The 72,089-nt window shown below is 40.2% G+C and overlaps 1 protein-coding gene across 3 annotated transcripts; it reads right to left on the bottom strand.

Annotated features, from left to right (window-relative positions):
* Positions 1–6,936: 6,936 nt before the first annotated feature.
* LOC137835243 (probable leucine-rich repeat receptor-like serine/threonine-protein kinase At3g14840) lies at positions 6,937–50,203 on the bottom strand. Of its 3 annotated transcripts, XM_068643649.1 has the most exons (24): positions 49,919–50,156; positions 49,658–49,817; positions 44,347–44,418; positions 44,178–44,246; positions 42,844–42,915; positions 42,679–42,750; positions 42,394–42,465; positions 42,214–42,285; positions 42,064–42,135; positions 41,916–41,987; positions 41,692–41,763; positions 41,429–41,500; positions 21,899–21,961; positions 21,732–21,797; positions 21,610–21,645; positions 21,483–21,523; positions 13,623–13,996; positions 13,326–13,521; positions 13,091–13,237; positions 8,691–8,809; positions 8,393–8,603; positions 8,055–8,292; positions 7,746–7,896; positions 6,937–7,558 (listed from the first exon to the last, which is right to left on the bottom strand). In XM_068643649.1, the coding sequence occupies exons 1-24, from the start codon at positions 50,016–50,018 to the stop codon at positions 7,175–7,177; spliced, it is 3,003 nt and encodes a 1,000-aa protein (XP_068499750.1). In that variant the 5' UTR covers positions 50,019–50,156; the 3' UTR covers positions 6,937–7,174. The 3 variants fall into 3 exon arrangements, with proteins under 3 accessions (XP_068499750.1, XP_068499751.1, XP_068499752.1); XM_068643650.1 differs by lacking the exon at positions 42,844–42,915; XM_068643651.1 differs by lacking the exons at positions 42,679–42,750; positions 42,844–42,915 and having other exon boundaries at positions 49,919–50,203.
* Positions 50,204–72,089: the final 21,886 nt, after the last annotated feature.

A 72,089-nucleotide genomic window follows, 5' to 3' on the forward strand; every position in this document is an offset into this window, starting at 1 on the left:
ATATTCACATTACATAGGTGAAAGATAAAGACATCAATCAATATTTTTCATACTACAGAATTAAAGAAAAATTCAAGAGAAGAAAATAAAAACAAGGAAAGTCTTATCCTTTTGACAATGAAGTTTTTTCAATGAGTCATTGTCCATAATGAAGTAACTTCTCTTGGCCTTCAAGAAAACTAGGCTTTGTACTCAATAATAATTGGAAGTCTAGAAAGAATCTTTTCCCTTTAGCAGTCATTCTTCAAGTCCAAAGATGATTCTTGGCTGCCAAAGATCCCTACAAGAAAAGATTAAGAAGCAAGATTTGGTCCCCTTATGAATTTGGATCCTATGAAGTAGGAGTCTTAGAAACCTTAGAAACCCATTTCAAAATACCTTTAGGAACAAAAAACCTTCTTACTCTGCAGAATCTAATAGTGTGGCCCCTTTTCATGCAGTAATGACAAATTTCAACCGGTTGTTTTGATAAAACAATAGGTTGTTTTTTAAAGAAACTTGAAAAGGGTTTTGAAACAGATTTGTTCTTGTTGTTAGGATTAAACCCCAACCCAGCCTTGCCAAAAACACATTTTTGAGAAGCAAGAACAGTTTCAAGGTTGGATTGGCCTTTGGAAAACTTGTCCATGGTTTTTAAAAGATAGTGAACCTTCTTTTGAAGAGATTCACAATTTTCACAAAAGCTAGAATCACACTTGCAAGAAGAGTTTGTGTAAATCTGTTTTTGAATGGTTCAACTCTTCTTCCAAAGTCTTGACTCGATTTTCCAACCAGTTGTTTAAACCTTTCAACCGATTGTTCAAAAGGGCCAACCTATTAGCTTCTTCATGAGTCTCACTGAAGGCCTCAATAAGTTGGCTATAATTTTCAACATTAATGGAAGAGCTTGAACTTACACTGCTTGTGTCACTTTCTTGTCTTGTCATTTGACATAAATTTGCTTCTTCTTCATCACTTGAAGAGGAGCTTGATGAGTCATTGCTCTTTTTGATTTTCCTTTCTTCTCATGCTTCTTGAAGTTTTTCCTCTTTTTGTTGGGACATTCAGTTTTAATATGACCCTGTTCACCACATCCAAAGCATGTATATTTGTTAGTGTTAAACTCAGTAGGTTTCTTGTTATCATACCTGTTGAATGAGTCACTTTTGTTGTTTCTCTTCTTTAGGAACTTGCTGAATTTCTTAAACAGCAACCTAAATGTTTCCTTTTCACTCTCATCACTTGAGTCTTGACAGTTTTTGTTTCCAGCAGCTTGACTTGATCCAGATTCTTCTTTTGTCATAAAACAAACCTTCTTTCTGGATTCTGAAGAGAAAGATTCAGAAGAAGATTCTTCTTTGTCTATCAAGGCACTCCTTGGATTCTTGTGATACTCTTCAAGGGTATTCCACATTTCTTTGGCAGAACTACATTCTGAAACCTTGAGCAATTCATTAGAATCAAGTGCAGATACAATGATGTTCATAGCTACACAATCAAGATGTTCTATTTCAAAAGAAACATTTTCACATATAGGCAAGAGATAGCTATTTATAATAACATTCCAGATTTTTCTATCTATAGATTCAACAAAGAATTTCATTCTAACCTTCCATAATTGATAATTCAGTCCACAAAACAAAGGTGGCCTGTTAATTGAGGCACCCTCCCCAAAAGGTAGTTTTTCAGTCATAGAAAAAAGATTTAGGATCGAAAACTTGAATAACTTTCAAGAACTTAGCTCTTGATGCCAATTGTTAGAATATATGGCCTTAAACGAGAGGGGGGGGGGGGTGAATTGTTTAAGAGGGATTTTCGCAAACTTTGAAGGTATAATGAAAATCAATGCTGAATTACAGAGAAAAGAATCAAGGAAACAAAAACCCAAAACTGTTTTAAGATGATATCAGAAAAACAATCGGTTGTTTTTGTCAGCAGTTAATAAAAACAACTTAAAACAGATATATGTGAGATCAAGGAAAGAGAGAATCACACAAACAAATTTATACTGGTTCACTCTTACACCAAGAGCTACATCCAGTCCCCAGAAACCACTAGGTAATCCACTATGCAATCAAAACCAGATTACACACATCACACACCAAAGTGACCTTGAACCCCTCAAGAAACACACTACCTTTGGCAAACCACACCAAGAATGTTGATCTTGAACTCCTCAAAAACACACAACACTCATTGGCAACACAACTACAGAAATACAATAATCAAGGAAGAAGGGAATAAAATACAGTTGGGTATTACAAAGCTTAAAGTTCAGAATTACAACCCAATCCTATTCCACACACTTAAGAATGATCCAAAGCTCTTTCAAATCTAGGAAAAACTGTTTTGATAAACTCTTTCTCTTACTCCTAGACCAGGAGCATAAAACCACCTTTATATAGACCCACCAAGTGGTCAAAAGCATTTAATAAAAGAGTCAAGTTAGTTAGGATCATTTAAAACATATTAAAACCACTTAACAGAATATTGTTAAGGTTTTTAGGAAAACAATCGATTGTTTTGTCGAAACAATCGATTGATTTTGTTTGACAACAAAGTCAACCAAGTCAAACAGTTTTCAACCTTTTTCAAAAACTACTAAGGTAAAACAACCTATTGTTTCGAAAAACAACCTGATGAAATTTTGTCAGCTTTTTAGAAAACACATCTTTTCAAAAGGTTAAAGATTCAAATGAACTTGGATCATCTTAAGGAGTGAATTAACAAGTTTCAAACAACTAGACAACACACACACAACCAACAGCAAGGTCTTCAAGCTTTCCTCTTGGATTTGGAGACATCAAAGCATCTTGTTCAACAGAAAGTTCATATGTAAATTCCTTCACTGTGGTCTTTACGGGTTGCATGTACATCATCAAGTACATCGTCATCTTTATTAATTATCATTGGTGAACGAGGGTCACCATTTTCAATATCATCTATGGCCTCCCCTTCTTTTTTCCCGTGTAAAACGACATACCAATGTTCTGACATAGGATCTTTCACATAGAAAACTTGAGATGCTTGTTGAACCATTATTAATGGCTCATCTCGATACCCTATCTTTCGAAAGTCCACTAGTGTGAATCCTGATTCATCAATTTTAACCCCACTTTTATTGTCAACTCATTTACACTTGAAAACTGGAACGGAAAACTTAGTGTAGTCAACCTCCCATATCTCTTCTATAAACCCATAGTATGCCATTGATCCAAGTACTGGATTTGTATCTTTCAAAGTCGAAAACTGCATTGACTCGGCTTCAAGAGTAACACCAGAATTTTGAATTGTACTCTTTTCATCCATGGACTTCGTGTAAAATATACAATTATTCACTTCGTACGATGTACATGAGATGACATCAAACTTCAATCCAGCAGCCAACCAGGTCAAGGTCTCTGATGTCGTTGAATCCTTGAACACCTCGTCTTTAAACCAAGGCATGAAAGTTCTATTATGTTCCATCAAGACCCATTTCTCTGCTTGCCTTGGGTTATTTGCCTTCACAATGGCTTTATGAGCTTCTATGTAAGGTATAACTTCATCTGCGTTATTCAATATGTACAAATGTGCTTGCAAGACTTCTGATCGAGATTTGCTTAGAATATTCACACCACGTAAACATTTACTTGTAGAACGCCTGTGGTGCCATGAATTAGCTGGAAGACCTATTGAATTTGCTTTTGTCATGTACTCTGAACAAAATTCAATACTTTATTCAGCTATGTACCTTTCAATCATTGAAGCCTCTGGAGATAATGATTTTTAACATAACCTTTCAAAATTTTCTTATACCGCTCAACAGGATACATCCATCTTAAGTACACTGGTCCACACAATATAACCTTTCTTACCAGATGCACCACTAGATGAACCATGATGTCAAAAAAAGACGGAGGAAAAAACATCTCCAATTCACACAAGATAACAACAATTTCATTTTGAAGTTCATCTAGTTTTGATGGATCAATGACTTTACAACAGATGGAAGAGAAGAATGAGCACAAACGGGTTATGGTATGTCTAACATTTTTTGGTAAGATCCCACGCATAGCTATCAGCAACAACTGTTGCATCAAGATGTGACAATCATGAGACTTCAACCCAATTAACTTCAAATCTTGCATTGACACTAGGCTCTTTACATTTGAGGAATGTCCTTGTGGCATTTTCACACCCTTTAGACATTGACAAAAACTAATTTTTTCATCTTTTGACATTGTGTAACAGGCTGGGGGCAAATATGTACGCTTACCCATTTCTATGGGTGCCAACTCGTCGCGTATGTTCATCTCAATCAAATATAAACGAGCATTTAGACAATCCTTCGTCTTCTCGTTAATGTTAAGAAGTGTACCAATTAAGCTATCACACACATTCTTCTCAACATACATTACATTTATACAATGTCTGACTTATAACCTCGACCAGTACGGAAGTTACCATATGCCGGAAAGTCATTGATGGTGCAAAATAACATGGCTTGAAGCTTGAAAGTTTCATTAGCAAATCCGTCAAATACTTCAACACCCTGGTCCCACATTAACTTCAAATCTTCAATTAGAGGACTTAGATATACATCAATATCATTCCTTGGCTGTTTCGGACCGGATATCATCATAGACAACATCATGTATTTTAGGAGGTAAGTTGTAAATAACTAGTAAAACAGGCCATGAACTATGATTTGTACTCATATTACCAAACAGATTCATTCCGTCTGTAGCTAAACCAAGTCGGATATTTCTTGATTCTTTACCAAACTCTAAAAACTCATCATCAAATTTCTTCCACTGAATAGAATCAGCTGGATGTCGGTACATGCCATCACATTTCCTCTCATCTACATGCCATCTAAGATTCTTAGCATCGTTTGGGTTTGCAAACAAACGCTTCATCCTTGGAATGATGGGAAGATACCACATAACCTTCATTGGGGGTCCATGCTTTTCTATATCTTCAATAGTATCATCATCTTTTTGTTTCAACTTATGACGTGATAACCCACATCTCGGACAACTTTTCAACAATTCAAAATCTTTCCGCTATAATATACAATCATTAGGACATGCATGTATCTTTTTATACTTCATACCCATTGGACAAAGAATCTTGTTGGCCTCATAATTACGATTAGATAGAATATTTCCCTCTGGAAGCATATCCTTCAACGATTGAAGCAATTCCGTGAAGCTTTTATCAGTCCATCCATTTATTGCCTTCAAATTCATCAATCTTAACACCGTCGACAACCGTGTGAAGTTAGTTGATCCAGGATACAATGGAGTCTCTGCATCGCTTGACATACTTCCATATCCATGCGCTTTTGAAAAAGACTCAGCTCCTACATCACGAATCATGTCCTCCAATTGATCATCATCTACATCATCGTGTACTGCTTCATCCATGGTGGACCCCACGTATTCTTCAGTTACGGAAACACGTGATAAATTTAATAATTCACCATGCCATGTCCAAGTTGTATAAGATCGAAGAAACCCATCACATAGCAAATTTAATAAGTTCATTCTTCTTCAAGATTGTCTTCGTAGTCTTCATTGTCTTCAAGCTGCAAAAAATACATAAATATATACTAATTAAATCTAATTCAAACAAAATAAATATAGCAACTACCAAAATATAATTGTATAAATAACTCAACACCATTAATATACTCTTTACTAAACCTTGGAAATTTAGTTCACTCTTTGTCCACCATCTTTAATCCAATAGATAAAAAAAAAATCATCATATATTATAAGTTTCTAAAATATAATTAATAAGTTTGAACAATAATAAGAATAAAATAAAATAAATACTTGTTCTCTTCCAATTTAATGAGTTAATCACAAGTTAAGTTAAGAACTTGATCTAGGTCCATGAATCCAAATATTTTCAACACACTTATAACCATTAAATAAACAAATGAGCTAGCAATTTGGGCAGCATTTCATTATCAATTCAAATCTAAAAATTATATGTCTAAGCACCTTTAATTATAGCCTAAAATGGTGCCAAAATTCTGATTATACTCTCCACTTAAATCTTGACAAATGTCACTCTATAATTGGAGCAAATCCTCTCCTTTCATAGTGAGACAAGTGACAATTTGTAAGTGGAGAGATACTCAATACACTCTTGATGAAAAACATTTTTTAATAATCTTTATTTCTTAGTCTTTTGAGAAGAACATCAAACAGCCTTTATAAAGACTTAAGCAAGTGGTCAAAGTTGTTAGATCAGAAATCAAAGTCAGTTGGAAGCATTCTAAAACAGTTTAAAATATAACAAAATTATGTTATAAAAACAAGTTGTTTTCCAAAACAATAGATTGAAATAAATTTTTTGTTAAGGTTTTCGTAAAAACAACCAGTTGTTTTATCGAAATATCCTATTGTTTCTATTTGACAGCAAAGACAAAATTAACCAAAGCTTTTCCAAATCTTTGAAAACTACTAAGTGTAAAACAACAGGTTGTTTTGACAATTCAACAGGTTGAAAAACTTGCTTTAGCCTCAATTCCTTGAGTAGCAACTTTTCAACTCGTTGATTTGAAAAATAACTGAATAAAAATTTCTCAGTTTTTAAGAAACATTTCTTTCAAAAGAGATAACGATTCAAATGAGCTTGGATCATTTCAAGGAGTGAATTAACAAGTTAAAAACTATTAGACAACACACACATCATCAAAGTCTTCAAAGCTTTCTACACAGATTTGGAGGCATCAAAGCATCTTGTCCAACAATGAGGACTTGTTTATTAACCATAATTTCACCTTTTTTACTAAGCCATTGTAATGTCTCAAGTCTAGTGGTAACATGCTCTTCTAATTATTTTAAGTGTTGTAAGGTTGTGGGTTGCATCCACCAAAACCAAGAACCGGATTGGCTGATACTTGTTATTATAAACGACATTCTATGAGTATAGAACCTGAAGAATATCAACAACCGGGAATGTCATACAGAAAGGTTTCGATAGATTGAATTGAATACAAGAGAGAAAGTATTTTACAGAATATCAAAAAAAGCCTACGTACCACCAGAAGAAACCCACCTTCTAAAAGCAATCCTTAAAAGAAATAACTAACAATAGTTATTTCAGTTATTTTTTACGTAACGAATTACAAAATATTCACAACAAAAGGATATAACAAGTATAGAATACATATCATCTACTAAGTGGTGATAATTATCTAATGACTCTTCTCTTGGAAAGAAGAATCCATGTTGATAGAATATAGACCTATATCAGACATAGATGCTGAAGTTTCACCCATTGAGATGCTCTCTTCTTGAGTTTCATGAGTTATATTTTTCTCTCTCATACGGTAATATTGTTGCATCTCCAACTTCTTTCCATCTAATACTTCACTTGTATCTAATACCACCTCTAGAACATTAGTTTTTCCTTCAAGCATGCATACAACTGAAGTCATGGTGGGTCTATGCATTGAAGAAACTTGCGTACATAATAGAGCCACATTAATCATTACCACTACTTCATCTTTTCTGAAATCCTTACCCAACCTCTCATCAACTAGGTCCATTAGATCACTTTGTTTTTTCAAGAGATGGACCTTGAAAAACAAAATAGAAACAGCTTAGTTCTAATAAACTAAAATCAACATATAGACTTGTGGTTTTTTGTTCTTCAAATGCTGCACTACATTAATATTGAATGATATTTTTAATAATGAAACAAAAAATTTCTTAGATACAATCATATGGGTATGGAAGTTGGAGATCCATGAGAGTAAAACTTACCAAATCAACGAGAGAGAAACATTCTTCCTTTGACCAATTCATGTTATTACTTTTTCCGCTAACAATTTCTAGTGCAACAATACCAAAACTATACACATCTGCTTTATCAGTTAAATAACCATGCATCGCATATTCTGGAGCCATGTATCCACTGCAGTGTTAAAAACTCACATTAACAGTTGAGAATGCAATTTTAAAGTCAAATTAAATTTACCAAAAGAATTTCATAGCGCATGTAATCTTTATATATAAAACGATAAAATATTACTAAAAACATTAATAAAAACATACTAATATATAATAACTCACTAGGTGCCAGCTACTCGGGTAGTTATGTGTGTGTAGCCCTCTTCATCAAGTTTGGCCAAACCAAAATCAGATATCTTTGGGTTGAGATCTTTGTCTAGTAACACATTAGTGGCTTTGATGTCCCTGTGAACTATCTTCAGCCTTGACTCTCCATGGAGGTAAGCCAAACCTCTAGCAATACCAACACAGATCTTTTGCCTTGTTGACCAATTCAGCTTCAATCCAAATTTTTCTGGTTCTGCATTTTCATTAGTCACAAAAAGTAGAGGACATAGTATATTGAAATTTGTAGATTATTAATAGAGTTAACAAACTTAACATAAACAAAAGAAAATTACCAAATAAAGCACGAGCAAGACTGTTGTTTTCCATGTATTCATATATTAGCATCAACTGATTTCCCTCCATACAACAACCATAAAGTTTAACTAGACAAGGGTGTTGCAAAGCAGAAATCATGCCAATTTCATTTATAAACTCACGATTCCCTTGTTTTGATTTAGAAGAAAGTTGTTTAACTGCTATTACCGTGCCATCTGAGAGAACACCCTGCATTTTCAGCTTTGATTAAAGTATTGCTTTATGTTTGGAAAGTTATTAATAAGTCATATACAAAATGTTGAAAATCGAGAATACCTTGTATACAGGACCAAAACCTCCTTCTCCAATCTTGAAGCTAATATCAAAGTTTTTAGTTGCAGCTTTGATTTTTCTTAAGCTAAATAAGCCAGTTTGGAAATCTACACCCATTAGTTCTGTTGAGACAGAAAAAAAGCATAAATATGTTGTGACATAATTAAAACCATAATTTGTATACTACCTATAGTAGTTTATAAGATATTATAAGTTATGCAAGCAAATGCATAAATAGTTGGGAAAAATATTGCCAAAAAAAAAGTGAAATTTATGTCACAATAGATAAACTTACTACTTTAAATAGGCTAAGAACTAATTTCAGTTTCAAAATAAGCATTGTTTAAACCTTAATAATCAGTGTCATTCAATACTTTATATTTTGGTAACAAGGTAAACACCATATTTTTTTTCCTTTATTAATTCTTGAGTCGGTAATAAACAGATCAAAATGGTAATTTAGTATCAAAACTTTTTTCTTTATTTTCTCTTAGAGATGTCAAAATACGATATTGGCGATCAAATTTATGTAATGGAACAAATTAAGGATGATCATATCTTTAAAAGAAAGTGTTAATAACAATATATATACAAACCTATTAATATATTAGAAATAGATCAAGTCTAACTAATAAAAGCTAGCCTAAGTGAGAAGGATTATTTAAAGAGTATTTTGGATATATTCTTGAAACATCTTATGTGAAATTTGATGCGCATTTAACTTACTCTAAGTGTGTATTAATTCCATGGTTTGTTTAAGTACACTAAGGTAAATCAGTATAAAGGTGAGACTCGAAGCCAAGTTCCTTGAAAAATGTTCATAGAAGCTTTAACCATTATACCAGTCAAGTTTTGTTGTCATGTTATGATTATTATTATACTTAAAAGTATGATTATCAATATTAATATAATTAATAAAATAAAAATTAACAACATTATTCATATATTTAATATTATTATTATTAATATTATTAATATTGTTAAATATTATGAATATTGTTAAATATTATGAATAATTATTATGATAATAGTTGGTAGGTAATAGAGATTCGTGGGTGATAGTTCGTAGGTAATAGAGATTTGTGGGTAATAGTTGGTAGGTAATAGAGATTCGTAGGTAAAAGTTGTACATAATAAGATCTGTGGGTAATAGTTGGTAGATAATGTTGAATTTACTTACGGATTCAGAATTTGTGGGTAATGTTTGTAAGTAATGTTGTCTGTGGGTAATATCCGTAAGTAATGTTGAATTTACCTACGAATTCAGATTCGTGGGTGGATATCCGTAGATAATACTGATTTTTTTTGTATTGTGTATATACGGCTTAAATACTGGGGACAACCACAGGGGATATTATGGTACAGTGCAAAACTTTTAAATTAGGAGATCGATGTGGTGTTAGACATAGAAAGCACAAGGAACGCTGAAATGATCAAGTATCAAGGCACATTAGCTACAATCATTTGTCAAAAACTAATTGAAGCTCAAGTTTTGGTCTTGGTTAATTAGCAATAGCAAATTTTGTGGTTGTAGGTTCACTAAAGAAGGTTTGGTGGCTACAAACTATGAACAGAGAATAAAACTGATGACGGCTTTGAGTTTAATGCTAACAAATTCCTCCCTTAAACTCAAACCTTTCATATTCTTCATTCAGATTGTTTTTCTGATCGTCATCACCCACATTTCCAATATTTTCCCAACAGTCACCACACTGTTTTGGATTAGAAGCAACTTTGGTCTTCTTCACTGCACCAACCCATGCAAAGTTCTGGATTGAAATAATTTTAGTCTCCCAAACAAAATCTTTTGCACTTTCACCCTCTGAATTAAAAGGATTTAAGAAAGATTGTGGCTTCAATTAGCTTGGACATAATTATTAGACCATATATCCCTTTCAGATGATGCCTTGAAAGCATTCCATTTATTGTCTTTTCCCAAATCAAAACCATTATTGTCACAAAGAACTTTACTGCACCTTGCAGTCATACTATCTGAAGTATTATTTCTTACACTCTCATCAACAATAACAAAAGATGGAAGATACTTTTCATTGACCTTTGGTTCTGCCCTTAGCTTCTTGATAGCTTCAAGGGATTGTAATTATAATGGCCTTCTAATTTGGATTGTAATTCATTCACCTTTTCTTTTTGTGCCAAAAGTAACAAATGGAGTTCTTCAACTTGATTGACTCTACTTTCTTTGTCTTTCTCCATATCAACATATTTTTCTTCCAACTTTGTAAACCTTCTTTCCAGGTTATCAAATTTTGCTTCAACACCTCCAATTGAGATATCATGACACTCCTTTCATTTAGGAGATTGTGCGTTTCATTATTCAGTAAATTGCACAATTCTTCCAAGCTACTTGATTTTTCCCTTAAACCTTCAAGCTCAATTTTTTCATCACAAAGGGACTTCTCCAACAATGTACTCTTTAAGTTGAGTTTGAACATTTGATTCTTTGTCATCTCCACATTTGCAAGAACACGTTCATTTTTTGTCCTTCAAGTGCAAAATTTGGTCTTTCATAAAAACCGAATAGCCTTTCTCTAGTAATTGTCCCATACTGAGAATGTTATTCTTCAAATCAGGTACATAATAAACATCCTTCATAGTGCCTTGTTTTCCATCCTTTTGAGAAAAACATATTTTTCCCCGACCTTTGATGGGAACCTTTGTTGAGTCTCTAAAAGACACATGTCCATCTTCTAGCTCTTCTATATCAAGAAATAGGTGTTTGTGCCCACACATATGATTACTAGCACCAGTGTCTAGATACAATATCATGTCACTATCTAGAGTGACATCTTCATTGGCCATCATGAGAATTCCTTCCTCTTTTGTCTCATCTTCCTCCACTAAATTTGAATTTTCTTCCACTCTCTTCTTGGCATAGCACTCCTTTGCATAGTGTTTATATTTGTCACAATTGTAACATTCAACATTTGAACGATGTGAACGACCACCACGATCACGACCTCGTCCACACCAGTTTTGTTGGTTCATTTGTCCCTTTTTGTTTCCATGACCACGACCTCCGTTGTGATCAAAACCTCAACCTCCACGTCCATGTCCTCTTCCTCGGTTATGTTGCGCGTACATCACCTTGTCTTCCTCGGTTATGTTGCATCTTTGTTTGTAAGGCTTCCTCCAAGACTTCTTGCTTCTTTCTCTTTCGTTGTTCATGTGATTCAAGAGAACTAGAGAGATCATCAATGGTCATCTCTTCCAAGTTTCTTGACTCCTCAATTGCACATACAACATTTTCAAAGACCGAAGAATTTTCTCCACAACCATTGCATCCGTGAGAGTCTCTCCATTACGTTTGAGTTGATTGGCTACCGTTTTCACACGAGTGATGTAACTAGATACATCTTCTGAATCCTTCATCTTCATGGCCTCCAACTCACCTTGTAGAGTTTGAAGACGAATTGGTTTAACTCAGACTACACCCTTTAACACCTTTTCCAAGATGTCCCATGCTTCCTTTGAAGTGGATGCACCAACAATCTTCTCAAACATTGCCTCATCAATGTTGCCTTATCTTTTGATCGTGTCTCTTTCAACCTTTTGTTTTGGGCCGCCGAGTAACCAGTGGTATCCCATAAGAGCTTTCATTTCGATGCTTCAATTATCATAATTGGCCATCTTTGTTAACTGAGGAAGGGACATATTATTGGTTACTGACCATAGCTCTTATACCAATTTGTGAACAGAGAATATAACTTTTATTTCACTACTACTTTTCATATAAGAATACAGTCTCTATAAATAGTCTTACAATAGAATTTTCAAATTCTACATTCTCTCTCATCAAAGCTATACTATAAATTACATTTAAAATCACAATATAAATGACATTCAAAACTAAGATTAAATCTAATAATTATTGACCATTCAAATTTTTAAATAAAGCTGATGACGGCTTTGAGTTTAATGCTAACACAAACATGTCTCACTACAACTTATGTTATAACTCCTAATGTTGTCTTGGAAGTGAATTATTTGGGAGGGGGAAAGTGTTCTAGTGTAGGAAACAACGTAGGTGTAGTAATCCCAATTTGTGGAGTACTAAAGAAAACAATAACCTTTGGAAATCTTCTTTTGCAATTTTCGGACTTTTTGCATTGTTGGCTTATTTTTTAAAAGTTTATACTTATTTTTTGTAAAGTTTATACAGGTTTATCCGTCTTAAACTCTTCTTATTGTATAAAGGTTAAAATATCCTTTAAATACTCAAATTTATCTTTTTAGTATTTTTTATATGGGTTACAACATTCCTTCTATGCTCTTTTTATTTTATTATTTTTTGTCTGATAAAAAAATTCTTTACTTTTAAATCTATTTATTTTATGCTGGTAAAATAAGTTTATGGCAAAACAAATTTATAAATGATAATTTACCTTTTTCTAACGATACCTTTCTTTTTAAACATCCTTTCCACCAAGCTATGGCAAATATTATGATGATAACAAGTGCTCCAGTAACTATAATTGCAACAATATAATGCATAGGTACACCATCTTTATTTTTCTCTTGGGGTGTAAAATCTGTTTCATTATGACAAAAATAAATTAGTTATATTAGATCATATGAGGTGATGGGCGAGAAAAACAATGATGGAGAAGTAGCACTAACCAGGATCAACAGATATAGCAGATATGAGAGGACCATGAACTGATCCAAATGGTATACCAGTAGTCCCTTTTCCAGCCCACTGCAAGCGAATCTCTAAGGTACTGCTATTTACTGTAGCAGTGAACTTTTTTATGATTGCTTTACCAACTCCTCCTGCTTCTTTTGCAATATTGAAATCCTTCAGCACCAACTTTCTCTGCAATATTTCAATCCAAACACAAATGGCTCATGAAGAACAAAAGGAAGTTGTTAACATTAGCATGTGGTGGACAATGGTAAGATGATAAAACCATGCACCTGAACATAGATGTCAAATACACGTCTTCCCAAGCTGCTATATGTTTGATCATCAGTGAACATTATTTCTGCAAAATGAAGGCTTATTGTGTAGCTTCCATTTCCCATGCAAAATGCATAATATGTGAGAGAAAGGGGAGAAACACGTGCATCCATATATAATTCGCCATTGTTGATGTCAAGCTTTGTTGTATTAGACCAAGTATAGTAGTCCACACGACCACTATCAAAGAAATGACCAGTGTTGCTAAATACCCAATTTGATCCTGTTCGACGAAATCTTGCTGGGCCAGCTTCTTGTGAATCATCATCATATTTTATGTTTCCATTAGATATTAACTTCCCTCCACAATTTACATGAAGAGAATACCAAGCTGGGACAACCAAAAAATGGTGAAAAACTAATGTAAGGAATCAAGCATAATAAGAAGATTGTTATAAGAAAAATATTAAAAGCAAATTTTTCATACTTACGTATATAAAACTCAATTTTTTGTTTCATCTTAAATATGAAGGGAAAAAATAGAGAGTCTAACTGAATTATACAAGCCTGGGAATGGGAAACTGGTAATTTCTAATTGTCAATATATATGACAAAGATAACATACCAAAGATAAGAGTACTTGACAAGTACATCGCTTTCATGAAAAATAAAAATGAGAACATGATTAATATCTGTGATTCAAAATTGAAAAGAATAGTAAAATCTTTGTTGAGTAAAAGAAAAAAGAAATAAAGAAAAGAATGAGACCCATTATTTGTTTTCTTTCTTTCTTTGATTTTGATGTGTTTTTTCCCATCAACCTTTTGTTAAAAGGACAGTGATATGAATCACTAATTCTGGAAGTAAATATTTAGTCTACAACCAATAGTTGGAAATAATGAAAAACAAACTGGCACTTTATAGAACAAAAATAAGCACAAAAATACCAATCAAGTGTAATCAAAATTTGCCGATAAAATAAAGTGCAATCAAAATTGATACAAAGACCCCGGTACGTAGTTGTAACTAGGTTTGTAATTCATAGGAAATCATTGACAAATACCATCCATGATCATAACGAGTGGAATTATTCAAATGACTATAAGCATATGTTGGAAAGTGATTATCTAGGCAATATCATATCAACATACTAAGATATTTATATCATACTAAAATTGGACAAGTTCAAATAATAAAGCATTAGATAAATATTATGTTGATCTCATCATCGATTAATCAACTCACCTCAATAATACTCTTTAGCGCGGATTTTTTACACTAACGAAAACTTTGCCTAGGACGTGGAGGTATGGAGGCTAGTTTCTTCTTCTCCAACTTTCCTCATGTTCAAAATTAAAGGGATATGTGGAATATTTTTCAGCGGTGGGGACGGATTAAAGATATCTTCATTTCAAGCAGATTGAATATTAAAAGACAGAAGTTTGGCTTTTGTAAGATTTCAAGAGGTGGTAGATGTTGATGTGCTTGAAAGAAGACTAAATGTCATATGGATTGGGACTTTGAAGTTAAGGGTGAACAAACCAAAATATAGGAGGTCATAGGGGACAAGGAAGGAGTGGAATGAAAGCCATGGACCAACTCAACAAAAGAAGGAATGGAGACAGAAGGAATACCGTCAAACTTATGCACAGGTGGTGGGTAAGGAAAGTCGTCATACGCTCAATTAGTCAGTGAGAAAGGAGACCGATAGGAATGTTCAAGTAGTCAAGGAACAAAGTAGGATTCATATCAGAGTTGAAATGGAAGATACAAAATGGTTGAAGAACAGTTATATTGGAAAAGTGGCGGATGCTGGGAAGGTGCAAAAGGTTTTTTTTTTATCAGCAATAAAAAATAAATAAATGGGGACCACTTCAGGGGTGGTCCAACCCTTTTACAAGAACACCTAGAATCTAACTCCTAACTTGGCACCCAAAATTGTCGGACAACGGACCAACCAAACCAAGCGCTAACTAGCTTTACCGAATCAGCCGTATACATGCCAAAGGATCCATAACCCAACAGGGGTAGGAAAACTAAACTTCGCGGGACTTTGCAGCAATCCAAGACCATACCTTTACTTGCGCAGAGGCAAAAACTTCTAACACATCTGCCACTCCTCCATTAAAGACGATCGAGTTCCTATGCTTCCAAATTTCACTCACAATTCCAACCCAAATTGCCCCCCAAACATCATTAACTGAAACTGATGCCTGACTCATCCTGAATTGGATAAAATTTTGCATAGGATCCAAATGGATTACGAACGACACTCCAAGCCACTCAAAGCAAAGACACCAGACCCTCCAAGAAAAGTCACAAACGGAGAACAAGTGACTCGACGACTCTTCAACCTTCCCACACAAGCAGCAAACAGGGTTTTCAACCACCACCCCGCGCCTTACCAAATTAATGAAGGAGAGCTTTTTTATGGAGGGGTTCAAATTTATCAGGGTGAGGAGGTATCTATGGGGGCTTTATGTGCTGCTGTCTGGAGAATCGGTAAAGGTCCTGCAAAAATCTCTTGAAGAAAATAAGGATTTGTTCGCTGAAATCTTTGAATCGGTAGTGCTATGGGAGGATAAATGTGAAGTTTTAGAAAAGATTGTGTGGGTCATATGTAGAGTAATACCTCTCAGGTTTTGGAACAAGTTGTGTTTTGAACAAGTCGTCGCTCAAATAGGGTCATTGGTAGAGATCGACGCTGCTACATTAGAACAAGTGTGTTTGGATTGGGGAGTGGATTTAGAGTGATTTGAGAGGAAAGTGTAAAGAAAGTGAGGTTGTTTGGATTAGGGTATATTAGAGTGGATTTGTGAGGAAAGTTTATTGAAGTTTGTGTGTGATAAGATGGTTGTAAAGAGATTTTTATCTTTTTTAAATTGTATAAAATGTAAGTTTACAAATTTACCCTTTTCTTAAAAAAATATTTTCACAAATCAAATAAAAATTAAAATTAATTTTTATTTTTATTTTTGTTAATATTATTATTTAATAAATTTATTTTAATTATTATTAAATATTTAATTTATATTTATTGTTAATAATTTATTATTATTATTATAATATATATTTTTGTTAAATATTATTGATCAAATATTTCATTTAAAAAAATATAAATGTATTTAAAATTATTTCTATATTATATAATATTATTATTTTTTATATTTAATACTATTATTATATAAATTATCCTTTGTTATAAATAATTATATTTATTAATATAATTTTATTATTATAATTAATTATTATTAATAATATTATTAAATACTTTTATAACATCAAGGGTAATATGGTTAATTCACATAATCTTTGCGACTTTCTTGGCAAATCTTTGGGCACCCGTGAAGATGAAAAAATGTGTTTTAGCACCTTTCTTCGCTCGCCAATACACGGAAATCAGTAAAAACAAACGCACATAATCTGTGCCTTTCTTTCTTCGTATACAGTGAACAACCAAAAACAAACAAAGTCTAAGTGTATGCCAGGGTAGAAGGAGGCTAGAGTAAGTAAAAAGGTGTCAACGGCTAGTGGGAGAGAGAAAGATTTTAACCTAATAGTAGATGGATCAATTAAGTCTCAATCACATGAGGGGAGTGCTTTTAGTGTTTTTTTGAGTCTGGGCCTAATGGAGGTGGAAGTAGAACAGACAGGGGGTGTCACAAGTAGCAACTTCACAGGGCACATCTAACGGCGTCGAGGATGACGGCGGTTTCGGGACTATGAAGGGCCACTCAGCATACCAGAAGGGGAAGTCAGTTGAGGGTAATCCTGGTGGTGACACTCAAAGTCATATCAACCGCTTATCTGATAGTGTGGTTGAGAACTATAATAGGTTGTTTTGGATGAATAATGAGCACTCTGAAGCTTTTAGAATCTGAAATATTGGAAAGGAGTTGGGTTTCTCTTTCTCGGGAGAAGATGATGTTGTTATAGGTCAATTACATGCGTTGGAGGTTAGAGATAAATCAGCTATTAGGAGGGTGAGCACAAGCAGGGTGTTGAAAAGTTTGTCTGATGATGAAGATAATTAGTATGAATATAAGAGGAGTAGAGGGTAAGAATAAAAAGAAATATTTGTGTGAGCTTATTCTTAAAGAACAAGTGGATGTGGTGTGTTTACAGGAGACAAAAAGTAAGGAGTTGAGAATGGAAGGAATTTACAAAATGTGGGGTACAAACGAGGTAGAATGGGTAGAGAACGGAAACGTTAATAACGCTAGAAGGGTGATTACAATGTGGAGGGAAAACTGCTTTATGTTTTGTAAGGTATTTAACGGGCATAATTACAGTATAATCGAAGGATAGTGGAGGTTATGAGAGGCTTTTCAGGTTACTTTTGTTATGTATAACTCTGGTTCTCTGTCAGACAAAATAGTGGTGTGGGATGAGGTTCAAGAGAGGAGAAGGAAGTCAAATACAAAGGCATGGTGCGTGGTCGGGGATTTTAACTCTATCAGGAGGGTTGGAGAAAGAAGGAATGTGGGTTTGGATGGTGACCACCGTAGGGAGATGAAAAGGTTTAATGATTTTATTGAAGGTTCAGAGTTGTTTGATATTCTGATGGCGAGAAGAAAATATACGTGGTACAAGCCAAATGGCATGATAAAGAGTAGAATAGATCGGATTTTAGTGTCAAAGGAATGGTTGGATAAGTGGCCAGACAATAGGTATCAGGTCGCAGACAGGTCAATGTCTGATCATTGTGCCTTGGTTTTGAATAGGACCAACACAGACTAGGGTCCGAAACGTTCAGGAGTTTGGATGTTTGGCTTAAGGAAACAAGTTTAAGGTTTTTGTTCGTAATAAATGGGCTAGTTATGAAATGTAAAGAAGTGGGATCTTCGTTTTTAAAGAGAAGCTGAAGAAGTTGAAATCTGATTTAAAAGTTTGGAATAGAGAGGTCTTCGACAATGTTTTCTAGTAGAGCGGATATTTAGAGGAGAATTCAAGAGCTTGATGCAAGGGATGGTGAAAGTGAGTTGGATGAGGTAGGAAGGGAGGAGAGAATGTGGCTTTTATCATAGCAAAGACGTAATAATCACAGTAAAGAAGTTATTCTTCAGCAGAAAGCTCATTTTAGATGGTTCAAGCAGGGGGACTCGAATACAAAGTACTTTCATTCGGTCATTAAATGGAGAAGAGTAAGGAATGGTTTGTGCGGGCTGAGAAACAAGGGTCAATGGTATGAGGAGAAGGTCAGAGAGTACTACAAAGAAAGGTTTTCTAGGGAAGTATGCCAAAGAGTCAAGTTAGATAAGGTAGGGTTCAATAGAATTACAGACGAAGACAATGTTTTGTTGGTAGGAAGGATATCTGAAGAGGAAGTTAAGAGGGCAGTTTGGAGCTATGATAGTGACAAAAGCCCAGGGCCTGATGGATTCAATTTCGGGTTCATTAAGTTTCGTTGATAAGAGATTAAGGATGACATCATAAGAGCAGTTCATAGTTTTGAGGATGACAGAGATGGCCAAGGGGGACAAATGCGTCTTTTATTTCTTTGATTCCTAAAGTTGATAATCCATAACATCTGAAGGATTTTAGACCAATTTCTCTGGTTGGATGCTTATGTAAAATTGTGGCAAAAATTTTATCCCTGAGGATGAAGAAAGTGTTACACAAGGTTATTGACACTAGACAGTCTGCATTCTTGAAGGGTAGCGGGATACTGGATAGCGTTCTAGTAGCAAATGAAGTGCCAGAAGAAGTCAAGAGGAGAAAGAGCAGTTGTGTTTTCTTCAAAGTCAACTACGAGAAGGCGTACGACTCAGTTGTTTGGGAGTTTATCTATTACATGTTGGAGAGGCTAGGTTTCTGTGGCAAGTGGATTGGTTGGATAAGAGTTTGTCTTGAGTCATCATCGGTGTCTGTGTTAGTTAATGGGAGCCCTACTAAGGAGTTTAAACCAAGGAAGGGGTTGAGATAAAGAGATCCCCTAGCTCTGTTTCTTCTCCTCACAACGATCGAAGGTTTAGCAGGAGCTATAAGGAAGGCGGTTGAGATAGAATTGCTAGAAAGTGTGGAGATCAGAGGTAAGTCTATAAAGGTTAATATGCTTCAGTATGTGGACAACACTTTTTTCTGTAAGGCGAAAGCTCAAAGTGTATTTGTTATCAAGGCTATTCTAAATTGCTTCTAATTAGCCTTAAGTTTAAAGGTTAATTTTCAAAAGAGCAATGTTAGAGGGATCGGATGCAGCTCCCTATTGGTACAACAGTTTGCGACTATTTTGAATTGTGAGACGATGAAGACTCTGTTTAAATATTTGGGCTTGCCGGTAGGTGGTTGTCATAAAAGAAGTAAGTTTTGGGAAGAAGTGGTGGAAAAAGTGAGGAAAAGATTAAGCAGATGGAAAGGTAAGTTTATATCTATAGCAGATAGACTATGCTTGATTAAATCAGTGTTGTCTGCTCTTCCTTTGTTTTTCTTGTCCTTGTATAAAATGCCGGTTGTGGTGATGAAGGAATTAGTGAGGTTACAAAGGAAATTTTTATGCAGATGGGGTTCGAAAGCAGGAAAATAGCGTGGGCATCGTGGAAAAAGGTTTGTGAGCCTAAAGAGGTGGGAGGGCTTGGCATGATCGATATAAGACAGTTCAATATTGCTTTGCTAGGAAAGTGGATATGGAGGTTGGGCTATGAAAAGACGGATTTTTGGAAAGAAGTTCTAAATTCAAAATATGGAGAATGGAGGGAACTTCAGAGTCATAAAAGAAGTAGTTCCGACTCTCTATGGTGGAGGAATTTGAAGGAGGTTTGGTATCTTGATGAATGGAAAGATAATTTTGAGGATACTTTTTCTTGGGAGGTTGGGAACGAGAGGGAGGTAAGGCTGTGGGAGGATAGATGGGTCGGCAATACGAATCTCAAAGATGCCTTTCCGAGACTGTTTACCATTTGCTTTACCAAGGAGTCTTCCATTTGGCACGCAGGAGAGAGGTCAGAAAATTCAGAGGTGACCTGAAAGATAGAGTGGAGAAGGAATCTATTTGAATGGGAACGGGATTTGGAACAACAGTTGATGCAAATTTTGGGAGCTCAGAGGGTTATGATGGATAAGGAGGATCCTTGGGCTTGAAAAGGCAAAGAGTCAGTTGGGTTCACGGTTAAATCCGCGTACAAAATTCTTGAAGAAGATGTTTGGGGCGGAGAGGGAGTTGTACAGGGATTTTTGGAGGTTGAATGCATAACCATCTTCACATCTCACAGCATGGAGGGTTCTGGAAGACAAAATAGCGTCTAACACAAATTTGGCTAGAAGGGGGATTTGTATGACTACTAATGTGTGTTGTTTGTGCGGGTAGGAAGAGGAAACCACGTCTCACATTTTTTGTACTTCTAGAGTCGCTTGGTTCGTGTGGTCCAAGTGTTATGAGTGGATGGAGTTGGTATCGACAGATCATAGGGAGCTAAAAAAACATTTCAGAAGCTTCAGGATGAGCGGTGTCAAGGATAATGTTAATCAGATACGGGGAAGTGTGTGGATAGCAGTTGTAGAAGAGTTGTGGTTACATAGGAATAAGCGGATTTTCAGAGGTGGCAGAATAGATTACATTGAAATCTTCACTTCGGCACAGATGAAGGCTTTGACATGGGTAACGACTAAAGCGCATGGTGTAAGTTTTTCGTATTTTGATTGGTGCCTTGAGCCTTTAATTTGTATGATGTCAGTCAATTTTTCTAGGAGACAGTTAGCATGAGTAACAGGTATTTGCTTTTAGGTTTTTAGTTGCTGCAAGGAGGTTTAATATTTAAAGCATCAGGTAGGTCTTTTGTATAAAGGTTGAGATATCTCTGAAATACCTCCTATTTATTCATTTGTTTCTTGCCGATAAAAAAAATATATTAATATTTGAAACTTATAACATATAAACTTACTTTTAGGGCATTTATTGTTGTCTAAACATGAAACCATTCCCCTGAGAAAATAATAGACATGCTAAGTCAGTAGCATAAGATATACTTATAGATGAGATTAATTTAGCAGGAGTAATACAAATCTTACGAGTCATTTCCCTTCAAAGATGATGCAAACAAGTTCCTAAGGCACGTAGTAAATGGATAAGGCTCAGATAATATCTCAAAATTTTCAAAATAATAGAAATATGATAAGGAAAAGACTCTTACACACTTCCCTGTTGACATGTCAATTGCTCTGGATTTTCGATGCTCAAATTGTTATATGAGAGATCGCTGTGTCAATTTATGCATGTGATCAATTTAGAACCACAGATGAAACTAATTAATAATTTAATTTAACAAATCATATATAAGTTGCACTTCGAATTACTTACGTATAATCTGGCCTATCTATCCAGTTGGGTAGTGGTCCAGTGAAAAGATTTCCAGTTAAATATCTAAGTAAAACAAATTTTAAAAAATCAATTTACAGATTCATAAATTAGTGATAAATTATCCATTTGATGAATATAAAACTTATTTCCAAATTATTTGATGTTTCCAAGAAAAATATGTATAACTTAAAAAAGTTTCATCTTATTAATATATTTTTTAATCTAGACTACTAGAAAAAAATAATCCTACAAGAAAATAATGACATAGAAACCAATTTTAAAAACAAAAAATAATTAGTTGCTATAGTGAATAGATTAGATACCATTATAGAAACTAAAAAAAACTTTTGGTTTCTAAATTCATTTTTATTATTGTTAAATGGTTTCTAAATTGGTATCTAATTAGCTACCAAACTTTTTGCTACCAAATTTAGAATCTAAATAATTGGTAGTCAAAACCTTGGTAGCTAATTAGATACCAATTTAGAAACTATTTAACAATAATATAAACTAATTTAGAAACCAAATCTTTTTTAATCTCTAAAATGGTCTATAATTTAATCACTATAGCAACTAATTATTCTTGATCTTTAAAATTGATTTTTATTTCATGATTTTCTTGTAGTGAGTATTTACTAATCTCTCTATTTGTTCCCTTTTAAATAATTTTTGTTTTTATTTGTTATTTTCAAATTTTAATATATAAAATATTAATTACTTTTTTTTCATTTATATCCTTACCATTCACTTAAAATTTAATGAGTTTACATAAAAATAACCATTTGGTATGTTTTATGGGTTTGGTTCCATGCAGGTCACTTATGCAGGATAAAGTATAGATCACATGTTGGTAGAGGTCTAGTTTCTAACTAAAGATCATAAACCATTGGACCTGGTGAAGGAGAAGTAAAAGTGGATCGTGTTATGAAAAATACAAAGAAGGAGAAAACAAGTAGTTAAAATTTAAATCATCACATAATTATTTTTCAGGCTTCTCTTGCTACACTTTTTGGGCCTATTATGTTGTAATAATAGGGATTTGATATATACGCTCCCTTCTATACGAGGAGGAGGGCTCTCTTTTTTTATATGCTCAGAGGTATTTGCCTCTAACATTCTTTTGATATACATATACAGATTATAATATCTTTAATTGTAAATCAATATTCTTTATCAATAAAAAATATAAAAATAATCACAAGTTTAACGTTTCTTTTTATATATCTCATATCATTTATCTCAATCCATATATTCAAAGTTTAAAATCTTTCTAAAATTCTTTAATATTATTGTCCACTATAAAAAGGTTCCTAAAATTGTATACTTCCTTTGGAAAAAAAACTAAATACACTATGTTTAACTCCATTGAGGAGTTTAAAATCCTAAAATTATTTAATATTAACGTCCAGTGTAAAAATACTCGTTAAAAAGTCCTTTGGAAAAGACCAATTATAGTTTATATCAAATGTGATACTCACGATGCTATTAGGGGTTGTCAAGATCTTTTTACCACGTATCTTTAAACGTAGAAGTGGTGAATTTATGAGTGTTTTTACTATTTTTAACAAAATTACTAATACTATTTTAGTTAAGTTTATTGTGGTGTGATACTTATTGAACTCACATCCTTAAAAGGTTGGAATTCTCTTTGGCTGGAAAGTAAATAAAGTTTTTCCTGTCAGATGTGAGGTGGTGGTTAAAGTTTTTAGTGTTAGAAAATCAAAAGCAAATATAATAAATACATATCTTAAAATTTTTAATTTCTTATATTCTTAGAAGAGGGAACAAAAGTAACAGGTAGGATTTTACTTGGTAAGATTACTTACTTTCATGTATTTTAGGAGCTCTTTTCTAGAAATACTTTTGGTTATAGATAGGGATGGCAAAGCGGGGCGGGCCATGCGGGCTGGTCCGCGGCCCGCAGGTAAAAAATGCGGGGCGGGCTAACTTTTTCAACCCGCTAACCCGCATTAGCCCGCCCCGCATTAGCCCGCGACCCGCACGGGCCAGCAGCGGGGCGGGGCGGGCTGGCCCGCTAACCCGCAAGAAAAAAAAAATGTCATTGTTTTAATGTGTGCAGATGATGGGGAAGATTATAATTATGAAAAAATGGATGAAAGTTCTTCTAAGGCGACATCCAATGTTATTGAAATGGAAGAATGTCAATAATGTTTATGTTTAATGTTTTTTAATTAATGTTTATGTTTATGTTTAATGTTTTGGAATTAGGTATGTTTAATGTGTTGGAAGTGGAAGAATAGTGATATTTGATATTTATCTTAATGTTTAATTTTTTGATATTTGACTATGTTTGAAAAGGAAGAAAAAAAAATTGGATTTGATAGTAACAAATATATAGGTTTAATTTGACAATTTTTTAAGAATAAAATGTAAAAAAAAAAATATTTAATTTAAAAAAAAAAAAAAAAAACGCGGGCTGGCCCGCAAACCCGCGGACCAACTCTTATGCGGAGTGGGTCGGAAATTCTAACCCGCAATAACTTTGCGGGACGGGCCAACCCTCTCCATATTTTTGCGGGCCAATGCGGGGCTCTAATTATAGAATTGATAAGTCATAACTAGTGATATAGTGATATTTTATATAAAAAGATAAGTATTTATAAATTTTAGTTATTAATAAAATTACAATTCAACTTTTAATTTGGAAATTTATTTATTTTTATATATTTTTAGAATATGAGATAAATAAAAAATATATGAATTTGAGCTAGATTTGTTTGTATTTAAATTTTCTTTTTTATGTTATGACATGGCAGAGATTATTATGGTTGGTGAGTGGGTAGACTATCGCTGGTGATTGTTGATATGTTAATACTTATAATGATGAAAAAATAACTTTTTATAATAAAATAATCTATTTTATGAGTAGAAATGAAAAAAAATTGATTTTTTTATAATATTATGTTAAAGTAAACTAAATTTATTACTGCTACTCTTTCGTTCAAAGTGTACACTGATTACAAAAGATTTTTTTGGTGGTGTGTATGCACTACATCCGTCAGCGGTAAACACATACATCATAAAGTAAGAGAGAGAGTGGCAATATGTGAAGAGGAGAGGGTATGATATAAAGAAACCCGTAGTTTTTTAGTACGAGTGAATGCACCAGATATTTCACTGATAAAAGAACCAGAAACAAGTTTTTTAGTCATATTATCATTTTTATTATACTTATTAATATTATTGTTAATATTATTATTAATATTATTATTATTAATATTATTATTAATATTATTATTATTATTAATATTAATATTATTATTAATATTAATATTATTATTAATGTTGTTATTAATGTTGTTATTAATGTTATTAATATTGTTATTAATGTTGTTAATATTGTTATTAATGTTATTTATATTGTTAATATTGTTAATATTATTATTAATAATAAGTATAATAGAAATCATAATAATACTAAGGAATGTGTTCCGTCCAGTTAACCGGGACGTCTTCGTGCGCGACCTCAACCGTCAGCTAGGGACTCCTTCCCACTGATTACCTGTGGATTCCTGCAAAAGAGAGGACAAAGAGGCGCCCTAGCGGCTGTTTGCACTCCGACGCTCAAGTCAGCTAGCAAGAAACACCAAAATTGTTCACCTCCGTCTCTGAGCACCGCGTATGGCACTCTGAAGGTGGTAAAAAATAACTGTGTATTGTGTGTCTGTGTTCTCTCTCTCAGGCAAAGATATTCCCCAGTCCCTTGTTCGTAACCTTGAAGCACGAGCAAGCAACTTAGAGAGTTCTGGTAAATTTGCCAAAAGTTCGAACCCCCTTTCCAACATTCTCAGCGCTATTTAAACTACCCAAGCATTAAAAGCGCCTTAAAGCGCCTTTAATTACAAATGTAACGCACTCAATCAGCGTATCTAATTAGAAAACGTAGCGCATTTAAGACGTTGAAACGCTTGGGAGCCATTATAGTACCTGAATGCTCGAAACGGAAACTGTATTGAATGACTTTAATTACCTGACACCTGACTAAAGGGTGTTTCTATTCTGACATGGCTGTCGTACACGTGGAGGGCCTCACGACGCCGTGACCCCATCTGGGGGCGTTTCTGCCCATCTGGGGACGTTTCTACGTGTGAGTCCTCCTGCTTGGGAGTGCTACTGCGCTAGGAGTGACTTTCTGGGTGCCAACTCATGCCCCCAGTCATCTAGTCACTTACTTTGAGAGCGTATCTACCTTCCTCTCGTACCCTGCACCCGGCTACCCTGGGCGTGACCTTCCTCTTGAGTCGTATCTGTCCCAAAGGCGTCTCTGGGGCGGCAGGGGTACTTTCCGAGTCAGGCTGCCCTATACTGGTGCTGTTACTATGGCCTTGAAGCCACCTTTCTCTCCCCTTTATTACTGTTCCCTGGTTATACAGGGTTTGGGGCCTTCCCACGGCGTCGCCCCCTCCATGGTCTTTCCTACCCATGGGTATCGGGGAGCCGCGCCGTGATTGCCTTGACTTAATGATGTTTGATCTTGGCGACGCCCTGGTTGGGCAACGCCTTCACCTAGGCGACGCCTTGCCTTGGCGACGCTTCCTCTTGGCGATGCCGGCACTTGGCGTCTCTCCACCTAGGCGACGCCCTACGTTGACTTTGACCTTGACTTAGTCAACGCCCGGATACGGGACGGTACACAAGCCCCCCAGTCTTAAGCCGAAGACTTGTCTTCAGCGCAAAGACTAAGGCCTCGCCCACGCCATCCACGTGCCATCCTGATGACGTGTCATTCCCTGCTGACTCAACAATTCTTCGAATTACTGACGTGACACTTTCTGAACCACAGTGGTGTTCTTAATGGCTGATTGGACATCCTCTGAAGCGGGAAAAATAATGCCCTTTAGAGGGCTACACTTAATTGTGTGCCACGTGGTTCATCGTGCGGTCATCTTTAAGAACCTCTTGCGCTCCCCTTGAGCGCTTAATCCTGCAACACGTGGCATCATCACACGGTCATCATTCGTTGTCCCTCGCGCTTCTCGTAACGTTTAAGTTACCCAAACCCCGCGCTTGCAACCACTGTTACATCCACTTTCTCTGCCCTTCCTCACTGTTCATCTTCTCTGAATCCCTTCTCTCGCGACCCCTGCTCATTCGTGCTTCCGCTCTCCACGCCCTTCTGCCCCCAAAGGTACGGTTTTCCCCCTCCTTGATGATTCTCTTCACTGTATGAACTGCCTGGGACTGTCCATATTACTGCGTTTCTTTGGATATCGTTTGTATGCTTCTTCGTTCCTCTCGTTCCCCTTTGCTCTCGTATGGGTAGGGCTCTCCTAGGATTCTTCCATTTTTTTCCCTTTTCTTCTCCCAACCCCTTTTCTCTGAACCCTTTCTTTCTCTTTTGATCTTCAGCTTTGGCATCGATGGCGAAAACTAAGACCGCCGCGCCTCCCCCGCTCCTCCCCCGCTCCCTAAGTCTTATTATAAGGGCGAATACGACTGGGCCCCCGACGATCTTCTCGACGAATGCTCCCTCCTAAACTCTGTTGAGGACGTGGAGGCTCACAGGGGGGACCCTGCGCTTTATAATTTCAACGCCTTTCACAAAAATCACGACTCCCAGGTCCTGGTATGCCGGGTGCAACCTGGGATGCCCGTTTGTGCGGACTCAAGAGACACTGGGGGAAGCCCCTTCTTCTTCCTTTATCAAATGGTACTCAAGAGAGAGGGTGCTGATAGTAGATTCTGACAGCGAAGACTCGGGTACTGCCCTGGTTTCCCATAAGAGGAGGGCTACGGGCCTCCCTGCCTCACCCGCCGCGCCCCCCGGTGATGGGAACTCTCTCAGGGACGATCCTCCTAGTGCCACATCACCGCCACCTCCGCCAGCCCACGAGGAACGAGAGGAAAGGATTGACTTGGTTCCCTCGCCTTCGCCGTTGCCGCACCGTGACGCAGCTGAGGCCTCGGGCTTCGCCCCTCCTGTATCAGTCCCTGGCTCGACTTCTCGCAAACCCCGGATTCCTCGCCCCATTCATAGGGAGTTGACGCAGGGCTTCACTGAAGGAATGTCGCCGACTGATCCTCAAAAGGGGGGAGGCATGCCTTATTATATGGGGGCATTCCTGGCGGTGGCAATCAAGTGGCGCACTCAGGCTCGAAATGCTATCAAAGGGAGGGAGGCCCTCCGCAAGCTGAGACAAGAGGTGGGGGCGTTGAAGGAGGAGAAACAGAACTGGGGACTCAAGGAGGAAGCTTCCCAATCTCTACTAAAACTGGCCCATGAGGGCAGGGAGGGAGCTGAGGCGTACGCGCGAGAACTGGAACAGGCGCATGCCGCTCAACTAGCCCAGCTCACCTCCTGCCAAATCCAGAACATTAGCCTCCAGGAGGCGGCTCTTACATCCGAAGTGCAGCGAAGAAAACTTGAAGAGCTGGATGCTGCTTGGAGGCAGAAGCTAGGAGAGAGAGAGGACGCCTTGGCTGCGAAGGTTGAAGCTTTGAGCCTTCTCCAAGCCGAGGCTAACAAGCTCCGCGTGGAGAAGGAATTTCTGGAGAAGCAATTGACATCCAAGGACTCTAGGATTACGGAACTAGAGGGAGAGGTCCAAGAACTGACTGGGGAGATGGCGGGGGCGTTTGAAGAGGGCTTCCAAGAGGCTCTGACCCAGGCGTCCTGCGAGAACCCTGGCATCAATATTTCAAACTGCGACCCCACACACCATGTCGTCGACGGGAAGGTCGTGCCCATGGACTTGGATGACTGAACCGCTGTCTCTCACCCGCCACCTTTACCATCAAGCTTAATTCCTTTATACTTTACCTTTGCTTTTGACTCTCTCTGTTAAACTTGTAATTCTTTGAACCATCTGTACTCTTGTTACAAATCTGGGTGTTCGTATGATTGCTTTTGTGCCTTCGCGATATAGAATCCTGCCTGTGCACTCTCACTCTCATTCTTTGCCTTCGCGCGCTTCGGTTATTTTATTTGTCTTTTGCCCGTTTCTTTCACTTTGTCAGGCGGCCCGGTAGGCCTGGGAAAGGTCACGCGCCGATGCCCACGCCCACGGAGAGGCTCACCTAATGGAACCGTATCGTCCGCGGGGTGCTTCTAACACCCAAACGGTCCTTCCCTTGATCCCTAGCACCCGACGCCCACGCCTAAGGAGAGGCCTGCTACAGCAGCGCCGTATCGTCCTCGGGTGTTTGAAACGCCGAATGTTCTGAGAGGGGGTCGTTCCCTCCATGGTCTTTCCTTCCCATAGGTATCAGGGAACACCCTGTCAGCGATTCGCTGGCGTTTTGGCGGTCCCACCTCCCTCCACAGTCTTTCCTACCTGTGGGTCTCAGGGATGCGACGCTAGTAACTAACTTCACATTCTTCGACTTCGTCTCCCTCCACAGTCTTTCCTACCTGTGGGTATCGGGGAGGCGAACTCGCTGATATTTTGGTGGGCGACGCCCGCGACGTCTCATGCTAGCGTCATCCTTTATGTCATTCCAGGCGACGCCTTGGGCGTCTCATGCCAGCGTCGCCTTGGGCGTCGTCCCTACCTTGACATTGACTTTGACCTTGGGCTTGGTCGACGCCTGGGGACAGCGAAGAGCTCCAGGCCCTTCCCATATCTTCCACGAGGCGCTTCTTGTATAGCTGATGGGACGTTCTGTCATTCAACTTGATCCACGTGGCGCTTCTTGTATGGCTGATGGGACGTTCAGTCATTCCACTGAGTTCTGACTCCTGCTGTGGCCCTGACCCACTTTCGACGGCGCATCGTACCGCTGGGTATTCTGTTGATACGACGTTCTCTGAGTTTAACCAGCGGTGCCAGGGTCATCCTTTCATCTTCTGCCACGTGGCTTGATCGTGCGGTGCATTCATTCGCGTCGTTTGGCGCTCTAACCGCTTTATTTAACTCTTCAAACTCTGAAACTATCCTCATCATTTTCCCACTCTTCATAACCTACTTACGTTCTCTCTTCTTGCACCCTTCCTTCTTGCACCCTTTCTTTTCTCACGAAGGGTTGTTCCAGCATTCGCTCCCCTCGCTCAACTCTTGCATTTCCGGCAGTCCCTACACCCTTGATAATCCTTGATCTTGTTAAAGAATGTCTTCTCATGCTGCTTCCTCCAGGGCCAATCCCAAGGACTTGTATCCTTGGGCTTCGAGTGAACTTCTTGATGAGTGTTCATGCTTACTCACTACCAGGGCCATAAGGGAGCACAAAGGGGATTCGTGTTCTTATGACCACCGGGCCTTCGCGAGGAGGCATGACGACGACATCGCTGTGCTCCCTTGCACTCTAGGGGAGCCAGTATGTGGAGACGAACGGGCCAACGAAGGGGTCCCTTTCTTTTACTTTTACCAGGTGGTGTTCAAGACCATCGGAGTGCGCCTACCCTTCTCCTGGTTCGAGAAGGAACTGCTGACGGAGATCAACGTTGCTCCGGCTCAGTTATACCCCAACAGCTGGGCCTTTGTCAAAGCCTTCGACATTCTCTTCGGGTTTCTGGGTTGTGCACCCTCGGTTGACCTCTTTCTTCACTTCTTTGAGGTGAAGAGGCAGAGACACAACCTCTGGGTAACTCTCAGTAATGTACCCGGGAGAGTCCTCTTCACACCCTTCCAAAACTCGTTCACCGGGTGGAAAGGCCAGTTCTTCAAGATCTGCTGCACTGACCTTGTTCCCGACGCCCTGGACGGGTTTCCGATGTACTGGGTGAGAGAAGCGAGGGCCCTCAAAACCAAACCCTTCAAGAGACTGGCTCCAAGTGATCAAATAGCTTGCCGGATTCTTGCTGAGGCGAGAGGTTTTGACTCTGCCACCTTGATCAGCCTGGAGTTCAACGCTGGGACTCTCGAAAAGTACATATGTAAGAGTCACTGCCCTAGGAACTTTGGCCTTTATCGCTTTCCAAATGTGCATGTCTTGCTTCATGGTATCTCTGACACATTTATCTCCCTTGGTGCAGGTTCGAAAATAAGCCAAGAAAAGAGGACACGACTTACTCGAGCTCTGCGGGCGGGGATCAGGGCTTCGTTCTCTTCCAGTGCTGACTCTGATGGCCACTGAAAAGTGGCTCTTTTGTGACTTGCATGAGTTGTAATATTCGCCCCATTTGGGCTACTTCCATTGTATTGAACATTGCTTGTAAACCAACTTTTTCTATATCATAATTGATTTTTGCAACGTCACTTTACTCTGCATACATTTTGCATATTGTGCGCTTTCCTTCGCCATGTTCATCAACGGCGCCCGCCTCCAACCAGGCGTCGCCTTCTGTCTGGACGACGCCTTGACCTAGGTGACGCCTTCTTTCTTGACGACGCCTTGACCTAGGCGATGCCTTCTTTCTTGGCGACGCCTTCTTTCTTGGCGACGCCTTCTCTTACTTCAAACGGAGAAAGATAAAGGCTAAAAACCAAGGCACTTCTTTTTCTCAAACTGGTTTTACCTTTTATTAGGGTGACCTCATTAAAAAACCCCCGAGAGGGAAAAAGAGCGTCCCCTTCAACTAAATTGTTACATAACTGCTTACATAAGACAACTGAAATAAAATTTTAAGTTGGTTGCATTCCAACTGCGCCGGATAGGACCTCCTTCCAAGGTCTCTAGGTTGTATGAACCGTTGCCCTTAGCCTCAGTAATTCTGAAGGGTCCGGTCCACTTAGGAGACAGTTTATTCTCCAACTCGTATGGGTGAGCTTTCCTCATCACTAGGTCGCCAATCTGAAACTTCCGCGGCTTTACCTTAGAGCTGTATTGTCGCTCTACTCTTCTCTTTACTGCTTCCGCTTTGATTCTAGCTTCTTCTCTGGCCTCATCTAGTAGATCCAGGTTTACCCGCCTCTCTTCATTGGATTCCTCCGCCACAAAGTTTTGAAAACGTGGCGAGCTCTCATGTATTTCTACCGGAATCATCGCGTCCGACCCGTACACCAAATTGAAAGGCGTCTCCATAGTAGAGGATTGGGGCGTGGTGTGATATGCCCATACGATCCTTGGTACCTCTTCCGCCCACGCCCCTTTGGCTTTTTCTAACCTTCTTTTTAACCCCCTCAACAGAACTCTGTTTGCCGACTCCACTTGTCCGTTGGTCTGGGGGTGTTCGACCGATGCGAACACTTGTTTGATTCCTACCTCAGCACACAGGTTTCTCAGCTGCTGACTGGCAAACTGGGTCCCGTTATCAGATATTAGGCGCCTAGGTACGCCAAAACGGCACACAATGTTTTTCCACACAAAATGTTGTACCTTGTGCGCAGTGATCTGTGCAACGGGCTCTGCCTCTATCCATTTGGTGGAGTATTCGATGGCGACGATCAAATACTTCATCTGCCTGATTGCCAGTGGGAACGAGCCCAGGATGTCGATTCCCCATGTATGGAAAGGCCACGGGCTGTATATGGATCGCAATTCTTCCGGCGGCGCCTTATGCCAGTCGGCGTGCTTTTGGCATTGTCTGCACCGCTGGGCGTGTCGTGCGCAGTCCTCTTTCACTGTTGGCCAGAAGAAACCTGCGTGTATTACTTTGGAGGCTAGGGACCTTCCCCCTACGTGGCTCCCGCAGATGCCTTCATGTAGTTCTGCCATTATCCTGGTGCACTCGTCGCCACTTACACATGTTAGGATAGGGTGAGTGAAACCGTGCCTGAACAACACCCCATCCACCAGGGTGTATCTTGCGGCGTTTCTTTTGACCTTTTTACCCTCTTCAGGCTCTACTGGGAGAGTCTCATCCGCCAGGTATCGCTTGTAGGGCGTCATCCAGGTGTCTCCCTGGGTCAAAACGCATACCTGCATCTGCCCTTCTTCGGGCACGTCAGCGTATGTGCTGATGCGGGGCGCCCTCTGCGTATCCTGGGTCAAAGAGCAATGACTCCTTGGCCTTCCCCTTGATGTATAAATCTGGAGGACATCCACCCTGTTGTCTTCCACGAACCTACGCGGAGCTTTGAGAGTCTCTTGGATCACTGTCCTCTGTCTACCCCCCTTGCCTGAGCTGGCCAGCTTTGCAAGCAGGTCAGCTCTGGCATTCTTCTCCCTCGGGACATATATCAGCTCAAGAGCGTTGAATGCTCCCTTCAACAACTGGACGTATTTCAAATACGCCGCCATCTGTGGGTCCTTCGCCTGGAACTCACCCGATACCTGCCCCGTAATTAGCTGGGAGTCGCTTTTCACCAGGAGGTTCTACGCACCCATCTCCTTGGCCAGGAGCATTCCTGCTATCAGGGCTTCATATTCTGCCTGATTATTACTTGCCTTGAAGGCGAAACGCAGGGCCTGCTCGATCAGTATGCCATCGGGTCCCTCCAAGACTATTCCCGCACCGCTCCCTTGTTGGTTGGAAGAGCCATCAAGCGAGAGCAGCCACTGCGAACCCACTTCCACCTCTTGCTCACCTCCGGGCAAAAGTTCCGCTATAAAATCTGCGTACACCTGCCCTTTGATGGATCCTCTAGGCTCATACTGGATGTCGAATTCTGACAGTTCTACCGCCCAGCGCACCATTCTTCCCGCCACATCGGGCTTCTGCAGCACTTTCTGTATGGGGAGGTTGGTCATCACCACCACCGTGAAGCTGTGGAAGTAATGACGGAGCCTCCTGGCAGAAAATACTACCGCTAGCGCCGCCTTCTCTAGCGCTTGGTACCTCGTCTCAGCTCCCTGTAATGCCTTGCTTACAAAATAGATGGGCTTCTGACTCTGGTTCTGCTCCTGGACTAACACAGAACTGATGGCCCGCTCCGTTACAGTAAAATATAACCGGAGGGGCACGCCCGCTACCGGCTTGCAGAGGACCGGTGGCGTCGCCAGGTACTCCTTCAACTTAATGAAAGCCGCTTCACATTCATCAGTCCATGCAAAGCGACTGTTTCTCTTGAGGCACTGGAAATATGGGTGCCCCTTCTCCCCTCCGGCGGAAACAAACCTCGAGAGCGCCGCCATCCGCCCTGTCAGCTGTTGCACCTCCTTTACCGACGTCGGGCTCCGCATGGCGATAATCGCCGCGCATTTGTCGGGGTTCGCCTCTATCCCCCTCTCTGTGAGCATATAACCCAAGAACTTACCGGCCTCTACCCCGAAAACACACTTCTCAGGGTTTAACTTGAGGCGGTACTTGGATATTGTGACGAACAACTCCTCCAGGTCTGCCATGTGCTGCGCCCTATTCTGCGACGCCACCACCATGTCGTCTACATAGGCGTACACATTCCTCCCGAGCATTGGCGCCAGGACCTTGTCCATTAACCTTTGGTACGTGGCGCCCGCATTTTTCAGCCCAAAAGGCATCACCTTATAGCAGTAACTGCAGGTCTCAGTCATGAATGCAGTCTTGCTCTCGTCTCTTGGGTGCATCTTGATTTGGTTGTACCCTGAAAAGGCGTCCAGGAAACTCAGCACCTTGCTGCCGGACGCACTGTCTACCAAGGCGTCGATGCTGGGCAGTGGATACGAGTCCTTTGGGCATGCTTTGTTCAGGTTCGTGAAATCAACACACATCCTCCACTTTCCGTTCGCCTTTTTCACCAAGACGACGTTGGCAAGCCACTCAGGGTATTGAATCTCCCTGATGTGGCCAGCACTCAACAGCTTCTGCGTTTCGTCTTTCACCACCTGTTGTCGTTCCTCATTGAACTTTCTCCTTCTCTGACGCACGGGACGGACCGTGGCGTCCATGCTGAGGTGGTGACACAGGAAATCGGGATCGATGCCTGGCATATCCGAGGCGGACCATGCGAAGGCATCCAGGTGGCGTGAAATCACTTCTACCACCCCTTCCTGTTCTTCTGGGCTCAGCGAACTTCCTAACTTGAAAGTCTTGCCGCCAATCTCCCTTTCTACGGCGTTAGCCGCGGGCCGTTCCCTGCTATCATCTTCGACGGGCGCCGCCTCTTCCACGGGCGCCGCGTCGTCAGGGCCTTCCTCCATAGGCGCATCTGCTTCGGGCATCACCCTCTCTGCTACGGCCTCTTTAGGCGTCAACCCAGCGGGCGTCGCCTCAATCATCGTCGTGTCCACGCTCGGCGGACGTTCATACACCATGAACACGCCTCTCTTCGTTTTCAGGCTGTTCTCATAGCATTTCCTTGCCTCCTCCTGGTCTGACCTGATGACTATCACCTGGCCATTGAGGTCCGGCAGCTTCATCTTCATGTGGCGTGTGGAGGACACCGCGTTCAGACGGTTTAACGCCGGTCTGCCCAGCAAGATATTGTAGGCAGAGTTGGCGTTCACGACCAGGTACCAGATGCTTTCGGTACGGGAGGCCTCCCCGTCTGTGAACGTAGTCCTCAACTCCAGGTACCCCCGGACTTCCACCTGGTTATCCCCGAACCCATACAGGCACCTCGTATAGGGACTCAACAGATCGGGGGACAGCCGTAACTTATTAAAGGTCGACAGAAACATGACGTCTGCCGAACTTCCTTGGTCGACAAGCACTCTGTGCACCTTCCTTCCGGCTGTGACGACTGAGATGACAACGGGGTCGTTGTCGTGGGGTACCACATCTCGAAGGTCTCTTCTTGTGAACACGAGATCCGACTCCCATGGCTCCCTCGAGAGCCTCTCTTCGATTGAATTTACCCCCCTCGCGTATTTCTTCCGCTGGGAGGTGGTGGGTCCTCCGCCGGAAAAACCTCCAGCAATGGTGTGGACCTCACCAAGCACAGGCATCTCGTGTGCTGGTTCTTCTGCCGGCGGCGGCAAGGTGGCGGTCGTTGTGGGCTCTGCGACATAGTCCTTCAAAAACCCAGTCCTCACCAGCTCATCTAGCTGGTAGCCCAACGACAGGCAATTATCAATGTGGTGCCCGAAAGCCTCGTGGAATTCGCACCAGGAGTCTTTACGAGGCCCTAACACCTTGTCGGTCTTCGCCGGTCGCCTCAGCCTCTCAGCTATGTTAGGCACGGCGATCAAATCCTTCAACTCAACCACGAAGTTGTACCTTGTCGGTCTCGCTCTTTCTCTGGCTGGGCGATCGCCTCCTGCTGGACCCCGGGGCTGGGGCTTTCTAGCCTCGTAGGGGCGTCTCGCCTCTGCCTTCTTTCTTCCCGTCGTGGTCTCATTGACCCTGACGGGTTGAGCTCGCACCGGTCCCCTCGGGCGTGGGGGCACGACGCTGGTGCGCTTCACACACACCTCCCCTTCAGAAGCAATATGTTCTACCGCCCTACGCCGTAGTTCAGCGAAAGTCCTAGGGCGGTTGTGGATGATGGATTCTCCAAAAGGACCGGGGCATACGCCTTTCACAAATGCGTACACGATCATAGGCTCCTCGGTCGTACCAACCTTCACGACCTGGGCCCCGAAGCGATTGATATACTCCTTCAGGGTCTCCCCTTGATACTGCTTCACATCAAACAGATCGTAAGAGACCGGCGGCGGGGCCTTGTTTGCTAAGTATTGTTCCCTGAACAATCGTGACAATTGGCGGAAAGAGGTGATATGACCATCTGGAAGGCTGATGAACCAGTCCATAGCCATCCCGGTCAGGGTGCTCATAAAGAGCTTGCACTTGGCAGCGTCAGAACCGCCTACCCGGACCATCTGTGTGTGAAATGCAGCAAGGTGCGTCTCTAGGTCCTCCATCCCGGTGAAGATCACCTTGGGCCCCGCGAACGTGTTCGGGATCACTGCATCTAGGATCTCTTGCGAGAAAGGGGTGGAAAACTCCCTTGGTGGGGAATGGTTCTCCATCTCGTCATGTCTAGGCCGCCTCCGATCATTTCTCAGGCCCTAGCGCAACTCCTCATTTACATGGTGGAGCTCTTCATTTCACTCATGCGAGGCATCGAGATCCGCCTGCATGCGTTCCTGTTCCATTTTCGACTCCGCCATGTCCTGCTGCAGCCCCCTCATTATCTCCAGGACCTGTTGCATGGATAGTTTTGTTGGGGCTGCGCGTGCTGTACTTCGTCTGGTGGGGGCCATTGTCACTCCAACCTCCTCCAACGTTACTGCGACTTAGTAGATTTCCTCGAACTTGTGATGGGATTGATGTTTTATATCGGCCCCACGGTGGGCGCCAAATGTTCCGTCCGGTTGACCGGGACGTCTTCGTGCGCGACCTCAACCGACAGCTAGGGACTCCTTCCCACTGATTACTTGTGGATTCCTGCAAAAAAGAGGACAAAGAGGCGCCCTAGCGGCCGTTTGCACTCCGACGCTCAAGTCAGCCAGCAAGAAACACCAAAACTGTTCACCTCCGTCTCTGAGCACCGCGTATGGCACTCTGAAGGTGGTAAAAAATAACTGTGTATTGTGTGTCTGTGTTCTCTCTCTCAGGCAAAGATATTCCCAAGTCCCTTGTTCGTAACCTTGAAGCATGAGCAAGCAACTTAGAGAATTCTGGTAAATTTGCCAAAAGTTCGAACCCCCTTTCCAACATTCTCAGCGCTATTTAAACTACCCAAGCATTAAAAGCGCCTTAAAGCGCCTTTAATTACAAATTTAACGCACTCAATCAGCGTATCTAATTAGAAAACGTAGCGCATTTAAGACGTTGAAACGCTTGGGAGCCATTATAGTACCTGAATGCTCGAAACGGAAACTGTATTGAATGACTTTAATTACCTGACACCTGACTAAAGGGTGTTTCTATTCTGACATGGCTGTCGTACACGTGGAGGGCCTCACGACGCCGTGACCCCATCTGGGGGCGTTTCTGCCCATCTGGGGACGTTTCTACGTGTGAGTCCTCCTGCTTGGGAGTGCTACTGCGCTAGGAGTGACTTTCTGGGTGCCAACTCATGCCCCCAGTCATCTAGTCACTTACTTTGAGAGCGTATCTACCTTCCTCTCGTACCCTGCACCCGGCTACCCTGGGCGTGACCTTCCTCTTGAGTCGTATCTGTCCCAAAGGCGTCTCTGGGGCGGCAGGGGTACTTTCCGAGTCAGGCTGCCCTATACTGGTGCTGTTACTATGGCCTTGAAGCCACCTTTCTCTCCCCTTTATTACTGTTCCCTGGTTATACAGGGTTTGGGGCCTTCCCACGGCGTCGCCCCCTCCATGGTCTTTCCTACCCATGGGTATCGGGGAGCCGCGCCGTGATTGCCTTGACTTAATGATGTTTGATCTTGGCGACGCCCTGGTTGGGCAACGCCTTCACCTAGGCGACGCCTTGCCTTGGCGACGCTTCCTCTTGGCGATGCCGACACTTGGCGTCTCTCCACCTAGGCGACGCCCTGCATTGACTTTGACCTTGACTTAGTCAACGCCCGGATACGGGACGGTACATAATGTGTTTGGGGTAGTGGTTAAATTTTCTCTGCTCCTCGTGATCCTCTGGGGCAAACTGGGTGTTGAGGTAGTGGTTGGAGAATCTTGACCGGGCCCTATGTCTTGAGGCATGCTCCTAGTCTTCCTCCTCAGAGGTTGGGCCTGGTCAATAGGCGCTCTCTCTCCTAGGTCTTCATCAAAGAGTGTGCTTTTAAAGGTGGACTACGAGAAGGCTTATGATTTGGTTAGGTGGGAGTTCTTGTTTTATATGTTAGGAATAATGAGGTTTTGTGAAAAGTGGATTGAATGGATAAAGAATTGCCTTTAATCATCTTTGATTGGTGTTGGTAAATGGTAGTCCAATTGTTGAATTCAATCCAAAAAAGGGCCTAAGGCAAGGGGATCCATTAGCATCATTCCTCTTTCTAATTGTAGTCGAGGGGTTGGCAGGGGTGGTTAGACAGGTGGAAGAGAAGAAGTTTTTGGAGTGCGTCAAGGTTGGTGTAAGGCGGATAAATGTGAATATGATGCAGTATGCAGATGACACTCTCTTTTATATAAAGCTAATATTCAGAGTGTTATGAATTTTAAAACGATTTTGAAGTGTTTTGAACTTGCTTTTGGACTTCAAGTTAATCATTCTAAGAGTAAGGTTGGAGGAGTGGGTGTGAGCGTTAATCAGATTATGGGTTTTACAACAATTTTTAATTGTGGAATTATAAAGGTACCTTTTACTTATTAGGGAATTATGGTATGAGGGATCATAAGAGATGTGCCTTTTTGGGAAGGGATGCTTGGTAAGTTACGGAGTATATTGGGCATTTGGAAAGGTAAATTCCTATCTCTGGCTGGAAGCTTATGTCTTATAAAATTTGTCCTTACCTCCTTACTACTATTCTACATGTATGTCTTTTGTATGCTGGTTACTGTGGTGAAGGAAGTGGAAAGGATACAAAAGAATTTTTTATAGGGTTAGGGGTCAGAGGGAAGGAAAATTGCTTGGGTGACGTGAAATAAGGTATGTGAACCGAAGGAAAAAGGAGGTTTAGGGGTCATAAGAAGGTTTAACTATGCTCTCTTGGGTAAGTGGATTTGGAGACTTATGTCTTAATAGAGTGGTTTTTGGAAGGAGATTTTAGATTCAAAGTATGGTAGTTTGAGGAATTTAAGGTCCCAGGCTTGTACCAATAAGGAATCAATATGGGGGAGGGACTTTAGGAAAGTCAGAAGCTTAGTGGAATGGGGCAATGATTTCGAAGACAAAGGAAGGTGGGTAGTAGGAGATGGGAAAGAAATTAAGTTCTGGGAGGATAAGTGGGTGGATAATGAATCCCCAAAGAAAAAGTTTCCTAGGTTGGTGGAAGCTGGGATGGAGAAGGGCTCTCTTTGTGTGGGAATCTAGTCAAGTTGATCAACTCTCACAGTTGTAGGATAATAAGAGGTTAGTAGAAGAGGGTGAAGGCATGGCTGATAAGTGGATTTGGAGGGATACAATGTCGACAATTTACATGGTGAAGGCAGCTTATAATCATGTAAAGGTGTTGAGCAAGGTGGTGTTGGGGATTTTCTTGCGGAGTTTTGAAAGTTAAAGACTCCCCTTTCAATGCAAGTTACAACTTAGAGGGTGCTGACTAATACAATTTCTACTAAGGACAACCTTTTGAGACATGTCTTAGTTTTGGTAAGTAATCTTTGTCCATTATGTGGTGAGGAAATGGAGAAGGTAAATCATCTATTCTTTGAGTGTAAGGTTTCTTGGAGAATTTAGTGTCTTTGTTTTGAGTGGCTTGGGCTTTACTTGTTTCATTTTGATGCACAAATAAATTTCATGTTGTTTAAGCCTGTAGATATGAAGGAAGTTGTCAATAGATGCTAGGGGGATTTGGGTAGCAATTGTATGTGAAATTTGGAATCATAGGAATAAATGTATTTTTAAGAATGGGAGAGTAGATCCTTTGGAGGTTTTTACTATGGCTTAAAGGAAATCTTGGTCTTGGTTACAACCAAGGAAAGATTGGCAGACTTCTTTTATTTGGATTGGTGCTTGGATTCCTTGTGTTGTATGAAGTATTTGAAAAAAATGATGTTTTGCAAATTATTCTAACTATTTGCCCATGATAGTTGGATTTTTTTGTGCAGGCTCTTGTTTTACTGTTGGTGTGGTTATGAAAAAAGAATGTGGCTCCCGATCAGGTTTGTTGGATTTTTGTGTAGGTTCTTGTTGTATATAGTTGTTTAGGCTATAAACAGGTATTGCGACTCTCGGACAGGTTAGTAAGATGGTAAAGTTTCTTTAGGTTTTGAAGAAAACGGGTTCAATTTGGAGTGGTTTTTGTGGTATTTGTTTATGGGAGTGGGATTTTGTTTTGTAAATGTGTTTGTGGGCTTTTAGTTGTATTATGGGATGTTTTGTGTGTATTGTTTTGACTAAAGACTGGTTATAAGGATCTTTATAGGGTAGATGATGATTTTTGTTGATGTGGCTTACCATGCCTTTCATTTGATGATTGGTTTGGTGGTTTGTAGAGTCTGAAATATGTTTGTAGATGATTATTTATGTTGATGTGGCTTACCATGCCTTTCATTTGATGATTGGTTTGGTGGTTTGTAGAGTCTGAAATATGTTTGTAGATGATTATTTATGTTGATGTGGCTTACCATGCCTTTCATTTGATGATTGCTTTGATGGTTTGTAGAGTCTGAAGTATGTTTGTAGCTCAGGTGTTGGGCAGGTTGGCCTTGGTCACTTTCTGTATAAGGGTTTGGACACCCCTAAAATATTTGTATAAGGGTTGGGACACCCTTGAAGTGTCTTACTTTAATTTATTTATTCTTTGCTAATAAAAAAAATGCTCTACATCCACAATAATTGTATTTATCTTTTTGTTAACTGGTTGGTACACTTAATCACCATTATTGTGTCTTAGTTTTTGTAAGCATATATATCTTAAAAACAATGCATTATAAATTTACAAAGTTCTTACCAACAATCTTATCTTGGTCAACTTAAATCAAACTATTTTTTATTTATTTTAAAAGTGTATTGGTAATTCTAACCTAAAATGGTTTATCCAAGTAACAAAACTATAAAGATTTAGTTTATTGATTCAAACTCTGAATTATCATTCTTATTGTCAAAATCCTATATTCATTATTCTAGTTATAATTATTGATAATTATTGACGACTTCTATATGTAGTATCTTAGAGAACCAGTTAGGCTATAAATTCCCACTAAACTAAAGGAATGAATCATTTTTAGTGAGACCACCCAACTACATGCAAAATAAATGAAAATATGGTGAAATAATAAATCAACATGAAATATAAAATGTTACTTACAATAAATTTATATCCTTTAGGCCACCCAAGGTTCCTGGAATCGGCCCAGTTAATTTGTTAAAGCTAAGATCTCTAGAAAAGGATAATAATGGTGTCAAAAAAAGAATCACAAAAATGTTTAATGCCTACAATGCAATAAAACAACATAATGAACAAGTATGAAATGCAACAATTATATGTAAAGAGTTTGAAATTCATAAATAATCCTAAAAATGTTTGAACATTAACAAATGAATATAGAAAAAAAATCAAACATCACTTACAATGATCGTAAGCTAGTCACATTTCCAAGGTATTCAGGAACCATTCCTTTAAGATTGCAACTCCTCAGTACTCTGGGAAACAATCTAACAATATGTAAATATATGTAGCAGGAGAAAGAAAATAAAATTGTTTATTCATATTTTTTATTCTCAGAGCATTTCATTTCGAGACATCATAACACAAAAGAAATGAAAAATTATAATAGTAATCCAAGTATACTGACAGTGTTTGCAAAATTGTTAAGTTTTTAAGTTGGGGAAATTGAGAATCTGGTCCTTTCAAGTCACTAATTCTCCTGCATCACATCTTAAACATGGTGAGGATAAAGAAGAATAAAATAAATTTTGAAACCTTGATTGCAACATACTTACAAATTAGTGAGCTTGTTCAAAAAAGAAATTCCAGAAGGAATTGGCCCACTAAAACCACTCCCATGAATCACCCTATTACAGTTAAAAGAAATTGATCTAATACATCAATAAATAAATACATTTAAATTCCACAAGAAGAAAGGTTCATACAGCCTATCTAGACTTGTCCATCTCTGAATGAAATCAGGTAAAGTTCCAGAGAATTGATTGTCACCAAGTCGACTGCATAATAATAGTGTATGCATGAAAAAAATGTTCATTTTGCAGTGAAACAAAATACAATTAATGCAATTGAGAATGATAAAAATATAATAAAAGAATGACACTTACATGTACTTTAGTGTAGTGAGTCTAGCAAATGTTGCAGGTAAATTTCCAGTAAAATAGTTTGATGTAAGAAGCCTATATGAGTCATTGAACTTTAGAACATAAGACATAAAGAGTACAATGGAACTTAGTGAATTTGGAAATAATTTCCTCATAATTATTATTTAAGCACATTGAAGAAGACAAATCGAAGACATGTGAACAAAATTTTATCAATGAACACAAGTACTATTTAATTTTTCAGTGGTAAAAATTAATGAAGCATAGTAAATTCAACAAATGGCTTACAATCTTTCAAGTCGAGGGAGATTTCCAAGCTCTAGAGGAAGCTCTCCAGATAATTGATTGAACTCCAAGACTCTATGCATTTCAAGTTTAAGATAAAACGAGTTGCCAGATACTTTCATAAAACTTAAAGGAAAAACTAATGTATGTGAATGACCACAAACTTACAAACTTTTCAATGTGGTGATGTTTCCTAATTCTTTTGGTATTGGACCTGTTACCCGATTTCCAAGAATGGATCTATCATGCATAACAAGTTAAATTTTTAAGAGAATATAAAAAATCAATTTTTTTAATTCTTGTTATGAATAAATATATTTTTCAGCCAAAAAAAAATCCTCTCCATTTTTACAAATGTGATTTTGTAGATTTGAGTAAAATTATGTTATGTTAAATTAGGTTTTACTAGGCTTTGCATGACGTATAAAACTGTTTAAGGATTTACTTTGTAATTTAATATCAAGATAAATGTGAAAATTTTAAAAATATACATATAGAATTTATAAAAAAAAAATCAAATACAATCTAGTTATCTAGTTATATGATATAGACACATTTTAAAGTCTAATTTGACATTTATGACAACCTATTTAAAAATACATTTTGTAGTTAGACCTTTAAACTACACATATAAGTTTATGTTTAAACTTAATTATAAGTTTAAGTTTAACTTTTCTATTTAGGCACATGTTTAATATTTTATAAAATAAATAAATTCAAAGTTTTAATACGTTATCTTAAAAAATATACTTTAATAAAAAAAAATCGTTGCACTTCTTTTCAGGATATCTAACTCATAAAATCATTTTCCTCTCACACTAAAAAATAAGCATAAAAGAAATTCATTTTTCACAAAACTATCTTGGGAGTATGGGTGGCAAAACGGGTTAGTCTGTTTCATTTTGGTCTGATCCATCACTAGCTCGTCAAAATAGAGACGGGACGGGACGGGATGGGTTTGTCAAGGTTATACGGAATCAAATTGATAACCCGTTTTGTTATATGATGGGTTGACATGCTTGTCCGTCACTTTTTAAAAAAAAAACCCTTTTTTTATTTTTTAATTCTTTTTTTGGATATATTTATTGATTGTAGTTGTTGATATCACTTTTTGGGTCAAAAAAAATACAAGGAATGATAATAAAATTGAATCAAAATTTAATATTTTAATCAAAAAATGTTTAAAATCTAACAAAATAAAGTAAATGTCAACGATAATTCAATTAATGAAATGAGGTATAAAGAAATCATGTAAATAAAATTTTATATACAACAATAACGACTACCAATTTTAGTTCTAAAAGCATGAGATTACTCTTAAAAATTGTAAAAAAATAAAAATGGATTGACGGATGATCTACCAAATCCGATCCCTTTATCATCCCTACTTGAAAGAAAACATAAAAGAAAATATTTGACTATTTTTCATAATAACACTAATAGAAACAACTAACAGGAAAAAATCAAAGGAAATGAAGGAAAGGACAAGAGAGGGAGAGTACATGTTGACAAGTTTCATGGAGCCCCATTGTGGAGGAATTGTACCATTAAGGTAGTTTAGGGAGAGATCACTGCCACATTTGAAGTGAAAGAATGAAAGTATTGTGGCAAAGTAAAGTATTATTATGGCAAAGAGATGCATCTTTAGAATTTAGGTTTAGAATTACATACATTTCTTGGAGGTATGGCAATCTCACTAATTCACTTGGAAGTGTACCCGAAAGATTTTGTGACTTCAGAACACTGCAAGATAATCATTATATATATTGATAAAAAATGAAACCATAAGTAAAATAATATAAAAATAATAATAATAATTTGGCTTAATTACAATTTTGATTCTTTAATTATATATGGTTTTTAGTTTGTTTTATAGTTAATTATGTCAACTAAATATCAGAAATATTATAAATGTATGGTTTAATTTTTTTTTATCAAAAAAAGAATTGATTTAATAAATAAATAATTGGAGTATTTTAATCATATATATATATATAACGAGAGAAAAATAGCACAAGAGCTACATAATAGAACTTGTTTTTTTTCATATAAATTAAACACTTTAATTTTTAATTATTTATAATTTTATTTTATTTTTAATTATTCATTATTATTTTCTTTGGACGTGAAATGTGAGATTATAAATGTTACTATCAAATATAATTTGATATATAGAATTAAAAATTAAGAATAAAAATTGAAAAAATTAAAAAAATTTAAGCCTATTATTTCCAGGAATTTGCTTCATTTATGTGAATTTCTCCTCAAAATTTTATGCACTATTCTGCATTGCGCTTAAGGCACAAAGTCTCGGCACTTAACGGGCCTTAATAAAAACAAACAACGTTACGAGAGAGACAAAGTTTGTTTGACTTTAATAATTTGTACTGTTTTAAGTATTTTTAATTTGATTTTTTTTATTATTTAATTCCATCCTTCATTTTTTTATTATTCCATGCTAATTTTTTAACAAGATTTTAACTCTTAAAAATATATATCCAAAATCTTCACATGCAACACCCTTATCTTATTTACTCATTAAATTCACCTATCAAAAGAAGACAATGTACTAAACTAACCTAACTCATCGATAATGTAGTTTCCATTCACAATTACATCAAAACCAAAAATATAAGAAAACTAAAGGAGAAGAAACACTAGTTTTCAACAGAATACCAACAACAACAAAAAAACAAAGTTCCTCTTTCTTTTTTTATTGTATTTAAATTTGAAATTTTACGATCTTCAAAAAAATATTAATATGTTGAATTTGATTTTTTTTATTAATAAGACAGTTCAAATTTATTAAATTCTAATTTTGTTTAATATTTCAATTATCGATTAAATACAAAATTATTATTTCACACTAGACAAAAAGTAATCATTCTAAACTTTAATCAAGAAAAATCAGTTAATATTTATTAAATAATAATTTTATTAATATTGATTGAGAAAATCTTAACAAACATCAATCTAAAAATAACTACGTATACGGTGAATAAGTAATCTTGACACTATGAATTAGAAAATAATTTCTTTATATCAATGCGACTAAAAGCTTCTAACTCACATAAATTGATAAAAAAAAAAGTTCATACTTTTTGTAAAATAATCCTGTCAATATTATTGAAAAAACTATAAATAATGTTTGTTCAGAAATATCTCTAGTAATCGACATTAGTTAAAAACAATCTCATATAATATTAACTGAAAATAATATTTGTTTATATTAGCCAAAAAAAAACATATTTGACATCAATTAAAAAGATAATGTTAGAGAAAAAACCTAATTAACCTTAGCTAAAAAATGACATTGACCTATTTAAAAAAAATATATAAGCGTGTCAATAATAACAAAAAAATAATCAAGATCAACTTTAACTTTAAAAATATTTCCATTAATATTTGTCTTAAAAACAATATTAAGTTGATAATGTCTCGACTTCAACCTAGCTATTACTATTTTGATTGAAGTCATCTCAACCATATCTTAATCAAGTTTAATTTGAATAAAAGATACATGGAGCTACTATTGTTTTGATTAAAGTTGTCTCAACCATATCTTAACCAAGTTTAATTTGAATAAAAGACTCATGAATTTGAGATAGGAAAGAGTACAAACAATTTTAAGTTTTTACTTTTTAAATGAAATTTAAATTATCTAATTTCAAATAATCAAATTATTCTTATAAAATTTTAAAATTATCTATACAAACAACATATTTATTATAAATTATTTTTAATTGTACACAATGTATTATTCTCTGAAAATTCCAAATTTAAATGCAAAGTAAAAATATATTTAAAAATAAAGAAAGTGTTAAAAAATAAAAGGAGATTTTTTTTAATTGTTTGGTATGATAAATAAATAAAAAAATTTCTTTCTTCTTTGATTATCTATTTTTTTTAAATGTGTAAAATAACCCAAACACTTTAATTAAAAAATGAAATTTAATATAAATAAAAAGATTTTTTTTTATTTTTTTATATAATTATATAAAAGAATACCTTATCAAATTTTTTTATTTATTTATACTAAATAAAAATAATTTTATAATTTGATAAAAATACAAATGGATAACTCCAGAATTTTTTTATTTAGGAGTAGACAGGTTTCTTTCAAGTTATCAAATATTTTTATTTTTCCAAAACAGTGTTTTAAGCTTATCCTTTTATTAAATTTAAAATTATATTATTTTAATATAATAGAAATGTTACCTTTCTTCCCATGTGTTTTCCCTAATAAAAGGAAAAAGCTTTCTTCTCCGTGTTTGTTTTTTCTTGTCTAAAACGAAACTATAAACTTAAAGTTTGTGTGAGATCACTGTAAAAATGAAATTTAATCTTCTATTTTAATTAGTCGATATTAATCTTTATATTGTTTTTTCATGGGATTTTATATCAAATATAAATATTTTTTCCTCTAAATAACACGTTTTTGGGAATTAATTTTCTGGGTAGCGTCATTTTTTGTTCACGATGAGAATTTTGTTATCAGAAACTAAATTCTCAAATTTGTTTCTTATTTACGCAAAAAAAAGCTTTTCAGAATTTGATTTGCAGGGAGTTAAATTTTGGAGGTATTTTTTTTTATAATGAACAGAAGAGAAAAGATCGTTGGTAATTGAAATCTGATTTCTTAAAAATATAATTATGACTTCTAGTATTTTATTTTAGCTTATAAATTCTGGAACATGAAAATGACTCTAGAAATTGGGTTTTTATGGGCTAGATTCTGTTGCGATTTTCAATTTTTATTTTTTATTTTTGGTGTTGGAGTGAAAAAGATGTGAGATTTTAGTGGTGTGTAACTTAATTTGTTTTATTTCAAACATTAGATAGTAGAGTAGTATGAGTGGAAGTAATCATAATTGAATATCTATTTTATTTATTTATTTTGGTGTTTAAAACTTTATCTAAAATGAACTTTGTGGTAGAAGAATTATCTGGAATTAAAAAAACATGTACGTAACAAAATGTTTTCAAAAATTTAATTAAAAATAGGAAAAGTAAATTTTAAATGAGAGAAAAAATTATTTAATTGTATAAGGTTGGATATAATTTTTTTTGATAGAGTATTAAAATATTTTAAAATTCAAAAATAGAAGTATATACTATAAACCTTGAAAGTTAAAAAATTAAAAATAATTAAAATTTGAAATAATTTTAAAAAATGCAATTGGAGATATTAAATAATTATAAAGAATTGATAATTTTAATTTTGATGCAATAAAAAATAAATGTATTGGTTGTAAAAAAATTGAAATATTTGTAATGGTTAAAAAGGTTAGAGGTATATATAAGAAATGAGTTTTTAAAAAATAAATATAAAATAATAAATTGAAAATGTTTAGTTTAAAATTAATTTGTTATATGAAAATGAAATTAAAAAAATTATATATATATATATAAAAAAATTAAGTGTTTAAAATGTAAAATTAATGTAAATAAGTGTTAATAATATTTTTTTATCATTTATAATTTGAAATAAAAAATATAATATATAATTGTAAAAAGGTAAAGTTAATTAATATTAATTAATAATAAACACACAAATAATATTTTGGAATGAAAAGTTAGTCCAGAATTCGGTATCCTATCCAATAAATTTAAGAACCTTTTCTTTGTGAAAATAAGAAACAAAGGTGAGAATTCAATTTTTTGGGAACCAAATTTTTGAATTATTTTTTTCTGAAATGGCATGTTTTGGGAATTAATTATAACACCATTTTCTTTTTAATTCCCTAAATAGCACATTTTTTATTGACGGAGAAACTGAATTCTTAGCTTTGTTCTTATTTTAAAAAAAAGTTATGAGAATTTGGTTTTTTGAGTCGAATTCTAAGAGTATTTTTTTCCTTGATAATAAATAGAAGTGGAGAAAGATGCTTCGGGGATCATCGAAATTCGATTTCTGAAAAATATAATTTTGAAAAATGTTCATCCAGAATTAGTTATACATTAACCAAATTTTGGGATGGTGTTTTGTTTTTTTTTTCTTTATAAAAAATAATATGAAAAAAAAGGAAGGAAATATAAAATAAAATAAAATAAATTTAAGACAAAATAAAATAGAATAAAATAATTTTTAAAAACTTATATGTAAAGTCAGAAATGTTGAAAATATTAATTAAAATTTCAGAGAATAAATTTAAAATGAGAGGAGAAAGTATTAAATTATTCTTTTTATAGTGAATTTAAATATTTATAAAATTAAAATAGAAAGAAATCCAAAAAATGAGTGAAGTAAACATGCTCTTACTAAAGTAAGTTTTGCATAAATATTTATAACAAAAAACAAAAATTACATTTTACATTCAAAGTTAGTTTAAAAACTGTAGAAACCAATTTTAATTCATAAAAATTATAATTTCACTTTTTTTGTCTTAAAAATACTTTTACAAAAAATCATCTACACATATCACAGTCTTCTGAACTTTTCACAACATTTATTCTAGTATACTTGAAAAGATAAAGCTAAACCACCCATCATTATCTTAGAAGACTTTTGGGACTGATTTGACATCAGTCTCCTCTGTATCCTCTGTAATCTACCAATAATTATTGTTAAGAATACTCTTGGAACTACTATGGGATATCAATTTATCATCACTTATTTAACAGAGAATATTGTAACTTCAGTTAATGGGTCTCCATCTATTCCTATTATCTATTGAGGAGAAACTTCTCCTTCGTAATGAGTGTAAACAAAAATCATTCACCTTATGAGTCTCACTCAGTTTAGAAGATAAGCTTCTAAAGAAGGACTGGATTCAACTTTTTAAAGGAAAAGTTGTTATCCAAACTAACATGAGATGCTCCAGAACTATTTATAGTTTTTTAAATAAAAAACAAGAAATTTTCAATATTACTAATCACATAAACCATAGATCTAGTTTCATTGTTGGTCTAAAAGATCAAAATTGGGGAAAATATCTCCAAATTTCACAGGAAAGGGAATGCATTAAATAAAGAAACTTACATTGAAACGACATGGCAGAAGGTGTCAGTGGGGATAGAACAATTGCAGCTGACATTTATCTCCGGAGTCACACTCCAGGGAGGTTGATTACTGCATGGATCTATATCTGTGTCCCAATTCTTATTACCAAGGGTCTTGCCTATATCTTTCAGAGCTTTCACTGTACATAGGCAATTTTCAAAGGACCTCTTAGTTATCTTCCAAACTTACGCACATCTTAATATTTATATATATATATATATATATATATATACACAGTACCTTCTTCTGGGTGAGTGGTATTTTGTCCAAAGGCAAGGGATGTGAAGCATAGCAGAAGGAGTGAAAGGAAGAGAAATTGAAAGGGAGTGATGTTCTTCATGCTGACTGAGAATTGAATTAGGAAGAGTGAAAAAGAAAGCTCAGATGGGTTGCAAATGAAATTTTTTAAGGTATTTGTGTTTGCAATTTGAGAGAGAACGTAGTTTCATTGTAATTTCAGCAATGAAAGGGAAAGGAAGGAAATGGCGTTGGATTAATAGTAGGAATAATTAAAGAAGACCACGTAAGATCAAACTACTCTTGCAGTCATTTATATTGGTGTTGTGAAAAAAAAAAGAGTGAAAATTAAAAAAAGGAAAGTGACAAAAAATAAAATTGAATTTTTAGTCGAAGAAAAATGGATAAAATTAGAGTACATAATTTTATAATAGTAGACCATGAGAGATCAAGCTGCGGTTTTAGATAGTGTAAAGAAGGAGAACTTTGAAAAAGGTCCAGAAAAAAAAATATAAAAGGGAAAAGGATTTAAATATAATTTTAAATAAACTTCTTTATAGACAATTATAAAAATAAAAACAATTATAAATTAAAAATATTTTTACATAAATTAAATTTTAAGAAAATATACATATTTATTTTTGAAGTGTTTGTTAAGAAAAATATGAAAACTGATTTATAAAATGTCAAAGTCTCCCTTGTCCGGCTAATGTTTTTCATTCAATTATTGAAGTGCATTTATTTGATGTAGTAGCGATGGAGAAAGTTAAAAAGAAGCTCACAAAACTCTTCCACAAGCAATTAATTACCTTTTTCATCAATCACTGTCACACACCTTCTTATGTAAACTCAAAAAACAAGAATCAGAGAAAAACATAGGCATATTGAGAAAGTGAGAGGAGAGAGAGAGGTTGGTGGTTTCTTGAGTGGTTCGTTGGATGTCGTGAGAGAGTATCTAACTTCCTATTTTTTAAACAAAAACTAACAAACTATGTTGTTTATTTAACTTAATTAAATCTTGTGGTCGGATTTAGAGAATAAAATATAATTATTTTATAAAAACAAAATAAGTTGATATACAGAAAGAGAACAAAAATTAATAGTGAGTTTAACTTACTTTTTAAAAGTTTAACTTTAAGTTATTTATAAATGTATAAATAAGAATTTTTTATTTTATTTCGTTCTACACTTAGTCTTTTATGCCCGAGATTTTGCACGAAAAAGGATAAATAAGAAAAAGTGAAAGAGTAAAAGATGATGTTTTATGTATGAATATTTGGATTATTTTTTTATGTTAAGAATAAATTATTACGGTGTATACTATTTGAGTGAAATCTCATTTATCTAATCGTTATCTACTTCATATCATATATATTTGTATTTAGAAATAAGAATGTAATTTGAATAAGTTACGTTACTCGGTATTATTGAACAAGTAATTAGGTGATCAACTACATTAAAGAATAAATTGACTATAAGTAAGAAAATATCCTATAAATTAGGATAATTTTTCTATAATCCGGCCACACCCCACTAAATTTAGGTGACACACCGAAAAATTAGCTAATACTGATTTATTGAAGATATGCGCTAGATATAATCCATGAATCAAATAGTCCATTACAAAAAACTATAAATAAGCCTTCTACAAATGAGTAAGGTATGCTTTTATCTTTTTTACATCATACACTCTTGTACCGCCCTGGTGGTCGGGAGTGATGACGTGGCATCCTGCTACAGTATAGGCGTGTTGGCAAGGCGCCAGGTTGGCAAAAGGGAAGGAAGTCGGGGGGCTCGTGTAGTCGCCAGTTGTTATATTGGCGTGTTCCGATTTCCAGCTTACCAGAATCGGCGATCACCAGGTTAAAGATGAAGTCGCCAGATGTAGATTCAGGCGACCTAGTCATCGGAGATCGCCAGAGCAAGCACATCGCCAAAGATGAAGGAGAAGCAGATTATGAAGGCGGCCGGCGAGACCACAGGGAAGGTGTATGAAGGCCCCTAACTCGCCAGTTCCAGTAGAGATCGCACTCCCAAGTTAGCTATGCACTAGGCAGTACCATGCATAAATAACTTAGCCAAAATGAGAGTAGAAGCAGCGCCAAGTCAAGGAGGCTCCAGATGATGGCACGTGTACGACTGGATGCGAGCCACGTGTCCAGGTCTGTAACTGCCAGGAGAGAGAAAACAACCAGGTATATAAGAGTTCTCAACGAACTTTCTAAGGTATGCACGTTCAGATTATACTCTTTACGCTTGCGAGTTATAGAGCTTACTGTGAGAGAGGATTTGCACGGTTCTTGTTCTCTTAGTATTTGGTGATACCGTCACTGACTTGGGCGTTGGAGTGCGATCGGCCGCAGCGGCGCCGCTCTGTTTCTTTGCAGGTTCTTGAGGTGGATCTCGAAGAGGAACGGAGGTTCGAAGCGGTGCACACGTCGATCCTTTGACGAGGCAGTTTCCAGCGTTCTGGTCAATAGGCAGGATCATCAGGCGCCCACCGTGGGGCCGTGTAAAACTTGCTCCCATCCACAACGTGAGTTCTTGGAGGTTTTCGAAGTTTTCTGCGTGGTTGTGTGCTGGTGCAACCATCGCTCGCTGTTTGCTTGAGTTTCGTTCGGTGAGTTCGCGTTTTATACCGTTCGTTTGGGTTTTCGATCGGTGAGGTGAGGTTTTACTGCTGTTTGCGCGTAATTTGTTTGGTGGAGTTCGAAGTTCTTTCGCTCGTTGGTTGTCCGTGGGGAAGCGCTGGTTTCTGGTGAAGTTGTGGTTTTCTTTGAAGGTTTACGGTGTTCTTGAGTTCTCTTGCGCAGTTTCGCACAGTTTCCTCCGACTGATCGCTGAATCGATCGTGGTTGAGGTGTCGTTCGCTGCATTCTGTGATTCGCTGAGTTTCATGAGAAAAATGAGAAGCAATCGCTCAAGTCCAGTTGCGCCCGTCGCTGCAGAAGGCGCCGCTGCCATGACCATGGCGCAGATGGCAGAGATGATGCGTTCGTTGTAGGCAACTGTGGAAGCCTCACGCGTAGAGCAGGCGAGAATGCATGAGGACCTGGTCGCCTCTCGCGCCAGGAACGAGGAGCTCAGCAAGGTGACTGAGGAGCTGCGTCAAGCTCTTCAGGAGCAGCAAGGGCGTTCTTCTGCTGAAGAGGTGGCGCCGTCATCGCCACCTCGTGTTTTCCCTATGCCTTTTGTTCAGGCGATTACTGACACGCCTATTCCCACGAGCGTGGTTCCGGTTAAGGCTGTCTTTACCGGCGTGGAGGATCCAGAGGCTCATCTAACCACGTTCCATACGCAGATGATGCTATCGGGAGGGTCAGACGCCGTCTACTGCAAGATGTTCGTGAGTACGCTCCAGGGAACGGCGATGGAGTGGTTTGTGAGCCTGCCTAACGGCCACATAACCAATTTTCAACAGTTCTCGAAGATTTTTGTCGAGCAGTACATCGTGAATAAGGCACCGCCTGGGTGTCTTATGATCTGTTCGATATAAGGCAGTACCAGGGAGAGTCCCTCAGAGATTACCTGAATCGCTTTGGGGCGCAGATGGTCAGATCGCCGGCCAAGGATGAAGAAATGCTGGTCTATGCCTTCAAGAAGGGCATGCTGCCAGGACCATTCTGCGAGGCCTTGATCAGGGCTCACCCCGCGACGTTTGCTGAAGTCAGGCGACTTGCGGTGGCTCACATCGCCGATGAAAGTGAGGTCGCTGAGAAGAGAGGGAGCATGGCTCCCGCTAGGCCACGCGCCCAGACCAGAATCCAGCCGCAAAGGGTGCTGGAAACAGCGGCGACGGCCAGGAAGGACCAGAGGACTCGCCATCCTTACGATAGGAGGAACAAGGGAAGGAGCCAAGCACGCCAGCAACCAGCACGCCGGGAATACAATCGCCCGCCTAAGCACAAGTTTGTCATGGGACTGGCGGATCTGATCGCCATTCCTAACATATCTGCTAGGCTGAAAGCGCCTGAGAAGGTGGGCGACAAGGTGCTGGGGTCAAAGCCAGATGCCTGGTGTGAGTTTCACCAGGGCTTTGGCCACACTTTGGACTCGTGTTTGTCTTTGGGATATCAGCTCGACGATCTGGTTAAGAGCGGGTTCCTAAATGACTATCTGCTGGACAGGAGGACGGGGGGAGCGTCGAGTTCCCAGCCAGCAGGTGGAGAAGCCCAGCAACACGAGATGCCTATCCACGGGGAGATCCACACCATTGCAGGGGGCTTCTCAGGTGGTGGATGCACCGCATCGCAGAGGAAGAAGTACGCGCGATCGGTGATGGCAGTGGATATGTTTGAAGATCACTCGCCGGAAGTGGACATTACGTTCACCAAGCAGGATCTTCGGGACGTTGTGCCTCATGACAACGATCCCATAGTCATTTCGTTGGTTACGGCGGGAAGGAAGGTCCACAGAGTTCTGGTGGACCAAGGGAGCTCGGCAGACGTGATGTTCTGGCCGACTTTCACGCAGCTGGAGTTGCCCCTTGACCAACTAAGGCCCTATAGAGGGTGCCTATATGGGTTCGCTGGTGACCAGGTGGAGGTCAGGGGGTACATTGAGCTGAGAACCACGTTTACAGATGAGGCTGGGTCGAGGACGGAGAAAATCAAGTACCTCATTGTGAACGCTCCTTCAGCCTACAACATCCTGTTGGGAAGGCCCACGCTTAACAGGATAGGCGCAATCCCGTCGACCCGGCACATGAAGGTAAAGTTGCCGTCTATGGAGGGGGTGGTGATCACGATCAAGTCTGATCAGAAAGAAGCGAAAAAGTGCTATGAGAATAGCCTGAAAAACAAGAAGTCGGTGAGTTATGTAACAACCACCCCACCTCCCGGTGGGAAGCCCAGATCGACGGTAACAGAGGAGGCCGCCGGAAGAGATGTGGAGATGGTGGACGCTGAGCTGGGGGAGAAGAATGCTGGTCTGGAGGAGGAAGAGGAGCGAAATCGCCCTGAGGAAGCGAGGGAGCAGGGAATCGCCAGGGCGGTGATCGCCAGAGAATCCAGGCCAAAACCTGTCGAGCAGTGGCTCGAAAAGGAGATCGGAGGAAAGATCTTCAAGCTGGGAAGATCTCTGGAGGTCGAGCTCCAGGACCAGATCGCCAAGGTGATTGAGCGGCATCTGGACGCGTTTGCATGGTCCGCTTCGGACATGCCCGGGATTGATCCCGACTTCTTGTGCCATCATCTGGCGATGGACAACTTGGTGAAACCAGTGCGACAAAGGAGAAGAAAATCCAACGAGGAGAGGAGGCAGGCGATCAGGGACGAAACACAGAAACTCCTCGCTGCAGGCCACATCAGGGAAGTCCAGTACCCTGAGTGGCTGGCAAATGTCGTGCTGGTAAAGAAGAGTAACCGGAAATGGCGCATGTGCGTCGATTTCACCGACCTGAACAAAGCTTGCCCAAAGGATTCGTATCCTTTACCAAGTATTGATGCCCTGGTCGATAGTGCTGCAGAGTGCAAGTTGCTGAGTTTCCTGGATGCCTTCTCGGGATACAATTAGATCAAGATGCATCCCATGGATGAAGAGAAGACAACCTTCATGACGGAACGATCGTGCTACTGCTATAAGGTGATGCCGTTTGGGCTGAAGAACGCGGGGGCCACGTACCAGAGGCTGATGGATCGAGTACTTGCACCAATGCTGGGAAGGAACGTGCAAGCTTACGTCGATGACATGGTCGTGACCTCGCCGGAAAAAAGCAAGCACGTTGCAGACTTGGAAGAATTGTTCACGACGATCGCCAAGTTCAAGTTAAAGCTCAATCCGGAGAAATGCATTTTCGGCGTGGAGGCTGGAAAGTTTTTGGGTTTCCTCTTGACTGAAAGAGGAATAGAAGCCAACCCAGACAAGTGTGCCGCCATCTTGGCGATGAGGAGCCCAGCTACGGTGAAAGAAGTCCAGCAGCTAACAGGTCGGATGGCAGCCCTATCTCGCTTCGTGTCAGCTAGCGGAGAAAAGGGGCATCCCTATTTTCAGTGTCTGCGGCGCAATAATAAGTTCGTTTGGACGAAAGAGTGCGAGGAAGCTTTCGTCAAACTGAAGGAGTATCTGGCGAGCCCGCCGGTTCTGTGCAAACCGCTGGTGGGAATCCCTCTCAGGTTGTATTTTGCTGTAACTGAGAGGGCGGTGAGTGCGGTGCTCGCCCAGGATCAAGATCAGGCTCAGAAGCCTATTTATTTTGTGAGCAAGGTGTTGCAGGGCCCAGAAACGAGATATCAGGCCCTGGAGAAGGCTGCACTGGCCGTGGTATTTTCGGCGAGGAGGTTGCGCCACTACTTCCATAGTTTCACAATACTGGTGATGACTGACCTGCCCATCCAGAAGGTCTTGAAGAAACCTGACGTTGCGGGAAGGATGGTGAAGTGGGCCGTAGAGTTGTCAGAGTTTGATATTAAATATGAGCCCCGAGGCCCGATCAAGGGGCAAATCTTTGCAGATTTCGTGGTTGAGCTCTCATCAGAGGCGACGCGGGTTGAAGGAGACGATTTCCGTTGGGTACTTTCAGTGGATGGATCGTCGAACCAGCAGGGCAGCGGTGCTGGAGTCATATTGGAGGGACCCAACGGCGTGCTGATCGAACAATCTTTGAGATTCGCCTTCAAAGCCAGCAACAATCAAGCAGAGTATGAGGCGCTGATCGCCGGGATTCTGCTGGCCAAGGAGATGGGAGCTAGGGTGCTGATGGCTAAGAGTGACTCGCTGCTAGTCACGGGGCAGGTAACAGGCGAGTTCCAGGCTAAAGATCCACAAATGGCGGCTTACTTGGCGTACGTGCAGGAATTGAAGAGTTCCTTTGCCTCCTTTGAAGTAGTACATGTGCCCAGAGAGCAGAATGCCCGAGCTGACTTGCTTGCTAAGCTCGCCAGCTCAGGCAAGGGGGGTAGGCAGAGGACGGTGATTCAAGAAACTCTGAAGACGCCAAGGGCATTTGTAGCAGATCACCTGGTCCTTCAGATAAGCAAGTCGACGAAGAAGGCAGCGAGAAGCCATAAGTCCTTGACGCAAGAAACTCTGAGATCGCCGAGAATTAGAGCATGTCGAGGAGAGAAGGTGAATGTGATGCAGGTCTGCGCCACCCATGATCCAGACACTTGGATAACACAGTACAAGCGGTGCCTGGCAGATGGCCTCCTCCCACTGGATCCGTCAGAAGCTAGGAAGGTAAAGAAAAATTCCAGCAAGTACACATTGATTGATGGCGATCTGTACAGGTTTGGGTTCACTCACCCACTCCTGGAATGCGTACACGGCGAGAAGTGCACGAGGATCATGGCAGAGCTCCACGAGGGTATATGCGGAAGCCACGTTGGGGGTCGAGCTCTGGCCGCGAGGACTCTCCGTGCGGGCTACTACTGGCCATCGATGAGAGAAGATTGCAAGAAGTATGCCCAGTGTTGCAAACAATGCCAGCAGCACGCCGATTGGCACAAGGCACCTCCCGAGGAGTTGAAGTCGATCTATAGCCCTTGGCCGTTTCATACTTGGGGAATCGACATCCTGGGACCTTTCCCGCTGGCGATCAGGCAGATGAAGTACTTGGTGGTGGCGATTGAGTATTTCACCAAGTGGATTGAAGCAGAACCAGTGGCCCAGATCACCGCACACAAGATCGAAGGTTTCGTGTGGAAGAACATCGTGTGCCGGTTTGGAGTGCCTAAACGCCTGGTGTCGGATAATGGGACGCAGTTTGCAAGCCACCTGTTGAAGAAGCTTTGCGAAGGGGTGGGAATTCAACAAGTGTTTGCATCCGTCGAGCACCCTTAGACAAATGGCCAGGTGGAGTCAGCTAATCGGGTGTTGTTGAGAGGTTTGAAGAGAAGGCTTGAGAAAGCCAAGGGAAGTTGGGCTGAGGAGGTGCCCCGTATAGTCTGGGCGTACCACACCACCGAGCAGTCAGGAACCCATGAGACCCCGTTCAGCTTGGTCTATGGGTGTGATGCCATGATTCCAGTGGAGATCCAGGAGAGCTCGCCGAGATTCCAGAACTTCGTAGAGGAAGACTCGAATGAAGAGAGAAGGCTGAACCTGGATCTACTGGATGAGGTCAGGGAAGAGGCGAGGTTGAAGGCTGAAGCCGTGAAGAGAAGGGTTGAACGAAGATACAACTCGAAGGTGATGCCAAGGAAGTTTAGAGAAGGCGACTTGGTGATGAGGAAGGCCCACCAGTACGAGATGGAGAATAAACTGTCACCCAAGTGGACTGGACCGTTCAGAATAACCGAGGCGCTCGGGAACGGCGCCTACCGCTTAGAGACGCTGGAAGGAGGGGCGATTCCTCGCACCTGGAACGCCACACACTTGAAGTTGTACTATAGTTAAGAGCTTTGTAAGTAAAGACAAACACAAAGTCATATTACAATGTCTCTGATGAAACAGTTTGAAGGGGGCACTCTTTTTTTCCCTAAGGAGGGTTTTTAACGAGGCCACCCAATAAAAGGAAAGTTTTCGAAGTACAAGGCGTTTTCAGATTGCATGTGTGCTATTTTCCAAAAGTTTTGAAGAAAGACCTTGTCACTTGTACGTGATTTAAGGCAAGTAAAGATATATCGCGTGCTTTCTAAAAAGTTTTTAAGTCCTCATCGTTTTTCGGCGATTGGAGGCACCAGTTAAAGTTTTTAAGTCCTCATCGTTTTTCGGCGATTGGAGGCACCGGTTAAAGTTTTTAAGTCCTCATCGTTTTTCGGCGATTGGAGGCACCAGTTAAAGTTTTTAAGTCCTCATCGTCTTTCGGCGATTGGAGGCACCAGTTAAAGTTTTAAAGTCCTGATCGTCTTTCGGCGATCGGAGGCACCAGATGAAAGACCTCAACGCCCTCGCGCGTTCTGAGGCAAGATAAAGACCTCCTCGCCGTCAAGCGAGTGCAGGCGAGGAAGAGTAAAAAGTCCTCCGTGTTTCTGGGGGCGAGAAGATGTAACCCCTGGGGCAATGTAGAGGCAAGTTAAAGACCTTCTCGCCGATGAGCGAGTTCAGGCAAGTTAAAGACCTTCTTGCCGATGAGCGAGTTCAGGCAAGTTAAAGACCTTCTCGCCGATGAGCGAGTTCAGGCAAGTTAAAGACCTTCTCGCCGATGAGCGAGTTCAGGCGAGTTAAAAACCTTCTCGCCGATGAGCAAGTTCAGGCGAGTTAAAGACCTTCTCGCTTACATGCGAGCTTAGGCAAGATAAAATCCTTCTCGTCTCGAACGAGTTCAGGTATGGTGCAGAGGGTGGAAGAAGTTTGGAAGGTGGCTAAGGTAGGTTCGAAGAGAACGCCTAGTTAACCGGTCTTTTGTTCTGAAGTTCAGGGAGGCAAAGAAGGATCCCAAAAGGCGTTTCTACCCCCAGATAAAGAAACAATGGCCAAAGCATGAGGCTAGAAAGAAGCTGATATCACCAACAGTCTTTGGCGATCAGGAAGAGCTCGAACAGCGGCGGGAAGGTTAAAAGACCTGTTTGATGAAGCAGGTCGAGTGGAGCGGTGTTTAAGCCAGCAACTGAGTTACAGTTCATTGCTTGAAGGATATTTTTACGATAAGGTTAATTGCCTTAAGGTTACGAATTGTTAAGTGTTTGTTGCTTAGGGCTGAAGTGATCCGAAGCAGTTAAGTCAAAGGTTGTACCTACAGTTTTCCTAAGTCATTTCTTTGAAATTAAACAAGCAAGGAAAGTTGAAGCGAGTGAAAAAGTTATAAAAGGAAAAACGTAAACCTTTGTCATTAACAGATAGCAGTGAATAACAGTTCGGAACATATATGCGAGGGGACATAAAAGTTTATTACAAGTTATAATACAAGGAAAAGCATAAAGGTAGCAGATGAAGAAGAGTTGATTAATCTTCAGCAGGAACGACTTTTCCATCCACCACCTCATTGTTCAGCGACACCATGCTGAGATCCAGGTCGGGGAATAGGCAAGCAAATTGTTCCCGCGCAGCTTCGAATCCAGCAGCCAGAATTTGAGCAGAATTTAGCTTGAGTTCTTCAATTTGTTTCTGAAGTTCCTCAATCCGCTTCTTGAGGTCTTCAGTTTGCTCTTTCAGCTCTTTATTCTGTTGCTCCAGCTCTTCAACCTGTTTTTTGAGTTGTTCGTTGGTCTCTTGAGCCTGGAGAAGGTCTTCAGTAACCTTCTTGGATTCCGCTTGTGCTTGGGCCAATTCAGCAGCCACCTTTCCCTTCTCTTTGTTGGCCTCGGCAAGATCAGCCATGGCGTCGTCCCTCGCCTTTTCCACTTGCCCAAGGAATTTCTCTCGGTCGACTGACCTCTGCTCCAATTTTTGCACCTTAGCGGCGTCAGCTTTCATGAGAGCCTCCAGGTCAACCACCCTGACGCGAAGAGGCACAATCTTGCTCTCCAGTTCGACCTTCTCTTGAGCAAGTTGATGCACCTTGTGGCGAAGGTCCGTGGCCTCCTTGCGCGCTAGCCTGAGCTCGGTGTTCATTGCATCCTCCACTCGGGAGTGTTCGATTTCTGCGAGCGTCAGGCTGAAAGACAACTTCTCCACCTCGACCCTCATGGTGCTGTTTTCGGTTTTGAGGTTGAAGAGGTCGTCTTGGAGCCTCCTGGTTGAGCCCTCCACAGCCCTGGTTATGATCGCCGGGATATCTTCCGCTATGGTTTTCAGCTTGGCAGTTAGAGGCTCCCACATCCTTGTGACCTCCAAAGGGAGGTTTGCTGCTTGGAGAGGCACCAGGTGAGCTTGTTGTTGGTTCTCGTCACCACCTTCCTTAGCGGGTTCTTCAGTAGGCGCTTCCTGGCGTGGCGACGGCATCGGGGACTCGGTGATCAGAATCGGAGAGGTATGAGCAACCTCATCCCCGATTGGAGCAGCTTCTGCAGCTGAGGCGTTTGAAGGGAGACCCCCTCCAGCTGACACATATGGTGTAGAGGCGCTTGGGGGGTCCTCCATGAAGTTTGGTTCTGGGGCCTCAGTTGCAGGTGGCGCAGTGGCCAGTGGGACCGCTTGGACTGGAGAGGCAGGAGCCTGTGGGGGTGGCGATGACGGAGGAGGAGCAGGCGTCGATGGAGGTGTTGAGGTTGGAAGAGGGGGTGGAGCAGGCGGTGAGGAAGGTGCCACCCTCTTCCTCTTTGAGACCAAACCGTCTTCGGTGGCCTCGTCATCTTCTTCCTCTTCCTCATGGATCACCTGAGGGGCTTTCCTTTTAGGTCTCTTGAGGACCATTTTCTTGCGTTGGGCGGGTTCCTTGGGTGGTGATCGCCCTTGGACGATGGCTGTCTCCACCACCGAGTTGGGCACCGTTTGAGAACCCGTCGCCAACCCGTGGTTTCGGGCGAGCGCCTTCAGTTCAGCGAGCATGCCTTTGCCCAACATGTTGTCTGCATGGAACGAAAATGCATGGGTTAACTCAAGGAAAAAATAAGTGCATAAGGTAGTAAACAGCAAAGCAGATGATATGTGCAGGAAAGGTAAAACCAAAGTCTTGCGCATAACGCACAAGACGCCCAGAAACAGCTAAACAAAAGCAGTATCAAAACAACAGTTTAATGTCCTAACCTATTCGAATTTCTAGCTGGTCTTCATAAAATTCGAAACAGATCAAGGTGGTGGTAAGGAAAGTAATGTTAGCGTCCGCCACCCTTTTCCAGAAGAGACAGAGATCTCTGTCCAATGCTCCCATGCTGTCAGGACTTCTGGGTCTCCTGAAGCAGCTCTTAGACTCTTTCTTCCCCTTGTCCACCCAGTACAAGGGGAAGCCGTCGAGAAGGGAGGCGTCCTTGTCATTCACGCGCACTTGGACGAACTTCCCCTTCCAGTCCTTGTAGGATTGCTGGAAGATAGCAAAGATGGACCTCCCAGCAATCGCGTTCAAGCTAACCCACAGGCGGTCTCCTGGGTGCTTGGCTTCGAAGAGGAATAGGAACACGTCCACCGATGCGGGCAACCCCAGGTGGTCGCACATCACTTGAAAAGCTCGAACAAACGCCCAGCTGTTGGGGTGAAGCTGGGCGGCGGCAATGTTGAGCTCGGTTAGGAGTTCCCTCTCGAATCGGGTGAAAGGGAACTTGAGCTTCACCTTCTTGAATAAAGTCGTGTAGACGAAGCAGAAGGGCCCGTCGGCGCTCACCTTGTCATCGGCGCAAATGGGCAGATCGGGGGGGCAAGGCAGCAACATCATCTTCTCGTCGTGTTCCTTGTGAAAAGATTGATGAAGCTCATCCCCCTTAGTTAGCCGCAAAACTGCTCCCGCAGTGTTCACAGAGGATGTCTCCCTCAGAAGGGTCGAGTTGGCCCAGGGATACAAGGTTTTGAAGTCTGGCAGGGGAACAGGGGCTCCTCCGGCGATAGGTGGAGTCGCCTGGGCCAGGACAGGACGGGAAGACGCAGGCCTCTCAGCCTGCGAAGATGAAGCGCCACGAACTTGTGGTGGGTCGTGTGCTTGTGAAGGGAGGTTTCGTGATGAAGGAGGAGGATTCGGGGTGATCTTTGTGCGAGTCATGGTAGCAGCTACAAAGGAAGAAGAAAGGAAAAATGATCAGGGGTTACAGAGGCTGACTCGATCATAGAAGGAAGGTGAAAAACGAACGAATGTAGGTTCGTTGCGACGATTGACGAAGCCCTAAGTTACGCAGAAGGAGAAATGGAAAAACAACCCACATCGTATGCACCAGGCAGTTACAGGATGATGCGAATCGGTTAAAATGCAAGGAAAACCAGCAGAAGAAGGAAAGTGGGTACCTTTTGATGATCAGGAAGACGATGAAGGTTGATGGTGATTCAGAATGCTGGAGAGCGCTGAGAGTTTTTTTCGCAGAAGAAAGTTGGAGCGTTCGTGATGGCGAGGGAAAGTGATGGAACAGTGTTGAGTGAAAATGGGTTTAAGGGTTTTTTCGAAATGGGTTTAGGAAGCGCAAACGGCAACTGAAGAGAGCTGTTGATGAAGCCACGTGTCGAGCGATGAGTGAGGGGTTTGGTGGAGCGTCAGAGCAGCAGAAGGTACAACCGCTTGGAATTCTGCGTCAGTGCCACGTAGGTCGGTGTTGACGTGGCTCTTTCAGTCTTTTCGCTAGACAAGTCTTCGCTTAAGACTGGGGGGCTTGTGTACCGCCCTGGTGGTCGGGAGTGATGACGTGGCATCCTGCTACAGTATAGGCGTGTTGGCAAGGCGCCAGGTTGGCAAAAGGGAAGGAAGTCGGGGGGCTCGTGTAGTCGCCAGTTGTTATATTGGCGTGTTCCAATTTCCAGCTTACCAGAATCGGCGATCACCAGGTTAAAGATGAAGTCGCCAGATGTAGATTCAGGCGACCTAGTCATCGGAGATCGCCAGAGCAAGCACATCGCCAAAGATGAAGGAGAAGCAGATTATGAAGGCGGCCGGCGAGACCACAGGGAAGGTGTATGAAGGCCCCTAACTCGCCAGTTCCAGTAGAGATCGCACTCCCAAGTTAGCTATGCACTGGGCAGTACCATGCATAAGTAACTTAGCCAAAATGAGAGTAGAAGCAGCGCCAAGTCAAGGAGGCTCCAGATGATGGCACGTGTACGACTGGATGCGAGCCACGTGTCCAGGTCTGTAACTGCCAGGAGAGAGAAAACAACCAGGTATATAAGAGTTCTCAACGAACTTTCTAAGGTACGCACGTTCAGATTATACTCTTTACGCTTGCGAGTTATAGAGCTTACTGTGAGAGAGGATTTGCACGGTTCTTGTTCTCTTAGTATTTGGTGATACCGTCACTGACTTGGGCGTTGGAGTGCGATCGGCCGCAGCGGCGCCGCTCTGTTTCTTTGCAGGTTCTTGAGGTGGATCTCAAAGAGGAACGGAGGTTCGAAGCGGTGCACACGTCGATCCTTTGACGAGGCAGTTTCCAGCGTTCTGGTCAATAGGGAGGATCAACTCTTAATACAAAGTACTTGCTTGACGTGAGAGAACCTTTTGCAGGTTTATTCCTGACCGAGTGCTAGGGAGCTAAGGAATTGAACGGTTGAAGCCTGAAGGAGGTGGAAAAGCCGAAGAACTGAAGCACGAAAGAGGAATGACCGAGCGTGAGGGAGCGAGCACGAGAAGAGCGACTGACATCAACAATAATTGTTACTTCCAATCTCAGCTACTATCTAGGCCTACTTTGTCTATACAAGTACAATTGGCGCCCACCGTGGGACCGAGATAGAGTCAAAGCAAGTAACAATGGTTTTGACAAGACAAATGATGAATGACAAGATGCCAGAAGCGGATCAGATTACTATTTTCTAGGCTCTACAGAAAAAGATGGAAGAAATGCGCCAAAAAGAATAAAGAGGAGGTTGCCCTTCGTCGAAAGAATGAAAAGGAGATGCGAGTCCTTAAAAATCAAAATGAATAGTTGAGGCGGCGACTAGTCGATCTCACGGAGCCATGCGTGGACAAAGAAGGCAATCTCCTCCGGAGCGAACATACTCAAAAGCAAAACCAGGAGAAAATGGTTACAACCCGAACTTTGACTTATCAATCTTCTAGGCTGCATATAAAGTGCATGACCATCGTAGTGATAAGTGTCTAATTTCAGTAATATTTCGTATTAAAATATAGGCACTTATGAGTATTAATTGCTAAAATAAATATAAAAAATCCCTAATTTATGAATTTATACCTTTTTCCATATTTTATGATCTTTATTTAAATGAGAGCACTTTATTCCCAAATTTGGTGTTAATTTAAGGTTTTTAGGAAAGAATGGAGATGACTGGGCTAAAGAAGAATAATATAAGCTAAAAGGAGAAAAATGGAAGGCCCCGAAATGCACCAGTGCACAAAAGCCCAAATCAACATCAGAGCATCTCGCTCAAGCGAGCCCATTCTCGCTTGAGCGAGATAACGTTAGAGACATTGGGCCTTTTTATATTTTATTCGCCCAAATGAGCCCATCAACGCCATGCAAGAAGTCACTTAACCTTAGCAAATTAGGTTAAATAGGGGGCTTGAGGCACAACCCTAATGTGAAATATTGAGAGGAAAACACCATTGAGTGACTTGTAACCCAATTGGGAGAATAAAAGGTGTTAGAAGATGTGTGGCTAATTCTACCTTGTGGATTTGGGAGTAACATGTTCAGTCTCTTATGTATTGAGGTGATATTTTAAAAATAATATTATGTTCTTGATTGATTTTTGGTATTATTGTTTTGCTTCTAATTCTTGATCTAGAATCTTAAATCTGACTGAAAAGTATTTTTATGGTTTTGATCTAAATAATAATACTTAACATATTTAAGTGCTAGGAATAGACTTGAAATGTTAATTGCTATCAACGTCTGATCTTGATACTAAGTTCTTTTTATAAATATGTGAGGAATCGATATTTAGGAAGCATCTTAAGAATTTTATATGCGAGGAATCAATATAAATGAATTTTATAGGGGCATCAATATCAGTCAAATGACATAATCATCTTAATCAAAATACATAAGAGTGAAAAAGATGAAACCAAATTTGATGCAAACCAAGCCAACAAGGAGATGACCAAGGATGCACAATATAAGAAGTCATCTCAACTATCAAGTGAAGACATCACCAGAGGAAGAAGTGGACACAAACCAGAGCATCTAACATTTTTCTTGCTGGTCTTCTTAAAGAATAAAACAAATTGTAAATAAATTGGGCTCACTTGAGGGGTCCAAATAACTGGTCTTCTTAATGAAGTAAAGAAACTCTACACAAATTGTGTGAGCTTTTAGTGAGGCTTATGTCCTCTTAGCTTTGAGGTATTATCTTGAGTGATTTGGGATGCTGTCAAATGGCGGCCAACACAATCATCTTGGAGCACATCACACTCCAAGTGGCGTGACATTTCTCACCCACCATCATAAGTTTTCTCATTCAATTTGCCTTCCATTTCTCCATTCCATTTTATGTGTTTGTCTCCTAGTTTCTATTCTTTGTTGCTCTTGGGTTTCGCTCATAATCATTGTTAGAATTAATGGGCTAAACAAGAGGGGGGGGGGGGAGGTGAATTGTTTGACAAAAGATTTTTGCAAAGATTGGCTAAGAATGAAGATTTATCAACAATCACAGAAAGAGCAATCAGAGAAGTCAAGAAATCAAAGCAATTAAAACTGTTTGCAGAAAAACAATCGGTTGAAATTTCATTTTAACCAGTTGTTTATAGAAGCAAAAACAAAAATCACATCAAACAGTTTGTAATGAGTGAGAGATAGAGAGATTACACAACCAATTTATAATGGTTCACTCAACGCCTGAGCTACATCCAGTCCCAAGAAAACCACTAGGTAATCCTCTAACAATCAATCATCAGATTACAAACACTCAACACCACAAAGAGGTGATCTTGACCATACAAGAACACTCACCCTCTTTGCTTTTCACACAGCCACCGTCAGAACAACCTCTGACCTTACAGATTTACAAACTTCCAAGCATAGAAAGGAAAACAATTACAAGAATCAAAAGGAACAAATTACACCTGATATTTAGGAAATCACAAAGCTCCTAAGATTAGTTCTTGAACCAATGCACAACCTTTAGGCAATCTTGCAAAACTTTGAATCAAATCTCTTCTAAAAAATGTTTTCAATCTCACTTTTTGTATTTTTTTGAATATGGAGGGTAATAAGATTTATAGCTCTGAAATATAACCGTTTTAGGCAGTTAATCATGAGCCAAAACAGGTTCAAATCAACTGAAAATAGATCAACCAGTTGAATTGGTTTTGATAGTTAGTCAACCAAGTTTATTCCTGCCGGTTGACTCGATTGCCTTCGTACGTCTAACGACGATCACACGCCCAATTCTGTCTGCCAAGGTTCGTAATTTCCTTCGATCAAACACCCTGTACTTGCAAAGTCAAAGGGGCGCCCTAGAGGCCGTTTGCACTCCGACGCTCAAGTCAATACTGGGGCTAGGAAACACCAAAACTCTTAATCGTAAAAGCTCACGTAAAGTTTGCGTACCTTGTTAGGTTTATTACTACCGTTTATATAGTTTAGGGTTTCCGCTGTTTCCGCCACCCGCATTTAGGGTTTCTGAGGGTATGCCTTAGCACCGCTATCACCCACTCTTAGGGCAATCTAGCGCGTAAGGCTCCCTTATTGGAGTGCAACCTCTGACGGAATGGCCACCTGGATACCAACTTGTGCACCTAATCTCTGGGGCCATCCGTCTTGGGGTGGCTCTAGCTGTTCACGTGCCATGCATGCAACCTACCCCTGGAACGCAACCCTAATGGGCCTTAGCTCTTCCAGTGGTTCTTTACTTGTGCCGCACCTGAATGCGCTATTCACCCCACACGCATGAACCCCTCGTGATCAAGGTTTCCTCCTACTAATAACTTGTGTGTTGTCTGGGATCCACCTCTCGTGGCCCATATTTGTTGTTTGAGTCACCGATGCCCGATGTCACATCGCCCTCACTCTGTTGCCGAGGACACATCAGCACATCCTGGTGATCGACGTCTGACCACTCTTCGGCACCCTGACTCGCGTCGCTTGCGAGACATTGACCCATGCCGCTTGTGGGACCCAGCTTACGTGGCCCACCATTACTAGCAGTCAACAATGTCCGAGGACTGGTCGGTACATAAGCCCCCCAGTCTCGAGCTATTAATTTGTTCAGCGTAGAGACTAAGTCCTCGCCCTTGGCGACCTACGTGGCACTGTGTGAAGGGACCTGAACAATGCACCGAAGTGACACTTCTTCGAACCTGTTTTAATCTTCGCACACGTGGCTAGATCAACGGCTATGACTTATCGCCACTTGCGCTTCTTCGTTTACGTTAAGTTTTAAAAAATGCGCGCTTCGTCACTATTCTATCAGTTCTCTAAAACTCCCTTTCGATCATTTTCTCTTCTCTTTGAACGGTTTTGCCTTTCGTTCTTCAAAGCTCAGAACTTCCAACCCACTTCGATCAAAAGGTATGATCTTTATGCATTTATTGCCCTTATCTTGTGATTCCGCTGCTCATACATGTGATAAACTGCTCTGGGACTGTTTAAATTTCTACATTTTAGGTTTTCTTTGTTTTTCTTCTATTCCTTTCTTCTTTTCTGGGTTTCTCGAGTCGCGCCATCATCTTACTCTAAACCCTCGTTTCTTCCTTCTTTTTTCTCTTTTTAGCTTTCTCCTTGAGATGGCCCGAACAAAAACTACATCCAACCCTCCTCCCAACGCTCCTCCCAACGCTCCTCTCAACGCTCCTCCCAGCATTGACTACAAAGCCCTATACCCTTGGGCCTCTGACGAACTTCTTGCCGAGACCTCCTCGCTTACCTCTAGCGGGGATGTGATAAAGCATAGGGAGGACGAGGCCGCTTGTATGAGTCGCGTGTTTGGGAGAGAATGCAATGCGTACGTATCCGTTCAGCCCTGTGCGAAGGGTGAGCTTGTGTGCGCTGACGATCGCACCAACTACGGGGAAATATTTTTCTTCCTCTACGGCACCGTCTTCAAGCGGATCAAACTCCGTAATAGCTGGGCCTTCGTAAGGGCCTTCTCTATCTTGTGCAACTACTTTGGGCATCTTCCTTCCGTGGACGTCTTCCTCCACTTCTTTAACTGACGTCACCTCCGTAACATAAAGGAGAGGGAACTCTTTATAGTTACTTTTCAAAACTGCTTTATAGGACGAGGGGGAGAGAGACCCACTGACTGACTTTGCTCCTACTTCACTGAGTAAGGAGATGCTTTCTTGATGCTGTTGGTGAGCCGTTCTGTCTACGCCTTGGCATCCTCACTCAAGAGGGAGGTGCACTTTGCGCTATCCCGCTTCGAGTTTTCTGATCCAAGGAGAACTTCATATTTGTCCCCAATCTGACCACAATGGGTTTGGGGAAAGCTCACCCGCCAGACCACACTGTTTCCATTACGGCGCTCTCACTCGAGAGAGGGAGGTGTTCTCTGCAAACTATCCTGCCTAGTCTCAAGGCTTCTAGCCCAAGGAAAAACTCATATTTGACCTCATCCTTGCTATATGAAGTCAAATGAGGGTTTAACTGGTGAACCATGCTTCCCAGCCCTGGCGTTCTCACTCAAAGGGGGAGACGTTCCCTACGAACTGTCCTGCCCTCCCTCGAGACTTCTAACCCAGGCGGAAAGGTTCATAACTGACCTCGTCCTTACCCTAGCGGGGCGAATGAGGATTTTAACTGACGAATCATACTTCTTACCCCAGACGTTCTCACTCAAAGGGGGAGGCGTTCTCTACGAACCGTCCTGCCCACCCTTGAGACCTCTAACCCATGGGGAAGGTTCTGAACTGACCTCGTCCTTGCTGTATAATGTCATGGGAAGGTTTAATTGTGAACTACGCTATTCAGCCTTGGCGTTCTCACTCGAGGGGGAGGTGTTCTCTGCGAACCTACCTTTCCCGATCCCGAGACTTCTAACCCAAGTGAACATCTCGTAATTGACCTCATCTTCGCGAAAAAGCGAAAGAGGATTTCACTAGCAAACCATACTGTTCAACCTTGGTGTTCTCACTCGAGGGGGAGGTGTTCTCTACAAACCTACCTTTCCCGCTCTCGAGACTTCCAACCCAAGTAAACGGTTCATAACTGACCTCATCTCCGCGCAAAGGCGAAAGAGGATTTCAATGGCAAACCATACTGTTCAACCTTGGTGTTCTCACTCGAGGGGGAGGTGTTCTCTGCGAACCTACCTTTCCCGCTCTCGAGACTTCTAACCCAAGTGGACGGTTCATAACTGCATTGTACAAAATATCTGAGAATATACTTCAATCGAAATTTATTGGGTGACCTCGTTTAAAAACCCTTGCAAGGGAAAAAGAGTGTCCCCGAAAAACTATGTACAATGCTAAAGTTCAACTGAAGTAAAACTTGAGGTTGGTCGCATTCCATGTACGAGGAATCGCGCCTCCCTCCAACGTCTCAAGCCTGTACGCCCCATTCCCAAGGGCCTCTGTCACTCTGAAAGGACCAATCCACTTGGGGGACAACTTGTTCTCTAACTGGTACGAGTGGGCCTTTCGCATCACCAGGTCGGCAACCTGGAACTGGCGAGGTCTCAACTTGGAGTTGTACTTGTACGCCACCTTTATCTTCAAGGCTTTGGCTTTAATTCTTGCTTCCTCCCTGATTTCATCCAGCAAATCCAGGTTCACCTTTCTCTCTTCATTGGACTCTTCAGCCACAAAGTTCTGGAAGCGTGGCGAGTTCTCCTGGATCTCCATGGGAGTCATCGCGTCCGACCCATACACCAAGTTGAAGGGTGTTTCTCTGGTGGTGGAATGGGAAGTGGTGTGGTAAGCCCACACAATTCTAGGGACCTCATCTGCCCAAGTCCCTTTTGCCTTCTCGAGCCTTCTCTTCAGACCTCTGAGTAGGAGTCGGTTGGCCGACTCGACCTGCCCTTTCGTCTGGGGGTGCTCGACTGATGCGAACACCTGCTTTATTCCAACTTCTGTTCACAACTTTCCAGCTGTTGGTTTGCAAACTGGGTGCCATTGTCAGACACCAACCGTTTCGGTACCCCGAAGCGACAAACTATGTTCTTCCACACGAAGTGCTGGATCTTGTGGGCCGTGATCTGCGCCATCGGCTCCGCCTCTATCCACTTCGTGAAATACTCTATGGCGACCACGAGGTACTTCATCTGCCTTATCGCCAAAGGGAAAGGTCCCAGTATGTCGATTCGCCAGGTATGGAACGGCCAGGGGCTGTAAATCGACTTGAGTTCTTCTGGTGGCGCCTTGTGCCAGTCAACATGTTGCTGACACTACTTGCACTGCTGTGTGTACCTCGTGCAATCTTCCCTTATGGTTGGCCAATAGTACCCCACCCGAATTGATGAGAATCAAATAAAGGAGGATTTTATTAATGAAGGAAGAGGTCATTCACCTTCACATTTGAATTTCTTCCTTCTAGTCTTCTCAAAATTAAAAGAAGACATAAAATAAAGAGAGGATTAAGTCTAAAGCCAAAGAAGTCTACAAGCTTTCAAGAATAGACTTCATTTAAATATCTCTCTTTATAGTTTCTTTTATAAATTTGTAAATAATATAGAATGTTTAAATACATAGTTTTTAGGAAAGGTGCTTGGATGGAAACCTTAGATACCTCTTTTGTAAAAGCATCTTTAGGCATTAGTTTAGAATTTTCTAGAAGAATACTCTTCATGCTTCATTTAGGCGCTATTAGTAAGTAGCATATGAAGAGTCTTTTGGTTAGCTTATGTTGTAAGCTTCATGACCAGCCCTTGCTCCTATATAAGGAGGGCTTAGGTCCTTCACAATGGAGATTTGGAATTTGTAGTATCAAAACCCTCCCAAATTGGTGATTGAGTGTAGTGAGAACTTGTCTTCTCCTCTTCCTTGTCTCATCTTGAGTGCCTTGGTTCTCTCAAGTGGCGGCTTTGCACACTTATCTTGGAGCATTCACACTTCAAGTGGCGTGTTCATCAACCAAGTTCTTCAACGACATAAGTCTTCTCTCTTCTTCATCTATTTCTTCCATTTCCGTGAACATATGAACTCATAAACATGTCTTAGGTTCCTTTCTTGCTTTCTATTCGGTGTTCTTGCTTATTTTCATGTTTCAATCGGTTCATCTTCTTTCTCCTTTGATTTGTTCGATGCATTTCAGTTTTGAAGCATTTTAATCGATTCATTTCATTTCTTAAGCAATTTAATCGGTTCATTTGCTTTCTTACTCATTTTAATCGGTTCAATTGACAAGAAATGGAACTTCCATGTGAGCTTTGGTGTTTGGTGCAAGTTTTGGTGAGTTATTGAAACATAGAACATTGATCCATTTCTATAAAAGTGCCTATTCAATCTCCAACTCAAGTTGATTCCATAAAATGTCAAAGAATCATCTATATCTTGCTATTGATTTCATATCACGAATGGTCTTCGATGCTAGAGATCGACCACCGATATGACTCCCGCATATCCCTTCGTGGAGCTCTGCCATTATTCGTGCGCATTGGTCGCCACTCACACATACCAAGATTGGGTGGGTGAACCCGTGTCTGAACAACTCTCCATCGATGAGAGTGTACTTGGCCGAATTTTTCTGGCCTCTGTGGGTTCCAATGGGAGTATCCCATCATCCAGGTAACGCTTGTAGGGCGTCATCCAGGTTTCAAGTCCTTCGACCAGGCATACCTGCAATGATTCCTCCCCAAGAACTGGATATGTGCTTATTCTGGGCGTTCTCAGTGTCTCATGGGACAGTGACCGATGACTCCTCTTCCCTCCTCTTGACGTGCTAACTTG

Source organism: Phaseolus vulgaris, chromosome 5 (genome assembly GCF_000499845.2).
Source record: "Phaseolus vulgaris cultivar G19833 chromosome 5, P. vulgaris v2.0, whole genome shotgun sequence".
Taxonomy (NCBI): Eukaryota; Viridiplantae; Streptophyta; class Magnoliopsida; order Fabales; family Fabaceae; genus Phaseolus; species Phaseolus vulgaris.

Excerpts from the sequence above, each read along its gene's own strand:
- LOC137835243 (XM_068643649.1), bottom strand. The coding sequence starts at position 50,018 with ATGAAGAACATCACTCCCTTTCAATTTCTCTTCCTTTCACTCCTTCTG. Across the intron at positions 44,419-49,657 it reads TTCTGCCATGTCGTTTCAAT|TGTTCTGAAGTCACAAAATC; the intron begins GTAAGTTTCTTT and ends ATTATCTTGCAG. Across the intron at positions 8,293-8,392 it reads TCTTGCTCGTGCTTTATTTG|AACCAGAAAAATTTGGATTG; the intron begins GTAATTTTCTTT and ends ATGAAAATGCAG.